The following is a 72089-nucleotide window of genomic DNA, read 5'->3' on the forward strand; positions in this document are numbered from 1 at the left end:
TCTGTTCAAGTAAAAACATATTTTCCCCCGGCGGCTGTAGGCTTTAATTCCTCTTGAGACATCACAGGCACAAGTGTGTGTGAGAGGCAGCGTTCTCATACCAACAAAGAAAAACAATAGGGAGTTACTTTATATCATAAAAAGGAGAAAAGCAAAAACATTAGCCCTGACCTACAGTTGATAGTGTAAATAAACGAAGCAGTGAACAAACCATGATAAAGCAGAGTTCATAATGAGCTGGCAACAGAGGAAGCCAACTAGCACTTTAACAACCTACAATGCTAATATTGTTGATCAAAAGCGCATTCTCAACTTTTGGAAACAATTTCAGCAGAAGGATCCATGTAGTACGTTTTCCTGGTGCTTTTGATCATATTGCATGTTCTTCTTCAGCAGGAGTGGCCCAGCTGTCATGGAGTTTCCTTTTTTTCTGATCCGGGTTAGTTTAAAAGGTTGTTATTGAAAGTTTATTCTTGATCTTGAGCAGAATAAACAAACCATTTAGCAGCAGTTCTGGAGCTTTCAGTCGTCAGACATGGTCTTCATTAGAGGACGTCAAATTGATATTTTAGTCAAGAATGAATTTTTTATCTCAAACTTTTACAGGAACTCCTTAAAGCTGCTATAATTGATATTTTTATAATAACAAATGACAATGTGAAAACAATGTGAAGGGGCAGCTCGTAGAGATGAATTATCACCTGAATCTGTGACTCCCTTTAGCGTTACAGAGCTTTACAGTGAATTTCAGCTCATTGTTTTGCTGTCCCACAACCAGAAACAGCTAATTGAGAGTGAATATTGGACTTACATTCATCAGCTGGACACAAACAGGACTCCAAATGAATGATAATGTTGCTCTGCAACTAATGAATGTGTAGATAAGCAACTGTTTGCCAACTACTTCACTATATCAACTTAAACTGTGCTGTCAATGCAGTGATCCCAACTTACTTCCACTGCCTCCAAGTGGCCAAATATCTATATTACAAGTTTAAAGTGCTGGGAGACAGGGACATTGAAACATCCATTATATTTTAATGACAACTGCACAGCTTCCATCTGCTGAGGAAGATCATGTGACACAGGCTCTAAAACGGACCTTGTGGTGAGACTGTCGATGACTACAGTGCTCATGTTAATATTATATATATATATGTATCATGTTAATATAAATCTGATACCTGTTAGGAGTTGTTGAAGTCCTCATCTGAGGGTGATGTGTTAATAAAATCAATCGTCCATCATAGACCAAAATGTAGCATCTGGTTCTTCAGTCTTGCTTCATACGTCTTCAAGTACCTCGAGCCACAAAATGTCAACTAAATGATGTCTCCTAACTTCATGGCCTATGTGCAGACATGTCATTTGTAGAATTTCCTCTGACATGGTGAAACTCTTTAGGTAGAAAACAGTACTGACATAAATAAGAGTTGGTCACAGCATTTATTTCCATTTTCTGACAAAACTCCACACAAAAACAAACTCGAGACCAAGCTGAAAAAAGAGATCCTTCTACTTTTATTTCATTTTCTTTTTCTGCTGCTGTTTTGCATGTTAAGGTACAGTGCCTTATTAGGTATTTCCACTGATTTAAATAATGAAATTGGAGAGAAATCTCTTTTTCCGAGGACACAGAAAGATTGTATTTTTTTTTAACAGGGGTGAGGTTGGGTGGGGTTGAGGGGGGAGGTTGTGGGCCGGGCGAATAAGAGGAGGCAGGTAGTGAAAGTGGTTGGAGGTTTACAAGGACGGAGGGTTTTTGCACGGTGTTCACAAACAGACAGACAAACAGGGACAGATAGACAGGCAGTGTGAGGACGAGGGGGTGGGAGGCAGTCAGGAGGTTTGGGGTAAAGGAGGAGTGTGAGAGAGGAGAGGAGGAGAGGAAGAAGAGGAGAGGAAGAGGAGGAAGAGACGGTGTGCTTTGTCATGTCCGAATGAAAACAAGCAGCTCTCAGACCCACTCCAAACTTTAAAAAAAAACAACAGAAAACGTAAAACTTTACGAACAATTTTGTTTTAAAAAAACAGACAGTCGTCTAGTAGAAAACAACAACAACACAAGCAGAAAATAACACATGGGGAGGGAGGAAGGGGGGGGAGGAGGGAGGGAGGGAAGGAGTAGAAAGGGAACCATTTTTTCCCACTCTTTTGAGGGGTGTGTGAGTGAGTGCTTACGTTTTATGGTGAGATTGATTCTTTATTGATGGGGAGGACGAAAAGGAGGAGGAGGAAGAGGAGGAGGACGGGGAGGGACAGAGAACGGCAGTAGAAGATTGGCAGTGAATAAGTAGAAAGAGAAAGAGAGAAAAGGAGGGAAGAAGTAAAGTCGTAGTAGGCGAATGGTAGGAAATGGCAGTGATTAGAGAGCTGGATCTGGGTGGCTGTTCTCTGACAGGAAAAACAAAACAACAACAAACAAAACAAAAAAAACTGACGCCACCCACGTGCTCAAATCGCCAGTTGGGAGTCTAGACGGGAGCTGCCATGTTGTCGTTCTGCTTGGCAAGAGTGATCGCAGTGGAACAGTCAGGTTTTTGTCTTTAATTCTTGTAATTCTGTTCTTTATTGTCGTCCACGCAGCTGTGTAGTTCGAGTACACACGAAGAGTGGCTGCAGCTGACAGTGCAGTAGTGAGCTTCGGCACAACAGTGTTACTGGCAGACTAGTGCTGTATAGAAAAAAAGGGGACAGAGGGACAGAGAGGAGAGGGGGAGATTTACAAAACCACCCCATCCTCTCCTCCTCTGTACTTGGCGTTTGATTGTTTTTTTTTGTTTCTTTAGGATATGAGGATGGGAGGGTGGAGAGGAGGAGGAGGAGGACGGAGGAGAAGTAAACATAGTTTTCTTGTACAGTTTGGATATGGTGACAGGAGTGGAGGGATGGATGAAGGGAAGGAAGACAGAGGGGGGAGATAGAGAAGGAGGAATGAGTTCAGGGGAAGGCGGGGTGCGAAGTAAATGATGCTCTGATAATTTAGTAGTAGGTCTCTTTTTCCACCCAGCCTGTAGAGACGCAGAGGAGAGAAGAAGAGGGAAAACACAAAAAAGAGAAAGAGAGAAGAGTTACCTATCAAACATTTTATTTAGTGAGCAAAAATACTATTTAAAACTGTAAAGTCTTAAGCTGGTATTTTCATGCACAATGTCCTAAAAACCTGATGCAGTGGTACTAAATATATAAATGATGATCTGTGAAATGTATGACTCATTTAATGTTTTTCAAAAGGGTGGGGTGGGACTGAGTCCTAAAGCCCGGACATGAGTTTGCACTTTTGCACCTCTGGTTCCATCTCAGAGTCAACAGGTTTTAGGTTAGACGCCTGAAATAAGTTCTGTGGTTAACACAAGTCTGAGAGATTTCCTGGTTTTGTTCTACAACATAAAATTTGTCAGTAAATACCCTACCTGTGAATTTGGAAGCTTTTACCTGCCTTTAAAAATGGCGGGGGCTAAAAAGTTGGTACTGAAGCTACAGTACATGTATACAGTATGTGTGAGTGTACTGTATGTGTGTGTTGTCTTACCTCCGGGGTTTCGGCGAAGGATGAGTTTTCGGATCTCATCGTAAACAAAGATGAGGAAACTGTACGGGAATGCACAGAACCACCAACTGGGCCTGAGAGAGAACAGAGGGAATGATGGAGAGTAAGAGCAGTGGTTAGGTTAGAACTGAGAGACAGTATGAAGAACACAGTACTCATTGAATACTCATTACCTGTCTCAAATGGAAACAATATTTTGTTTGTTACTGACCAGTAAAGACTGTGATCTGCTGTTGGCTTGTTAAGCTCACAGAGACTTACTTGAGTGGGTACATCCGTAGTGCCACATCCATTCCTGGGCAGTAGGACAGGAAAGCAGCCAGAGCTGTTTCCTCAAACAGGCCAAAGATCAAAATCTTATTCCTGTGAGAAGATAAATGCAGAAAAAGGTGGTTAATTACAGCACACATGATGGAGAGAAGAAAAGATGAGATGTTATCTCGCCTCTGTTCTGCTCTTCTATCAACAGAGGACGGCAGCAGTTTCCATCTACATCTACTTTTAGATCATAAAATGGCTTCATTTCCTGCAGAATAGAACGATATCTAGTGGCAGCTGTGGAAAACTGCAACAACCGAACCGAAGCAATGCCTCGTCGCCACCACAGCCCCCCTTTTTTCCTCCGCTTTTCTTCTTTCACAGACAAGTTTAATGCTTACACCTGTTTTTGTAACTGACACTGTACTTCAGAGAAAAGACTGTACAGCGATGGATGGACATATTCAGATTGACTTAAATAAAAGTACCAACACAACAATGTATAAACCTTTAGAAGAGAGAGATTTCATTGCCATCATTAGCTACATCATAGGTTGTGTGTACAATAATGTTTATTTTGTGGAGCATTATTCAGACAAACACATCCTCATACAATGTTCTGACTTACTTCATGCCCTGCTGGAACACAGAGTTACGTCTGGTCTTGCAGATGATGACATCTGCCCACTGCACCACCACAATACTGACGAAGAAGGCTGTGTGGCAAGTGAACTCCACAATCTTACGCTGCTCGTAGGTCTGTACAGAGAGAGAGGTTCAGGGAAACAGACGTGTTATGTCGGGGCTTCTGTCACTGTTAACTATTTACATAGATGTCGGCTGGAGCTGTTTCTCTTCATTTAAGTCAATGTTGTTTTTTATCATTTAAAGATCACTGCTATTAAATTAATTGTAAAGGAAATATTTTTTCACAAATAACTTTGAATAATATCACAACACACAAGAGGGGAATATCATGATATTGTATCAGGTCCCTCAAACATAACCCCTCCACACAAGTGAACATAACGGAAAAAGGGGAACACTGATACTGGGTCAGGTCACTCATACCCATTGCTGCCCGTAGCTGTCCTCCAGGTCATTGGTGGAGCGATCGTCCCAGTTGAGTCGGATGCCAACAAGCTCAGATGGCAGAAAACCATTTTCAGCCATGATGACAAAATAGGCAAAGAACCCGCCAAGAGCTTGGATCATACCTGCAGACACAGAGTTTAGTCACTCATAGATTAGGTTTATCTGACAAAGTAAAATCCTATAGAATATCATGATGTGATGATATACTATAGAAAAAAAGGGTTGTTTGGATTGACTGGCCATCAATGGGAACTGGCCAAAAAGCAAAAAGAGTTGTTGCATTTAAGTTTTTTTAATTAAAGTGCTGATGATTTAAGGGTTATAAAATGCTACACACAGCACCTTTTACACTGTTTACAGTCTGTATAGTATGTTGAACAATATAAACATGGCACCTACCAATCTGTCCATAGGCGATGCTGATGAGTCTCTCATTGACCAGTTTGTCCCTCAGTGGGTTTCTGGGCTGGCGCTTCATGATGTCACTCTCTGCTGCTTCATAGGCGAGAGAGATGGCTGGTACCTGACAGAGGAGAGAGAAACAGAGAGAGATGTTGTTATAATGCTGATTTGTGACTTCAGTGAAATCATTTATTTATTTATTCTAACATGCAACACTTTCCAAGCATATAAAACAGTGCTGGTCCTACACCGCCACCTAGTGTCCTTTCTGTGTACATCATTTCAGGCATAAACTTGAATAGTAGCATATAGAATGTAGAGAATAGCACAAACTTGACCATTATTACCTGACTGAACACCTGTGTGTGCTACCCTGATGATAATTACCAGGCATTACTGCAAATATCTGCCACCTAGGAAACTGTGTGACATGAATGTATACATTTCACGTGTTTGTGTACAGCTGAGCTTTACTGCTTCACTGTGCATGCGTGAGTGATTAAGGTTTAAGCATGCAAGCATGTAAAAGAGCTGAATGTGTGGGGCCACCTGTGATTGGAAAAGTGGGTTCACGCATTGGCCTTTTTAGCGCGTGACTGGGCCTAAACACATTAAAGCCGTGAGTATGTGAGTGCGTCTGGCGTCTCACTGTGTCGTTACCTGGTTTTGTCGGTATGTTTGCTTCCCTTACCATGTCAGTTCCCAGGTCGATGCAGAGGATGGTGATGGTGCCCAGAGGCAGTGGGATGTTGACCAAGATGAAGAACAGGAAGGGGGTGATCTCTGGGATGTTGCTGGTCAGAGTGTATGCAATGGACTTCTTTAAGTTGTCAAAGATCAGACGTCCTGTAGGGATGAAGGTGGTGTATAAATAAATACAGGCTGCTAAGCTAACACTACTAGCTTTTAAATATAGAACACAATGTTACTAACTTATTAACACAGAAGTACAAAATTTGTCTTGCTGACAATATTTTAATATGTATTTCTCTTTATGAAAAAAAATGACCTGCTTATGTCATATGTATTGAAATTGGAATGGAAAGTATATTGCAACCTACATGATTTTCATCTGGAAATCTTAGGTTTACTCTTAGGCACGGTGCTAAAAAACATTCTTCACATCCTCCCAGCTTCACGTCTTTTGTTTATCCCTCACCTTCCTCTACACCAGTGACGATGGAGGCAAAGTTGTCGTCCAGCAGGATCATGTCTGCAGCTTGTTTGGACACGTCTGAGCCAGAGATTCCCATGGCAACACCGATGTCAGCCTTCTTCAGGGCAGGAGAGTCGTTCACACCGTCACCTGTCACAGCCACGATGGCACCCTGACAGAAAAGGATGATACACAATTTAGGGGTTTTTATTCCCTATTCAATGCTAAAAATGCACTTTTTTTCCATTACATGCTTGTTTGCATATTTAAATTTAACAACTGTGTTACAGTAAATGTACCTGTCTCTGGCAGCCTTCTACAATGATAAGTTTCTGCTGTGGGGAAGTTCTGGCGAAGACAATCTCTGTGTGGTTCCTCAAAATATCGTCCATCTGATCCTGATCGAGGTCTTTCAGATCTGTACCATGGATCACACAGGCCTTGGCATCCCTACACAACACAGATAAAGCAAAACACTCTTATACACTTCTGTATACCAAGTAATAGAAGCTACTGTCAAATAAAAGCTGCTAAAAATTGCAAAAGCCTACATCCCACTTCTGTCCTGCGGTGCTGTGGCAATGCATTTTCTGTCTTACCTGGGGTTGACCTGGCTGACAGGGATGTTGAGGCGTGCAGCAATGTCTTCCACTGTCTCGTTGCCCTCAGAGATGATGCCCACACCCTTAGCAATGGCCTTGGCTGTGATCGGGTGGTCACCGGTAACCATAATAACCTGAAATAAAGGAGGAGGAAGGAGATGAAGAGGTAGGAGATGAAAGGGAAGGAAAGTAAGAGAAGAAAAAAACAACAGGATAGGAGGAAGAGGATGAGATGAAGAATGAAAGGATAATAATGATGAGTATGAGTTGAACAAAAATAATTCAACTCATACTATGCCAAAAACAGTCTATGAAATTTCTCTAAAAGTGTGTGTGATAGTCATCCACAGCCATTCATTCAGTCATTTAAATGCAAGCTGTGAAAGGTGCCTACCTTGATGCCAGCAGAGCGGCACTTGCCCACGGCGTCAGGCACGGCAGCACGGGGAGGGTCAATCATGGACATGAGGCCTACAAAGCAAAGGTTGTCTGTCTGGAAGTTGACGTCATCTGTGTCGAAGGCAAAACCTTTGGGATACTTGTCCTCTGGCAGGAACAGATGGCAGAAACCTGGAGGAACAAATTAATTGTAAATAGAAGAAAGGAAGATACTTTTCAATAAGATACAGAATATACCGTTATTGCTAAGCTCTAATTCCAAATCATGAACTTTTGTTAAATTACCACTATTTTACTATCTTCTATCGTCCTTACCCAGTACTCTCTCTCCGAGGCCTCCCAGTTCCAGATAGGCATTCTGGAAAGCCTCTTTCAACTCATCATCCATGGGCTGCTCCTTGCCCTGCAACATGATGCTGGTGCAGCGGTCGAGGATCCTCTCTGGGGCTCCCTTCATCACCAACAGGTAGCGGTTGTCACTTTCATCTTCACCTTCGTGAATTGAGAGCTGATGGGAACATATTTTAGTGTTATTATTGGAACCATTTAAGATCTATGTAGCCTATTTACTACGAATATCTGTAGATGGTATGCATTATTTCTTAGTTACGTGAGTAAGCAAAGGGGGCAGACCTGGTACTTGTTGGTGGAGTTGAAGGGGATCTCGGCCACCTTCTTGTTCTTGTCCCTCATGGCCTTGACGGAGCCACAGGACAGCTCAATACACTTCAGCAGGGCTGACTCAGAGGCGTCGCCAGCCACATCACGCTTAAGGATAGGCAAAGATTCCTGGCCAGCCTTGAACACAGCACGGTTGCACAGAGCAGCGACGCGGGCCAATGACACCCATGTTGCGGAGCTTTTGTCAAAGGAGGAGCCTAGAGAATGATAAAAAGGACAAATGAAAATGTACTGCCAGGTGTCTCAACTTATCCCAGTCACCAAAAGGGGGCAGCCACACCCAGGAAACCAAATTTTTCTTTTTTCTTTCAGAAGTTGCAGACAAGGAGTAAAATTATATCTCAGCCTGAAAAAAATTCTTTTCTAGTCTATGGTTTAAAATGAACAATTCATGTAACTTAACATGAACTGCAACAGAATGTAGATCCATTCATTATCTTGTTTAAAATGGTGAAACCGGCAGCCAGTGAAAAAAAACACTGCACGCTCAGAGTGTGCTATGTTTAGCAAAGGCAACCTCAGCAACAGGGAGCAATCTCTCTGAGTGATTACTTGATAAAAACTCGAACTTAAATAACTTGATTTCAACCAAACATACAGTTTATGAGTACTAGGAATTTTACAGATGTTCATTTTGGATGCTAGTAAGTAATGCTGCCATAGAAAAACTAAGGTCATCACATTCTTAATATTTTACAGAGAGACACTGTTTTAATGCACACTGTGTGAAATCAGGAGAGAGAGAGGGGAAACTCACCAGACTGGTCCTCGGTGGTGTCAGCCTCGTGGATCTGGTTGTCGAACCACATGTGGGCCACGGTCATCCTGTTCTGGGTCAGGGTGCCAGTCTTGTCGGAGCAGATGGTGGAGGTGGAGCCCAGCGTTTCCACAGCCTCCAAGTTCTTTACCAGGCAGTTCTTACGAGCCATTCGCTTAGCAGTCAGTGTGAGACACACCTGAGAGAGGAGAGACGAGAGGGAGGAAAGCAAAGAGGGAAACGAATGGCAGAGAAAGAACACAATGGCAAGGAGAGAAAGAAAGACAGGAGGAAAGGAGATGTTGACGATAGAATAAGACAAAAAGAAACAAACAAACCAGAGGAGAAAGAATTAGTAGCCATCTGGTAAACTAACAGCACAGGTGAACATCTCCAGGTGTTGAACTAACTTCTGCCAATGAGCAGATACAACAGTGTCATACTGTACCTGAAATACTCAACTACGCCCATAACCAAAAAGCCCTGACACCTGGAGATGTTAATCTTACTCACTAAAATGTCACTCTACAGCACAATGCACTAAAATCAAAACCTATTTACAAAAATAAAAGAACAGCCCAAACAGCGATGCAGAAAGAATATGTGGCACAAATGAGTGAAGCAGTGAAGCAGAGCAGCGGTGCATTATGTCATCATGCCAAATACGGCAAGACCCATGGGCCAAACAGAACTAGCCAAGGCCAAGCAGAAGAGGCCGAATTCAGTCATTAGTCTAGTATCATTTACATTAGCTAGTTGTTGTCATTGCAGATAGCACCGAACTGGCCTGGAAAAGAGAGAAAGAGAGAGAGAGAGAGAGGATGATGGAGAGAAAAGATAGAGACACACAAACAAATATGGGGCTGCCTTGGGAGAGAGAGAAGAAAGAGATGGAAGGAGAAAATATAAACGGAGACAAAACACCACCTTCACCACAAAAACAGATACCGATAGGACACACAGAAATACAAGATACACACAGAGATGCACACGGACATACTGCAACATCACAACACACAAACAGAGATACAAGAAGCAAGGACAAAATCAAACAGCAGACACATGACAACAACAGCTAAAACACTGAGAACACAATCAGACATGGGTGAAACTACAAACGGCTTGAGGATTCTCATCGATTTACCGTTAGGACTACCTGTATTATATTCAGTAGGTTATTATCTTAATAACAAAATCTACAATAGAGTGTGGCTTATTTGTGGGCTAAAATAAACAAACCATCATTGTCTAACTTTTAAAAGCGATGTTTGTGAGTTAGGTTCTGTTTGGATAGAAAAGGGGGCCTCAAATAGTATTTGTCAAAAAATAAAAAACATTTAAAAGCTGTTCCTGTTTTGGTGAGGAATCATTGTGAGTCCAAAAGAATGTACATTTTCTGGGATTTGTTTTTAGCTTCTTATATGAAAATACTGTTTGACCCAAGTCTACGCAAAACACTGAGGAGAGACAAAACACACATAGACCGTAAAGAGAAACACACAATAAAAACAGCTCGAAGTGAAGGAATCATACAACAACTTTGTAAACAGTTGAATTACTCACATTCCTTCAGTCCCTCTCAAAGACTAAAAACACAACTAATGATCACACACACACACACACACACACACACACACACACACACACACACACACACAGTTTCTAATTTCTCTGTCTACTCACAGTGACTGTGGCCAGCAGTCCCTCTGGCACATTGGCGACAATGATACCGATGAGGAAGATGACGGCCTCCAGCCAGGTATAACCCAGGATGATTGACAGGACGAAGAAGCTCACGCCGAGAAAGACAGCCACGCCTGTAATGATGTGGATGAAGTGCTCGATCTCCTTAGCAATAGGCGTCTGAGGAGTAGAGGAAGATGTTTGGATTGATTGAAGAAGATGATTGACTGTTTTCACTAGACTGCTAGGAGTTATACTAAAACTAAGAAACTATATTTTATGCCAAGGTACATGAAATTACTTCATCTGATCCAGAACACTTACTAAACACAGGAAACTTCTTAGGTAAGTTGTTGTTTTTACATTAAGAATGAATATATTTATGAGCAGCTGAATAACTATTTTAGGAAGCATCCTCCATTATATGGCTTATAAATGATACAATGAATAATAATGATTATTGTACCTTGCCAGTCTCCAGACCTGAGGTAAGAGTGGCGATGCGGCCCATCACTGTACGATCACCAGTACATACAACGATGCCACGTGCTGTTCCTGGAGAAAAAGAGGACAGAGCGGGTTTTGCGAAATAATCTAATACTTTATCTGTTCTAGGAAAGAAAAAAGGAAATCCAAATAGAGAAAAAAAGAAACAGACATTGAAGAGGACCGCACGGCCCTGCAAAGAGTGGTTTGTTCAGCTGAACATAAAATAACAGGTACTCTACCTAAAGGATATTTACACCAGCCACTGCAAGGATAAGGTTAGGGGGGAATCATTAAGGATCCCAACAACCCGGATAACAACCTTTTTCTTTCCTGCTGTAATTGGAAAGAAGGTACACCAGGCCGGTATATCCTATCTTATTTAAACGCACAAACTGAAGGAACTGGCGAGATTACATTTCACTACTATTACATATATGATCTCTATGATGTCTATATGATTAAATGTGAAAAAAACTTTGACTGACTGATACCTCAAAAAGAAAATATGCAGACTGTGAGTTTAGATGAATGTCTGGATAGACTGGACAAAATGATGACGAATGTCCACCAGAGGGTGCCATGTATTATAATTTTCCTATTCTATCATTAAGACGACCACGTTGTGAGTTGCAGGACCTGCCAATAATATGAGGAACTGAACAGGAAAGGAACAGGGATGAAGTTAGAGGGGGTCACACTTCCAGTCTCTGAGCTCCCCTGATGACCAGTAATCACTGATCACTCCTTCATCAAACCAAACACTTCGACCGTGACCTACAGCGAAAGCTAATGTGTAGCGTCTTTGTTTGCACAACTACCTGAGCACTGAGCCAGAGCAATACAAACACACGCATGCAGCTATATGAATAAATACACACACACATATAGAAAAGTCTATGCAAGACGGACAGTGTTATTACTTGTACAGGCGATGAATACGATGGTAATTATGATTACTAATATTGGATGGAGGTTATGGTGATCTTACCCTCCACACAGTTAGTGGAGAAGAAGGCAATGTTGCGGGTTTCCAGGGGGTTGTCATGGGTACAGTCTGGTGACCTGGTCTGGGGCTCTGATTCACCAGTCAGGGATGAGTTGTCCACCTGGACATTTGGTATGTGTGTGAGAGAGGGGTAGAGAGACAAAGAGGAAGATAAGGTAGCGAGTAACTGGTTGAGTGTGTTCATGATAAGGTGAATTCCAGATAGAGACAGATTGTATGTGTTTGCTCTGTTTTAATTTTCTTTGTTCATGCTTGCTGTGCCTCTGATTACGGTTTGTGTTGCTGTGCACAGGTCTTTTGTGTTTTAATACAGACATTACATTTCATAAAAATGTAACTTCCCAGCAAACATTCAGAGAGTGATTTGAGGTTCATATGTGGGCCTGCAGGAACACTGAAAATCTGTGTGAATTCAGGATGAAGATAAACAAATGATCAGTTTTTGTCCAGCTAACAAAGCTGTTTTAGTGTGAATTTCATATTTATATTGTGATGTTGCTGAGATGTTTCAGTTTAAAACACAACGCAACCACATTTTCACAGTTGGCCGCTGAAAGGGAATAAGCTGAAAGGTAGTGTGTTTACTTGTAACAAATCCAAGTGCTTTGTGTAGCACCTGAAAACGTAACACTCAACAGACGCCTTACTCAAGGGCAACTTTACAGTAGCTGCTGGTTTCTTCCTTTGGGTCACATGAATACAGGAGTGTATCTGTGCCTGTAGCTCACCTTGCAGCCGTGGGAGGAAATAATGCGGAGGTCAGCGGGGATCCTGTCTCCTCCTTTCACCTCCACCAGGTCTCCTGCCACCACCTGCTCAGCATTGATCTGCATCTTCTCTCCCTCACGGATCACCAGGGCTTGCTGGGAACACAGAGAGAGAGAGAGAGAGAGAGAGAGAGAGAGAGAGAGAGAGAGAGAGAGAGAGAGATGTGTAATGCCATAAATAACACAAAATCTCTGTAAGTAAAGTATTTAGAGATAGGTCAGAATAAAGGTGAAACAGCACATCAGTTTAAAAACTAAAACAATTGAAAGGAACATCACAGATCAAGAAAAAATTAATTGTGTGAAAGCTGTGACAGCATGATACTGTGGCATGCAGCTTTATAAAAATAGAATCAAACTACTAACTCCTACACACTGGTCCTTTAATCTACAATCAACAACAAGCATTACTACAGGTCTTATTTAGAAGAAATTATTTGCTGTCATCTCCTGAATATAGTGATATATGCCTTTCTAAAATAATTTAACAGCAATACATGGCCTTTTATGGGTTGATAAAATTATCCACCTTTAAAACTCAACATGTTACAATAAACTGATTTATTTGTAATTGTATTTCTTAAGTTGATGGCTATGAGAATCTTAACACAATGTTTTCCTTTTCCCAAAAAATAATTTTCTTTATTATAATGAATACTAATGAATTGGCAAGGTGTTCCTACAAAGACGCTTTTTTGGTATCTCTTTGGTCTTACTTCCACTATCTTCTCTTGCCAGTCAAACTTGTGCAAAACTTTTACTGTAAAACCAATAAAAAAAATAAAGGAAAAAAAAACATATCACAATGTCCTGGTTGAAATATTGAGTGTCCATTACCTGAGGAACCATGTTCTTAAAGGATTCCATGATCTTGGAGCTCTTTGCTTCCTGGAAGTATGAGAAGCAGCCAGTGATGATGACGACAGCTGACAGCACGATCCCCAGATACAACTATAAAGAGAAGGAAGGAAGAAAGATGACACTTTCATATTTAATGCAGTAATGAATTGATTGACTTCACCTTTATCTAAAAATATATCACAAAGGAAGAGAACAATAGAGAGAGATACATACAGAGACTAACTTGACCTCCAACACTGGACTGTAGAGGAGTCTGAGAGGTAGAGAGGCTAATTAAGGAATTTAAGGCTTTTGTAAAGTTTAAATTCTAGAAATAACACAGATAGTTATCAAGCCTTTCATTATATTGTTTAATCCTGTAGCTGACAGCAGCATGTACTTTGATTTGGTCCTCTGGAGGCCATCTACTCATTTGTGGTTTTAGGACTATTCTAGTGTATCCATTGCCTTTTTATTGGATCACTATTACAAGGTCTAAATCTTTTAAATCATCCCATACAGCACTCCCATCTATGTCCTATATCACCTGACATAACTGTAACTGTGTGTGTGAATTTATATTGTGAGTGTGTGATACAGTCTGGTCACACATGCTGATTCGTTGCTGTTGTTGTTTCCGACCCTGAGTCTTCCCCTGTGGTCTGAACCAAGTATTTTGTCCTTTCATACTGTGTGTGTCATCACCGTTTAGTCAGTCCCCGGCTCTACGCTGCGCTCTGACCCAGCTTGAAACAGTGCTGACCCATGAATGCCCTTCTCTTACCCTGCCATTACCAACGCCAGGAGTCAAATGCCCCCTGTGGCAGGCCCAAAATGGATGTTAAGAGGATGGTGTCTGTCACACTAAAGATGGTTTGGCTGGCATGATTCGGACAAACAGCTGACACATCCTTTATCACTAACACAGACACATCCCCAAGGAGTAGTGACTCAGAAAATCGCTTTTTGAGTGATGTGCTGGCAGCCATAGAGCACGCACACAAACACACTAGTGGCAACTCATCGTTCTCTATGTGCTAACCCCCTCCAGTGGTTTTTGACATGTGGCTCCTCTCAGGTACTGCACAAACAGTGGCGGACTGAGAATTAATTTTATCATCATCCATCCATCCCTAGAACTCTCCACTTACGTTATCCCCAGCGGGCTCGTCCTCTGTGGCAGCCTGGATGGCATAGGCAAGAAAGCAGAGGATGGCACCGATCCACAGCAGGATGGAGAAGCCACCAAACAGCTGGCGACAGAACTTGACCCACTCTGGGGTGGTGGGGGGTGGAGTCAGTGCGTTGGGGCCGTCCCTGGCCAGGTACTCTGCTGCCTTGGCATTGGTCAAACCCTAAGAGGGGCAGAGGACAAAAAGGAAGATGGATTAAAGGAGAGATGGATGAGCAGAGACAGTGAAGAAGTAACAAAGAAAGTAAGAAAGGAAGGAGAGAGGGGAAAAGAAAGACAGTGTTGTAAATGGGACACACTAAAATAAACTCTACAAAGTCTAAACAGATTTTCAAAGAGGTGTCCTGACTCCTGACGGGGATATCGGCGTAAATTGAATAACTGTTGAATCGTCAGCACTGTGTTAAATCTGGACAAAAACAACCGTGATGGTGGAACTGATCTGAGAACTCACCTGGACAATATCAGTGTTGTATTTCCGGCAAACCTCCTCAACAGACATTTTGTGTTCTGTCTACAAAGAATTAAAATAGAAAGTGAACATCAACAACCTGTCAGTTATCATGTCATTTCAAAACTGCATTCAAGACAAGTAATACATGTGATCTAATGATACTATAAACCAATGTAAAACGTTACAAATTTTGAATATTAAGGTGTCCTGAGGAATTTTACTCTTGGAATGATGGACTAAAATATGTTTCTGAAAACAAACATCTGAGGCAAATAATAGGCAACAATAGTTCCATGATCCACCCCCTGGTGGCATGGTCTGCAGAGGCGAGGCAAGCATGTAACAATGTGGAAGCAGACTCTCAGTTAGAACAACAGCGCTCAAAGCTGGCAAAAAGGCAAAGGGGCGGCAGAAGCTCAATGTGTAGGGACTTGGCTTGGGAACCGGTTCAAGTCCCACAGACCACAAAATATGGAGTGTGGACTGGTAGCTGGAGAGGTGCCAGTTTCACCTCCTGTGCACTGCCGAGGTGCCCTTGAGCAAGGCGACCTAACCCGGGGCGCTGTTAACGTGGCAGCCCCATCACTCCACCATCTCTCCCCCTGTTGCATGTCCACAAGTGCATGAAGTGTGTATTTCAGCCTGTGTGTGTATAAAAAAGAGTGAAAAGAACAATTTCCCCTAGGGAATTAATAAAGTATATCTTCAAAGTTGTCCAAGACAAATGAGACAAAATCCTTTATTTTGTATTTCTTCCTCAGAGAAGTTTGGGTACCGTTTTAGTAGTGTTAAATAATACTCTGGAAATCAAAATGTGTATCTGCCTCAGTTGTTAGTTTTATAACAAAGGGATATCCTGAGGGTTTGGCTTCCTGCCCCATAGAAGAGCAAATCCTTCCACAACAGGATTAAATTGCTCTGGCATATTACATCAAACCACACTGAACACTTCTGTATGGCAGCTGCAAGGGAATACTACGTCTCTATTATCTCCTTTTAAAACAGGGAGATTAGATTACAGTTGGATCGTAGCTCTTTGAATGCTGGAGTGAGGCCAGGATACGCTATCTATGAACTCCTCACCACGCAGCTGGGACTTCAAGGCTTTTGTTATGCCTCACTACTTATGCTTTGATTTTGAATGAGATTTTGGGTTGCTTGTGTGCCACCAACCTGGTAGTAGGTGAAAAGAAGCAACCAAAATCATATGACATATTACAGCGAGGTCGCAGGAAGTAGGAAACTGTGTACTTACTATGGGAACTTCCTTCTTGAGGTCGTCCAGATCCTTGCCTCCCTTCTTTTTGGGTGACTCCTTCTCATCCTTGTCCTGCGTGGTGGCCACGCGGTAGCTGTCCGACCGTCCATACTGTAACACACAAAGACATACCGTCAAATGACTTTATTACACTTTTATTATTTAACTTTTGAACAGTCGACACCCTAATCCTTGTTCTCACGGCCACACAAGAAGACGTCCGCAGCAAATTACTACACACAATTCTTCAACAACACAATCAAAACTTCACCCTTTATAAAATGGAATCACCACCCGAAAGAAAAGGCAATAAAGTCAAAGCAAAGAAAGCCTTGACTGTCCCACTTGTAGGTGTATCATGAACACCAAATACACTTTCACTTAGGATTACCATTTTAAGACCAAGTTAAAACATCTAGATTGAGATCCAAACTTAGATGTAATCCCCTGGTGTGAGAAGGGGAACTTGACACTTCCTGATTAGATCTGGCATCATTAGAGCACAGGCCTGTCTCAAGAGCTCCACTTAAACTGCAATTCACACCTCTACTGCCCTTCAGAATACAGATGCTGTTGCTGTGTCTGAGAGGAGGTCAGGAGAGAGTGAGATCCAGGGAAAATGAAGGGCATCATGGAATATTCAGAATCGCCAATACCCTACATTAGTGTGTGTGGGTGTTGGAGCCATTTCTGTCAATTTATGAAAGTGTGTTTAAGTGTGTGTATTACATATAGACATATTACATCTGCTTGTTGAATAATGGACGTCGGGCAAAACCTGCAGCTTTGTTTTATTTAATTATAATGTCATTACTATTATTATTAGTTTCAGTGTTCTAAGATTGTCTAAATGCCAGGTCCTGTCAAGAATAACATCCTGGGGGAAACATTACATACTTGTAATTGTTGACATGAAAGAGTGAAATTAAAAATGAACAGAGGCTTTTGGCAACTTCAGTCCAAAACATACAGGAAACTGTGTATTTGGACTACTGAGATATGGCAGCAGGAAAGCAACTAAACATAAATAAAGGTAATAAAGCTTATAAATGTTAGAATAAATACATTTCTATTAGTGACTTGACTAATCCTTGAAAAGTCTTAATGTTGGTAAGTGAGTATTCCCTGCATCAGCATTATAAGGATATAGCTACTTTGCTCCAACAAACCTAGTAGCCTAAAAATAATGCTTTGTGTGTAAGCCCCTTGCTCATATGCTCCTGGGGGATTCGTTTTTTCTCAAAACCCAGCATGCACCTTCCAGGATGAACATGCTGAAGGTTTCTAGTAAAGCACTAAAATGTCAGCCAGCCACTCGGCTCACCACTGCATTGCGGAAGGAAGGTGTTCTGATTTTAATATTTGTCACACAGGTTTATATCAAAGACTGATCATTTTTCACTGAGGTTCCCACTAAGGCCAGAATGTAAAATTTCATGACTTACACTTAATTTCTTTGAGCTTACCCATTTCTATTCTTTTACCCATCAATGGGAATTATTAAACTCCCTGTCTGTCGAAGTATGCCTAATTTCATGCTACAGATAGAACTGTTGAACTAATAAACCCTCTGCATGTGTTTTTTGTGTTTTTCTTACTATGAAAAGTCAAAATGTCTGCTGTGAGAGAGGGATTTAGAACATAAGGCTGCTGAAGAAAAATGTACTTTTTTCTGTCCAGTGTGAATACTTTACAACTATACTATACCTCCCTTCGTTTAGTTCAATCAATCGTAGCCCAGTCGGAGAATATGATGATCTAAATGGTTCAGCCGAGTGCTGGGTGGTGTGATCAAAGGTTTGTATTTCAGTATATCACATAGTTCCTTTAAAACATTTTTTCATGACTAGGCCTTTAAATATATAGTCAGATAATCAGAAGTACATATAAAAACATTTTAATGTGATCATGTGTATGCTGAAGGCTTTGATTACTAAAACGTTTTCTTGGCCCCAACAAAATGATATAATATATGAAGGAATCAGAAATGCATAAATTATTTGCATAATGGAAACAACTGTTATTGTGCCAACTGCAGCGTACTAAAATCAGAACTTAATAGCAAAAAATTATAGTCCAAAAACTTTAACATTGCTTCCTTTTCCAAATATGATTTTACAATTGTTGTACAAACACTATAAACTGACATAAAGTACTTTAAGTAACTAAATGTTTGCAAAAGAAAGAAACCAATTGTTGTGTGCCATGGTGTTGACCTGTTCAAGAGAGTTAGTTTTTATTAGTTGTGTTATAAAGTTATAACCGTTAGTAAACGGGTACACAGTTAATAGGGCTTCCGTCTCAATATAGCTACATTGCTTGCCCCGACAACAATACTTCTGCCAGTTGAAGAGTTACAGCAGCTGTTTCCACTATGAAAGGAAATGAAATGCTGTATGGTTCAATACTAATTCAGCCACTTAACCACTGATGGTCACAAATGGATGTGTTTTTAGAAACAAAGACACATGAAGACGATTTATTACATACTAATTGGGTTTAGGAAATAATGGAATAAGGTGACGCATGGGTAATTTAATAAATCTATTGCTAGAGGAAATGTAACTCACTACATTTCTGAGTTTTAATAGCCTGCTTAACCTTATGAAATTAATTTAAATTTCACTTTGAGCCTAAACTCAGCTGACATTTCCGAGGAGTATTTTCATGGCGTGCAGCGGAAATGTGTGACTACTTTGAACCAGGAATATATTTTGACTTTGACATTTGCTCATCACTTCCCTCCAACCCTAATACAAATGTGAGAGCCTGTACTGTTTCTGTTAGATTCATATTCTGTGTAACCGTGCATGATGAGAGAGGGGAGAGCGCACTTATTTTGGGAGAGCTCTTATGTGGATGAGTCTAATCTGAGAGGTTTCACACTGATTTGATGGCTGTTTTATGCTGTTTACTGTTTTTTTTCCTCACTGGATGAAAAGCTAGCAGGATGATGACTTATTGAAAGCCAACCAAACACATGTTTTACATCCTCTTATCGCTATACATCTCTCTGTGCATTGGTGTTTAACTTTAGTGTGTGCACATGTGAAATAGTTATTTATAATTATTAATTATTAATTAATAATTATTTATGTATGTAGTGCATTTTTTCTCATGAATGCATTATTTATGTACCGTTATAAGGACAGACTAATTTGATATCAAATATGAGGCCTCCAACAGCAGGCATTCTGGTCAATTATGTTGTGTTCTTTGTTCACTATATTCATTGATTTTTTTCTGTTATGTCCTTAATTTAAACGCAGGCAATCTTGTACTTTTCTACCTCTGCCCTAGAAAACTATAAACGTTTCAGAATTACATCAGACTAAATTCTAGTAAACTGTTATAAATTTCCATGATGGTCTAAATGCTGTTTTATAGCCTTAACATGTGAGCTGTCACAATACCAAATTAACCAGGACTAGTCCGATATTTTGGCATAATGATTGTTTAGCTCACACTGATGGCAATTCGTGCCAGAACTAGTGGTACTACCCACAACAACAATGTGCTGACCAATGTGCCTTTCTGGACAGGTAGGTATGTCCTGGTTATGGCCTTTTGTGAAAAATATATAATGTTCTCTGTGGAAACTCTTATTGATGGTCAAGTGTATAGAGTTTTTGAAAGATTGCTTTTCGGCAGTGTGATTAAGTGACAGTTACAAAACACATACGTAGCACACTTCAGTCCCAGGAGAATGTACTATAGCATACTCTGTATTTTGTCATTTTGCTGAAAGCTGCACATTTTGCTGGCTGTGTAAACCTTGTACTAAATCTTAGCCATTTGAAATGAACGATATCATTTGATGGACATCCGATTTTAAGTGTGTCATTGATTGCTAACTTTAATGTCATAGAAAATAAATAAAAAAGATTTTATGCAACAGTAGGGAGGCAGCAGTGTTCACTTGTAGACTACGTGCCACAACTGAACGGCACAAACATAAAAATAACATTGGCACAAGAAGTTTGATATTGGCAGCCTTAAAAAGCTGCAGCTTGAAAAATCCATATTGGTATTTTTGTTGCACAGTGTTTACATATGTGCATTTACTGTATACAGTGTAGTGTATGTACAACGTCAATATGCATGCTGTATGTTTACTTTTTAGTGTTCTTCACTGATACTTAAGTGCAGTTGTGCACATGTGTTTATTTTCTGCTTGACTGCAAACGTGAGCATCTTTTTCCATGCTTGCCTTTGTTTGTGTGTACCTGTGAATCTGCAGCAACTGTATGTTTGTGTGTGTGTGTGTGTGTGTGTGTGTGTGTGTGTGTGTGTGTGTGTGTGTGTGTGTGTGTTGCCATCTGTCAGGAGGCACAGTGTTCCCCCGGGCAGTCACGTCCAGCAGGCCGTCAGATTACAGTTGTTTACTATACTACGACAGATTAACCCACTGAACAGTAATAATCCTCCTCCATCACTCTCTCTTTCTCTCTCCCATCTTTTCAATCCCAGTCTCTCATTCATCCTTACTCACTCACTTACTTACAATGCTGTATTGTCTTCTGCATTTCTTTGGCATAAATGCACTTAATCATTTTGAATGTGTTTGAATCAACACAAAGGCAATGACCCAGTCAAGGAACATTATCAGATTACAATAAGTCACACATTATTACTTTTACTTCTCTTCTTCCTCTTACCATCTTCAACTGTTCCCTTAGTGAGAAGAGTTAGTTTATCTCTTGTATAATAATTTCATAAATGTCCTTTTATTAATCACTGTTTCAAGTGTATAAAGTATTTGTATCCTTTGGTTTCACTATTTTATCCCGGGGGAACAACCACAACACAACCACTTGACTAGATCACTGTGTGACTAAGCATGAAAATGGTGGCATTTTTAGTACATGTGTTTTGTATCCGATTCAAAACAAGTTCCTTTAGTGTTGTTACGGCCCTGGCCGTATTATTAGTATTATGTCATGGTATTGGGTTCGTCTGTGGTGTGTGTTGGTGTTTTTGTCCCTGTTCCTCTGCAGGAGTGTGCAGCCTGTCGATTGTAGATCTTTGACGGCAACCCGTAGGTCAGCGCTGACTGGTCCATGCCGTGGGCTCGGCTGGTGGAGTGTCGCCTGCTGGTTGGTTCTCCCAGGGAGCCGCAACATCCGCCGGGGATTCAAAACGCCGCACCACACCGAAGCTCTCCGACAGAACCTTCAGCAGCAGCATCCTTCTGTCCTCGGTTGTAGAGTGTGTGTTTTTGCGATAGAGTGAATTGTTACGATCTTAGTAGATAGTGTTTTTGTATGATCGTGTTTAGTGAGTATCGTAAGGGTGAGCTGCCATTTTCTTTGTACTACTTTTCTCCTGTTTTTCATTAGGATAGGGAGTTAGGTTTAGTAACTGTATTTTATTTATATTGCATAGGGATTAGTAAGGATTTTTGTTTAAGGAAGTTAGCCCTGTTTTGTTTGTTGTTTTGGCCTTGGTTCACCCTGAAGTTTGTTGTTTAGTCTTTGTTGCACTTTGTTTCACCTGTTTGTAAATAAATCACATCACTTGATTGTTAACACTGTGTTAGTTGTTCGTTTGGGAATCGGGGTAGAATTATTGGTTCATTTTTCATCACACATTTATGTGGCGCTCCTTCCCCCTAGACAGGGGCGTAACAAGTGTCTGACTTTAACTTAATGAATCAGGATCATAAGCCATAAACTCAATGGTCATATTTATGTGCCATAAAAAAGTGTGCTATAATTTGAAAGATTCTACGAATAAGGACCTCAGAGTAATCACTGACAAGAACCTCTGCTCTCACTGCCACAATGTTATTTTATCAAAATGAGGTAAACGCAAAAATAAAACACCAGAGACTATTGAAAATGATCCATCTTGCAGATGTTCATGCAGTGTCGCTGCTCTGACATGAGGAGCTTTTATTTTTGAAGCATTTGCTACTTCAGTTCCTCCTCTCCTCTTCCCTTATGCTCATGTGTGCATACATCCATTCAGGATGATGACAGCAGAGGCGACAAGGCCAACTTCTTGAGCAAGTAAACACAGACCCTTCAGTGCTGCAGGATCTTAAGATGTATGAAGTCACAGGAAGAAAGAAGCCTAATACATCTGCACACTGGCAAATGCAATAAACACCCAATTTGTATTATTACAGTTAGATTTGCTTGGGAAACTGACAGCAAGACTGGCACAACATTTGTTTGAAAATGCAATCTATGGTTGTTTGGTTTTCTGGCCCAAAATGCACTGAAGAAAAATCTCCTGGGCTCCATTGAATAACATTTTTTTACAGCCCACAGGGGACAGGTCACATTCACACATTTAGGGCTCTATCTTGCACTCAGCGCAATTGACTTTGTACACTGGCGCTTGTATAATTCCTATTTTGCACTCGACGCACATTGGAATTTTCCCTCCACCGACGCACGTCCTTAAATTAGGGAATGAATTTGCGCTCCGGGGGGCGGTTCAGCGAAAAGAGGAGGCGTGTTCATTGTTACATTGTTTTGATTTATTGTATGGCTGTGCTACATTTATTTCATGTCAATAATGACACTTCTCGGTATTTTACGGCCCTGACGAGAACGTCGGTCTCCTCGGCTGTGAACCGCTCCTGGCGTGCGCCTGGCAAATCCGCCGTTATAATAGCAATCCGCCACGGAACAAGCGCGCCTGCTTTTAAAGGGAATGTGAGATGACGCTCTGATTGGTTTATTGCACGTTACGCCCAAACCACACCTATGACTAATGTAGCTACTTCAGACCAACCCATTTTAGATTTGCACCGGGCGCAAGAGTCATTTATCCCGCCGGCATAATAGCACCAGCGCCCGAGATCCGCCCACAAAGCTACTTGCGTTTTGCGTTTGATATTTGCGATTCAGATCGGCAAGATAGGGCCCAAAGCCTGTTCTCTGTCTAATTACAGGCTGAAAAACCTGAGGAGTTTCAGGAGCATCCAGATGTTCTGTGCTGAGCTCCAAGGCAGATTGTACACGCTGAACATTTGTAGTATGCTCTATCTGCTGGTATTCTGTACCCAGGCTGGCCTGCAGCGCAGAGTACCACAGGTCTGAGAAAGGCTGGATAAGCCATTTTTTAATCTGCTGCAATCACTGGTCAAATCTCAGATCTCAAACAGGGACATTTTGATCTGTGCATGCTAGTATGGATATTGATAAATACATGAAAGGTTTCAAAATGAACCACGATAATTCATAAAGCTGATATGAACTAAAAAGTGTAGATAAGGAAACAGATTTTCTCATTTCAAAGTGAGCGTTATAGTAATCATATCCGTTATTATGGGAAAGTGCCTTACAATTAACTATAATGAGAAAAAGGGTAATCAATTATGAAGATAAGTATCGATAAGATATAGATTTTTAAATTAATTTCCATAATTTTAATTAAGTTGATTACGTCATCTGTCATTTTACACAAAAACTGTGTGATTGCTGTATCGTTGCCTGTTTGAAGTGCTCCTGTCTGCCTATATGATTATTCCCAACCAAGCAAATGTACACTCTAACAGCGACTCTATACCATAAGACCCTGGTGAAATATCCACCAGCTGGCACTGAATCATCTGGTATTTAGCCATGTTTAGCGTGTGGTATTTAGCCTACTTTTCAACTAAATCTGATGATGCTCCAGTGACCAAAATGTCTCATTTTTGGCTCAGATTCTTTGAATGAAAGGTCTTGCTACTGTCTGTTGCCTCCAGGAGCTCTGGCTCTAGTAGCTCTGGTGGTGCCACAGTGGCTCATCACAACCACACACATAAAGAAATAGATTATCACACAGATCAGTGGACTGACCGACCTAGAAAATACTGATGGACTGAGTAGCGCGCGCACACACACACACACACACAAACACACACACACACACACACACACACACACAGTTAGAGGGGTCCTCCATCATCTATCCCTCCCTTCACCCTCCCACTTTGTTTACATTCTCCTCCCTCCAGGCTGCCCATCTGCTTCTCTGCTCTCTTTTACTCTGATCTACTCATCTGCACCAAGGTTTAATCAAGAGGACAGTCTGAGCCACATTCATGATACAGAGTGTGTGATGATGAAGCTGTGTTGTAACTTAGCAAATGTGTATTCACAGACAAATGCTGTTAAAAGCCACAGTGAAATACTACATCAGTTTGATCAACTTGCCTCAGTATTGGAACAGTAGAGGCTTAGATGGCTGTCAGAATACAAAAAACAGACCACAGATTTTGTGCAGTTCCCCACCATTTAACAGTGTGTCACTTCCTGCAGTGCAGTGTCTCAGAGTGCGATAGAAAATGGCAGTTGTTGACAGAATCAGATTGACGGCGTCTACTTCCAGTGGGTTGATAGATAGGAGATGTGAGGTTTCCTAGCAACATCCAATCCACTGGGTCCATCTAAATAATTGAAGCCAACTGTGGGGGAGGGGAACGGAGGGGGTATTGGAATGTTTTAATGATGTACTTAATGTGAAGGTGTGTTATGTAATACTGCTGTGATGTGTATAGAGCAACTGTTGCAGTGTATTCTCACTCTCTCATCCTCCCTGTCAGTTCTGGATGGTAGGGTTGCATGAGGCCTGGAAAACTACTAGTTACCCTTCAGTGCACCTCAGTCACCCTGCAAACAGGAAGTGACGTCAAAGTGACCTCACAGTGCACAATGCACTACATAGAAAACAGAATCAATTCACACACTCACACACAGATGGAAACAAGTAAGAGACAGGAGGCTGAGAGTCAGTACTGATCAAATATTGACAGACTGGAGCAATTATATAACAATATATGGTGTAACTCACTACAATTACAAACGTATAATGAAGTGTGCATTGCAGTAAATTCAAACTACAGTACGTGTCAGGAAGCTATGTAGCTGTGAATAACTTGACTGAGAAACCACAAGATTAGTATGCCTTTATTCCAGTCTCTAAAGCCCAGCTTCAACTCATGAAGTCAGCCCCATCACTGGAATCACATAGCAACAAGATTACTATGGAAGCGCCTGCTTTGTGCCTGCATGCATGAATTTAAATGTTATCTTAATGCATTCTCATGTGTAGGTCTGTCACGATAACTACTTTTGTGTAACGATACATTGTCCCCGGAAAAACTGCGATAAACGGTATTATGAAGACCATTTTATGCCACTGATGTAATGATAAGCATTATAATGCAAGTACACGCTTATAAAACATTGAAAACTGTCTTGTCATTCGGTAACAAAGTAAATCTCATCAGCGGCAGTGCACCAATAAGCATGCAGCAGTGTGTCCAACGCAGTGCTGGGCGGTATGACCAAATATTCTCAAGCTTTTGGTAACCTTTCATCGCAAAGGCCTTTAGATTGCACTGACCAAATCTGAAGTCGATCCATTTAATTCCTCAGGGGGAGTTTGTTAAGGTACAATAAAGATAAATCGCCAAAAATGACTTAATTTAAAATGGCCAACTTACTGTTATGGCTCCAAGAGGCTTTTAGTATCATCGAGGACATCATGCATGTGCTGCAGGCGCGGTTGTCCAGGCGACACTGTCAAGCCCTTTTGCCACGTACATCTTCGCCACCGCTGACATGTGTGCCGTATTTCATAAGTCGTTTGTTGGTAATGTTTAGGCTGCCAAAAATGTGATAACAGAAGTTGCTGCTCAGGCCCTAAAAGTAAAAAGGATATGCCAACAACTTAAACATTATTGCTTCTTTCTAAACATTATTTTAAATAGTTGTATAAACGCTAAACTGACATAAAACACTCGATACTTGCTAATATCCAAAGATAAATTTCTTCAAATGTTCTATTGCACAAACAAGAAACAAATGAGTCACAGCAGTTGTTCCAGCTATGCTTTTATAGTATGGCGGTATAGATTCATATTATACGGGAAATTAAAACGGACATACCGGTTCATCCAGTAAATCGCCCTGCATTAGTCTAACGTTACACATTGTAGAGACATGCAGGAAAAACACTGTTCACACCCAGAGACGGGCTAGCTAGCCAATGCAGGTAGCCTGTATCTGCTCGTCGGTGTGTCCGTTCACCAAAACGTCCACCGGGATGAAAGCCCCAGTGCTTCCCCCCCTCACTGCCGTGAAGATGAATGATCCAAAGCCGATGGCAAACACGGTGTTTCTTAGAGACTGAACGTAAACGATAAGGCCGACTAGATGCTTTAATGGTATATTGTCAAGGTATTGGCACAGCTATCGAAACATTTCTAAACACTACCCAGCTCTATAAACAGTAAGTCGATATTGTGACAGCCAATAATTACACCTTTGTGCTTGAAAACTGCCTTACAATTTTCCAAAGCTCCTCATTTATTAACACAGGTTAATGAGGTCACCATTTACTTAAGGCCCCCAGTGATTCTGCTTTTTTTGATTTTTAATTAAAATGATGTGCATAAACTTGAGTCTTCTGGTCTCTCATCGATTTGTAAAGTCAGTGGGGTCTAGGAGAAGGTTTACAGTTTAGCAATAAATGATTAACCCTCCAATCAGTAAAGACTTTCCTGTAGTTCAACAGTGTACCAGTCTGGACATCACAATGAATCTGGCTGTTTTTATCTGCGTTTAGAATAATTGTATCTGTATGTTCACTTCAGCTTTTACAACCAGCCTGTAATGAAACAGCTAAGAACTATCATCATTACATGAACTGCAAATTAAATGTGCATTACACACTGGTGCTCATTAATTTACCACAGCCGAGACCAACAACTGGTTTAACTGTCCAACAACAATTACTATCAGGACTGAAATGGAGAAACTAATACAATGTTGAGAACTACTATATGAAGCATCAGCTTCATTATGTATGGGTTAAACACTGTGAATGACAGTAGGTGTAGTCCCTAAGAGAGCCACACCACACACCATCCATCCTCCACAGTGATTGGCTCTCCTCCTGAAGCTTCCGCCCCTAGTGCATTATGGGATATCAGCAGATGCATTCACCCTTGCGTATCCTCTTCTCTCTGCCTGTATCTCAGTGTTCATCTCTCCATTTTTCTCATCAAGCTCCACCATTGTTCCTTCCTCTGTGTCGTCACTGCACATGAGCATCCCAGCATCTCCTCCTGCATTCCACCACTCCTCCATCTTTTCCTGTATCCACCCTTCTCAAGGTGACTCACCACAAAGGCCTTCTTTTTCTGTCTCTCCCTCTCTCTCTCTCTCTACTTCCCACCATTGGGTGTCAATTTGCACGATCGCGGTCAGTTCTCCTCTAAATAGGAGCTCTCTGTGAGGCTTAGAGTGGCTGACCTTTGTTTCATCTCTGCCTTCCATCCTCTCACCCACCAAGCCGATTACTGTCTCTATCAGCGGCCCCTATCAATCGATTGGCTCGGATCAAATGGCCCCAGTTGCCTTGTCAACTGAACCTCCCTCTGGTCTCCCTCCACCCTCACAAATGCCAATTTCACCAGGCAAATCATAGCCTGAACATGGGAGTTTCCATCTCCCCCCCTTTTACAAACACACACCACTCTCCTCATGTCTTTGGCGCAGTAGTCAGAGTTGTGCGTGGTTTCCCCCTCCGGCGATCTAATGGACGGCATCACAAACCGTGACAAAGCGGCACCATTTCTACAACTCGGCCTGAACGCTCTCTCATCCCAAACCCCCGAGCCCGGAAGTGGAGCAGAGGAGAAACCACTGCCCATCATGCTTCATTAGCAGCGATGGACCACGACACAATGAACGCTGAGGAAACGGAGCTACAGTTATCTTACAGTACACGTTCGCATCGTTTTACAGGCTTCACATACCGCAACAAAATGTGATACTATAACGTGAACTAGTAAGAGACAGGAGGCTGAGAGTCAGTACTGATCAAATATTGACAGACTGGAACAATTATATAACAATATATGGTGTAACTCACTACAATTACAAACGTATAATGAACTGTGCATTGCAGTAAATTCAAACTACAGTACGTGTCAGGAAGCTATGTAGCTGTGAATAACTTGACTGAGAAACCACAAGATTAGTATGCCTTTATTCCAGTCTCTAAAGCCCAGCTTCAACTCATGAAGTCAGCCCCATCACTGGAATCACATAGCAACAAGATTACTATGGAAGCGCCTGCTTTGTGCCTGCATGCATGAATTTAAACGTTATCTTAATGCATTCTCATGTGTAGGTCTGTCACGATAACTACTTTTGTGTAACGATACATTGTTCTTGTGACGTGAATCCTCTAAGTGAAGATACAACATTCAGTAAAGCAATATAAGGTTGTAATACCTCACTGTGCTTACACTGGATAATGCCCTATAATAATACTACCGGCGTGTAACAGTGATAATTCAGTAGGAATGACATCATGGAGTCTAAATTTAGTGGGTGGAACTGGATGTCCTCCATGACCTGACAGATGAGTAGATGGGTAAAACGAGACGGTGGAGGTGCTCGCTCTGTCTACTTGTGGAGAGCACCTTCCTTTGGGACCCATCCCTTAACATCTATAGGAGTAGGGAGTTTGGGGAGTGCAGGGGAACGAGGAATGACCAATGCTGAGGAACCATTTTGACGCAACTGTCTGTGCCCATTTGGTACCCAGACCTTAGCTGCCTCTACACCCTCACCGAGCCCAGCACTGGCAGTGACAGCAACACGAAGCACTGTGGCATTATGTAATGTTTGAATTAATATGCACCAAATGGTTGGTAGAGAAAAGAAGATGAAGAGAAAAGGATTCAAAGCCTTCATGGTTTTGAGTCCCAGCCCCCACACACCCTCTGTGGATCTGGACTCTTCCACTTTGCAGCCTCAACATTACAAATGATATTATAAATTCACGACTTTCTAGTAGCTCTCTTTCATTAGGAGCAACAAGGCAACGACATGTACTCGATTATTAAGAGTTACTGCATTCAGGTTTGGAGCAAATGGTATGATGTTCCGCAGTCAGGGCTGCGGTTTTCACCACCAGTGCGTTACATATTCCCCGTGCGTAATTGCGCGTTTCACCTGCATTTTATTCACAAACATTTAATTTCTAACTGGACTCGTCGGTGTCATTATGCAGTCCCACTAATCGGACACTTAAGAGCTGTGAATGTCCTCAAGCGTCTGCAGCGGTCTGGTGTCAGATGTTCGGTCGGTGTAATCTTTTTTTTTTTTGGGGGAAGCGGTGAATGAAGCAGCACATCTTTCCGCAACTCCATGCCAAACTGCTTGTTAAACCCCAATTCAACGCGTATTTGTAGGTAAAACAATTGACGTTTGTCTGCACACACCCGGGCCCGTTACATTACTTTTGCGTTACAGTGCCAAAAGAAAAAGCCTTGAAAGATCAGGGACCAACCAAATGTTCATTATCTCGCATGGGTGCTTAAAATTGTACATTTGAATTGCAGCTTGTGGAGGCTCACTGCTTTTGGATGATCGCCTTTAATGTGGTGTTCATTCGGAGAGAGGGGTGTGTGTGTGTGTGTGTGTGTGTGTGTGTGTGTGTGATAGCAACAGTGACATATTTGTTTGTTTGTCTGGGAGCTGTAAAAAGGCTACACACACACACACACACACACACACACTGAAATAGACCCTACACCGGAGTCTGGACCCAAATGTGGCGCTTATTCCTCAGAAAACACACACACACACACACACACACACACACACACACACACACGAGTTCAGTCAAACAAACACCAGTGGCTGTCATAATATGTATCGCATTAATAATCGGTGTGATAATAATATTTAACGACTTGCAGAGAGCAGCGACGCCCCTTAACAGACGATGGTAATTCATGTATTAATTTAGCATAATTTTAGCAGTTTGTCACATCACGTTAACAGGTAGTTAGGACTAGTCACACACTCACACACACACACACCGACACCAATGTCATTTTAACATCACGCCTGTGGCTCCATACAACGTGAACCCGTTCATTAACGGACACACTGGCTGCCCGTTAACGGCTAACTTTTAACAGCACCGACATTTTATAACGTGTTAGTTTAGCTGAAGTGAATAAAAGAGCTCTTACCCCCATTTTGGCGCAGTCAGTCGGGTCTCCTCAGAGGATGAATCGCTTTTAGGTTTGATTCAATCACAATAGCTGGCTTTGAGGCAGGGGGCGGGGGAGAGAGAGAGACGGGGCAGGAAACACTTTCTCGTCTGATAATGAGAAGAAAAAAAAAATGTCTCCCTTCAGTTGATAGCTGTTGCTCTACTCACAAAAAATAACTAGCTAACATAATATCATAAAATATATATATATATATATATTTTTTTTTTTTTTAAGAGGAGCGGGCATACGGTAACCTGACAAGGTACAGTTTCATCAAACACCTCGGTAAAAGCTGCACCCCGTTCAGATGAAAATCAAAAGGGATTATTTTTTTTTACGACATAAAATGTAAAAATGATACGCAGCCGTTGGTGATACTTCACCAACCTTCTCCCAAGTGATGCCGGTGGAAAGTAGACCCGGAGAGCAGGCTTCTTCTTCGGATGCCGTCTCCCTCCGCGGCTGTGGTCAGCCTGACGCAGCACTCAGGGTTCCCTGGCGGTCACTACGCGAGTGAAACGAGAACCAATGAGGTAAATGTTCTGAGAGGCTATTGGCTGCGTTCATGTGATAGAAATTATATTGTGTTGATCAGTGAAGCTTAAATATACTCTCAGGTTATGCATACTGTTTTAAAATAAGGGTATTAAATAAAATTCCCATGTGGTCATAGAGGGAAACTATTTAATGTGAAATGGATTTGATAAACTGATTTGTATTCTAACGCATAAATATGGCTGAATTAATCAGTTAGGAGGCCCTGGGGCTCCGTCCAATGTGCAATGTGTATCCTGTTGCTCCCAAGTTCCCATTGAGTCCAGTGCAACCAGTGCTCCTATGCTGGAACAATATGTACAGTAGTTTCGGTTAGTTTGTAGTAATTTTATGAAAGACAACTTTATTTAAGAATAAACTAAAATAATAAAGCTATTTTGAGACGGGTTCCCTTAAGTCACACCCTCAAAATGACCAAAGGATGCAGGACCTGCCTTTGTTGATGTTGTACTTTTGATGTTGTAAATTCCCCATCAAATTGGCACTTAACCCAAAAAGTGAACCTGGGGCCATCTGGGGTTGGGGCCCCTGAGGAGTTCGGAGTCCTGGACTTCTTATGACCTAAATCAGTCACAAAATGTGCCAAAAACAGGCACGCATATGAGGCAGACATAGCTTACCTGTGCTTGGAAGATCCCATTATGCCAGTTACTTTGTCTATATGAAGCAGTACAATTGTACACTTTTATATCTTTTTAATGAGATGAAATTTAGCACTTTTTGTATTTGTATTTGTATTTTTGTATTTGGTCAGCAGCAGCAGTTCTGACTGCATATTTTCTGTTGCACATCGGCATCAACAATGGTAAAAGGGGAAAAAACTTCTGCATACGATTCCTCCAAATGCAGGATAAAGCCTGCACCCTTATGGCATTATCTGTTAAACTGATGTGAGCAGCAATGCGGCACACAAAACATGGGATTGTTTCAAGATCCTTGCAGCCAGTGAGAGAGTAAAAGACCCGGGCTGAAGAGGAGATTAGAGAACAGGGAAATAATCACAGAGAAAATATGAAAAAGAAAGGAGGAATAGAAAGAGTGAGGCACAAAAGACAATAAATTGAGCCTAAACCCATTCCTTCACTAGAATAAAGATGGCTTACACAGTGTTTATGTGGGATTGAAAGCCCTGGCCAAGGTGCACAGTACAAGCTGCATAAACTGAAAACAGAAATCACATGGAAACAATGTGATGTTCATGTTCGGTCAGAGAAAAGCCACGGCTTCACATGCTTTATTTCTGTATGCGCCACCTGCTCTGCAAGATTAGACAATTATACTGCTGTTTTTAGAGCCTTCGAATGGAGCAGACAGCTATGAATATTGTGCAGCTGCCTTATACACACACACGGCACTCACCCATCCCAAATGAGGTGATGAAATAAAATTAGGTGAAATCAACAACGAACAGTGAGCAAATGAACGAAGGGGAAAGCTTACTATATTGCATAACACATGAGCAAATGAGACAGTGTTTAAGTGAGTGTGTGTGTGTGTGTGTAAGTGTCTGATAGTCACTATGTGTGTTGCTATGCAAATGTTTGTCTGTGAATTCCTGTGAGACTGTGTGCAGGCTCGTCTGTACGAGCGCATGCCATTGTGTGTGTGTGTGTGTATGAATGTGTGTGTGTGTGTGTGTGTGTGTGCTTGTGCTTGGAGGCAGCCACTGTGTGCAGATGGGATCAATACTCCTCTCGATCCTAATTGAAGTGTGGCCTGGTTTTTGCACTGCTATGTCATCCCTCCAGCATCAAGTTTTTTTGTTTTTTTTGGGGCAAGAAAAATGCGACAATGAGAAAATGAAGTGTAATGTGGCAGCTACATTGGCCATTTGTGCATGGACATAGAATAAAGCTAACCAGGAAACAAAAAGATACATCATAGTGCAAGTGGAAATTGCGGGAATCTATCTATCTATCTATCTATCTATCTATCTATCTATCTATCTATCTATCTATCTATCTATCTATCTATCTATCTATCTATCTATCTATCTATCTATCTATCTATCTATCTATCATGTTACCCTTAAAAATCTGTGGTTAGTTTAATGCTACATGATGCCCGCAACTCCTCCTGGGAAATTTGTATTTCTGAAGATTAGCTGCGTAAATAAAATGGAAGCTGCAGGGAAACCGTTTTATTTGCTTTTGATCTTCAGTGTTTGCAGAGAGGAAAAGAAGATTTTGTGCCACTGTGACAAAATAAATGCGAGGAAGCATTTAGGTACTTAATTGTGTTTTATTAAGTTGTTAAGCCAATTGTAGTTCTCAGTAAAGGACAAGATATGAAGCATTGTTCAGTGGTCTGCTTTGGCCAAATCAAGCATACCAGTTAGCCAGCTGCGTTGGTGGTGAAATCAAACAAATCTTCTCTGTCTTTTATTTTTGGGGATTTTGAATCCATAGCCTATCTAGGTTGACTCAAGTAGCCACTGCTGTTAAAGGGTTTGGCAAAATATAGAGGAAAAGCACCAGGTCAGGATGATTTTATAATTTGGTATGAAATGGCTGCACATTTTTACAATTGGATCACTTAAGGCCTCCAACAATGATGAATAAAAATATTTTAAAAATAACCATTATCTTTCCCATATAATTTTTTGTCAAAGCCACAGGTAGCCGCTGGAGAGGGGCCAAAGAACTGGAGCTGCAGGTAGCCTACCCCTGCCCCAAGGGATGAAGCTTACTGACTTTCCTCTAGCACCACCAGCAGGTTGACATTTGTGGTTCAGAGCAAAATATAGATTTTTGGTCTGTGAACTTTTCATATAGCCTTATCATTGCTCCTAACTTAGAAAGTCAACGCTAATTGTATATCTTGACTTTCAGGTCAGTAACTCTGACTCTGTAGGGTCCTTCTGTCTTATATTTACAATACTGTGTTGCTAATGTGAAGGCATGTATAAATCACTCCACAGCTGTATAATAAAGGGAGCCAACATTTAAAAAAATATCAGCATATATCACAACTGATTAACTTGGAGCTAGTTTAAAAAAAGGCGTCCGTAAACCACATTATTGGGTTTTTGAAAACAGGGTACATCAACCACAATTGAAGACCATATAACTGTGTGGAAGTTGATTTTGTTTTTGAACAAAAAATGATTTTCTTAAGTCATGATAGTAATCTTTCATTACCATAACCATTTAGTTTTGGTTGCCTGAACCTAATCACACATCGTCTGCAGTCACAGCAGATTAAAAAACATACTGTAAACCAGTTTGGACTACACTGATAAATGGCCATTTTTGTGTTTAGGTCCAGTATGAAAACTTGTTTAGGCTCTGATTTCCAGTGTCAAACTTCAGATAACCTGCATGAGAAAGATAGGACAATAGATGACAGGTTGGCTTCTCTCATTCAATAATTCTTGCAGCAAAGCAACTACAACTGGGCAATCTCCAGGTTGAAAGGTTTTCTACTTTTGAAAACAAATTACACAGTATTTTTCCTCAAAAAAACACAATACCAATGTTGTTCATTGCACACCACCATCCACCTTTCCACCTTCTTTTAAGCAGATTGCTGCTGAATATCTCAATACATCCTTTCATAAAGGTTGAAACAACTAAGTGTATTATAACAGTGTATTTCAAGGTTGGAGAGAAAAGCAGAGATAGAGGGGAGAGAGAAAAGAGCCGAACAAAAACATTTCAGTGACCTGGTCACCATAGCGACAACTGTCAGGTAACCGTGGCTCCCTAATCATCTAGCTGACACAAAACACAAATGAGGAAATTGGAAACGGGATGAATGGATGGAGAAAAATGAGAGCAGATGTAAGAACACTTATGAAAATAAAGTAAAAGTATGTCATTTTGTCCTTTATGTAGAACCTTGCTGATGCTGATTACGGTTTAATTATCTGCAACCGAATGAGATCAGATTAATGGATGTGAAAAGATCTTGTGATGGAGAAATGCTTTGTCATTGTTCCTATTAGAGACAAATGGGAGCTGCATTTCATTTGTAATCATAGACGGTCTGAGGATTGATTTTTCTATCAGAGTGTCCAGTCTGTCACACAGCGGGACACAGCCACTATCATTGAAAGACACATCACGCACACACACACGCACCCACATGCACTCACACGCACCCACCCACCCACACACACACACACACACACACACACACACACACACACACACACACACACACACACACACACACACACACACACACACACACACACACACACACACACACACACAAACACAACTGATCAAACTATATATAAGTTCTAAAAGGATTTCCTCATAAAAGCAGCAGATAAATCATACTTGAATCACAGTTTGATGATAGATTTTTCCTTCAGCTTTTCCAGATTTTTCCTCAGGATTGTGTATTTTTACAACTGAAGCCTGAAAAAGAATGAGCCATGCTAGTGGCTCTGTGAGTCTGTAATTTGGACTAAAAGCTCACAATGATAATACGAATATGCTGATGTTAAAGGGGAATGACAGATTTTCACACATCATCAGAGTCTGTTTACAGGTCTTGTGGAGTACTACTGTACATGTGTAAAAAGCTGCATAAAGCCTGTTGTGGCTCCAGAGGGAGTTGTGAGAAATGTGCTAGTGCTAAATTACCTCAAGTGATGTCACTTGAGTCAGCAATAGTTGAGGCAGAAGACTGGTTAGAGTGGTGTGTGCAGTTTGAAAGATGTGAGCTTACCAGACCTCTGTAGCCCACTCCTCAACTCCTCTTGAGGCTAGTGGCTATTAGCCGTTAATAACATAACGCACCCAAATTTGCGACTGAACTGTCAACAGTCCAGCTGCATTGTGGGTAATGTAGTCTGCAGGTTTTGTCAAGGAAGCAGAATGCGTGGAATAAAAAAGATGCTATCTCTGGTTCTACTGCACCAGTTAACAGTCCATCACTGTTATAGTACAATGCTAAATTGTTGGAGTTCTCTTTTAAGCAATAATGTTCATTCACCATCACCATCTTAGTGTTTCATGTCACCATGCTAAAATTTGCTTAATACCTAAACCTGAAGTGCAGAAATTTTGTGCTGCCAAATATAGACGCACAACAAGAACTGATGTATGCATTCTTATTACAAATTCTGATATCACTATGTTGTCAATATGATTTACAGTTATGCCATATCCAGGCTCTTTCACAGCAACATGTTACTGTTTCAAGTTCATCTATAAACATTCAGATCTGGGGGCTTCCTAATACAATCACAGTCCTCTTAGCAGCTTTACTGGAGCAGCTGTGGGGTTAAGTGCCTTACACAGGGGATCTCTGTGGTATTCACTGATGCAGTGGAGGGTGTTACTCGCATATTTCCCTTGCCAAGACTTTCCCAGTATGACTGAGGATTCAGGTCACAAGCGCTAACCTTTGGCTCACAGACTGTAAATGCCCCAGTGCGAATGTCCTACTTAAAGGTCTCATGGCATTCGTGTTGGATCACTGGTCAGTAGATTTAGTTAAATATTTTTTGATACGAAGTTAGTTCTCCAGAGGAAAGCAAAACCCTTAAACAAGCTCTTCAACCCACCTGCTGATAACTTCAAAGATTCACACTCAAATGTTCAAATTGTTCTGAAAATGGGGCCAAAAAAGAACCATATATCGAGTGATGATGAAACATGGAACCACCCTTTTAAAATTGCTCAAAAAACCTAAAAACATGAATAATTTCTGATAAAACATAAATAATAAAAACATGGTAATTTGGTCTTTATTATACTTCCTGTAGTGTACAGCTTAAACAGGTAAGAAACAGAAATACTGTGTGTATGTGTGTTTGTGAGTACCTGCAAACGGGCAGGATGCCACGTGCGCTCAAATGAACAATATCTCTACATCACCGAGCACAGACACATCCTGCAGGTATGAACACGGACACACACATACACAAACAAACACCTGAGAGGTAAATGAGCAGACACATAGTCATGCATACGACAGGTGTTTGCACGGTCCAGGTGTAATGATTCCACCGCCAGACATACAAGATACTGGCAGCAGGAACACAAACACACACGCACACATACACACACACACACCTGCTTACCTAGATCCTCTGTTGAATGTTGCAAAAGTCTCTTGCCTTGTATGAATAAGGGGCCCTTCTGGTTCCCTTACGCTTGTTATAACACAGAGACAAACACACAAATATCAGATACTAAAGTGCTTTAAGCTAGTGACTGCCTGTCAACTCTTATGTAATTATTACAGTCAGTGATGTAATTGTAAAGGTAGAGCATAAATTAGAGTACAATGTGATTATGATCACCAGAATTAAACTAAAACCAAATTAAGAATCCTTTATTATTATCCTGAAGATATGCACGTGAGAATGCTAAGATCTGCTAATTAGCACTGAACTGTTGCCAAAGTACTGAACGAATTAACATTTTGACCTGATGATGGTGCCAAATTGAAAATCAGGGGAACAAAGTTATTACAGTTCCTCCTCTTGGGGGGGAATGTCTGTACCAATTTTCATTCCAACCCACCCAATAAATGTAGGGATTCTTCAGTAAAAAACAAATGTCTACCTCATGGTGGTGCTACAGGAAAGGACAGGGGATCACCAAAGTAATTAGAATGTATCCTTTAGGGACCATGAATATCCGGGAACCAGTTTCATAGTTCATCCATTCAACATTCGTCAAGATATTTCACTCCAAACCACAACTGTCAACCTGCTGGGGATCACCAAAGCCAGTACGCTTCATCGTCTGGGAACCATATGTCTGTACAAATGAGGAACTTCAGTCTGGACCAAAGTGGTCAGCAGACAGCCATCCCCAGAGCCACGCTGTTAACCTGGTTATATAGACTATAGACACAAAGAAACTAATTATACATGTTTAGTAACAACTAGAAGCTACTACAGTTGATTAAAACATAACATGTCCAACAAGTTGTTTGGACATTAAAACAGAGTCAATATGGAGGATAATTTATGAGCAAACATCTCAGAGACATTTGACTATGACTGTGTCCTACTTCAGTGTCCTCCTTCTTTCCACTGAAGTAAAACACACAGTCATTCCTGTCTGCCTTTTTTCTTTTCCTCTCTTGTACCGTATCTGCCTCCCAGCTGTTTGATCTATCTCTTCACTTTCTTCTCCCTTCCTGCATCCACCCCTCCTCTCTAGCAGCAGTCCTCGGAGAGAAAGGGACTTTGAATAGTTTATTTTTTTCTTCTCTATCTTTCTCTCTTCATGAAATGTAATTTTTTCCAGTTTGATCACCATCGGATTTAAACTTTGGATTTTTCTCAATTTAAACTCAAAACCTGACGACAAATAATTAACCACAGTACCAAACTGTATACAGGTAGTATTTCAGATTTTTGTAATTATCTCTCTTTCTTTTCTCCTTGTCTCTTTATCCAGCTACAAAACACCTCTCCCAAGGGAGCACTAGGTACACAATTCTTTGGAGGCGCTGTACCGCTGAATGAATAATTCACACTAATATACAGTAGTTTCTATTTGTACATTTGTATGTGTGTATGTGTGTATGTGTGCTGTGTGTGCGTGCCACTAGCTCAGCTTCCGTCTTCTCGGCCTACGCTTAGTGCACTTACTGCTCCTGTAAGATCTCTGATCTTATAATAGAAACACTGGCCAAGCTGTAGCTACAGGAATGTTTTTCCCAGTCAGAGGGAAGGCAAATATGTACAGGAAGTACTGGTTGTGATTTTTAAAATTATGTTTAACAGCTTAGACAAATAAAAAAATATATATGGTGTACATCACATAATTCACCTTTTCCTGCATTCTTTCTTCTGTTGTTGTAAAACGTGAATGCAATGATTATTATTGCAGTGTGGAACATAACATCATAGGGAAATGATAAAGAAAACACCCAAAACTTGGAAAAGTGTCCACACACATGTCTTTGATCATTAGCTATTACATCAGCTAACAACCTAATAAATGCATGTGACTCACTACAGAGGAATGCCACACACGCTGCGAGTTTAAGTCTTTTTTTTTGTATGTAAAAGATCTTTCCATCGTATCCACCATTTCTGAGGCATTTCTTTCAACTAAACTGGTGTATTTTTTGTGCTAAAGCTTTTCAATGTCATGTCATGTGTGTCTATGTTTTTGCTTGTTTTCTATCTCTGGCTGTTTGTAGGGGATCCTGCATTTCCTTTAGTGAGTATTCATCAATTCTAAACAGATATTGTGCTTCCCCAGTGGATTTTCTAATTTTCATGGTGTTTGGTCTGCAGAATAAAATGATCATTAATCTCCATAAAAGCTGTCAGGTATACTTTCTGCCTCACAATTTTAGATGCTCTGTGTTAAAAACAAAGTGTGCCGCTTAATATTATGCATTTCCCTCCTTTATATCCCTTCTTTAACACAGACACTGGCACGGTTTGAAAATCGAAAAGAAATCTCCATAATTCACTCTTTCAGCTGCTCTGCACTCAAATACTGAATTTAAAAACACTACTACTTCCAACCAGCATATTTAAGGAACAATTTCACCCGTATATGCAATGTGAGGCCACAGAGTTGTATGTTAAAGTGTTCTTTATGTATCTATAAATACACTGTGGGCAAAAACAAGTGATCAATAACTAGTGTAGGACAGGAAGTCACTCTGACCTTGCTTTCCCTTTAGAGGCCCAAACCGAACAAACCCAGCACCCACTGCCAACTCTAAATGCTAGTTTAACTGCTTAGGATAAATATTTCAGGAGAGGAAAAAAAGGCATTTTGGGAAAATCTGTGAGGCAGGAATTGTTAAACATAGTCACACCTCCAAAAGTTTGTGCTATGCTGTGGCAAAGATGGTTGCTGTCTGGGTCACTGCTGTCTCTTTAAAGCCCTGCTCCACTGTGACAGCCAATCATAGGCCAGAAAATGTGGCTAGACCGTCCTTGTCGACGACCTTGATGGAAGACGAGTGAAAGAACGGCGGATGTGTGAGAGATGGGAATGATGAATGAAGGAGGCAGACAGAGGGAGAGGTTTATAAGTGAGGATACGTCTCCCTTTTACTCTCATATATACTCTAATCTCATTTTCTTCCTCCATCCATCCCTCACAACACACACACACACACACACACACACACACACACACACACACAGTTTTTCCTTCATTCCTCTCTCCTGACAGCCCTGCATAGTGTTGCATAATTCCCAACGTGGGGGAGGCAGAACACGATGGTGGGAGGGAGGAATGGAGGTGAGGAAGGGGCGAGAAGGAGAATGACTCACAATGCAACATGTGCCACAACACCACACTCAGCTGAACCAGTGAAAACACTTACCTTAAAAAAACCTATAAAACAACTGGCAACTTTGAATGATGACATCATTAATTTGCATTTATGCTTCTGGATGAATTATTTTGTTCTTTTTTAAAAAAAAAAAGCAGAAACACTTTGACGAATCAAGCTGTGCTCTCAGTTCTGCAGGTCATGCTGGAATGTCACAGAGGCGCATAACTGCTTGGTTAGTGGCATAATGCTAATGAGGAGTGAAAGATAATTTTGCAATAGAGACGGGAGTAATATAGATCATGAATAAGAGATGAGATGTCTGCTGTCATTGTGGTATGAAACCACATTATCTTTACATTAGAGATATTGAACCTAAGGTGGCTTATGATCATGTGAGTGCCGGCTATTATTCTTCAGTGTGACGTACGTGGTTACAGGGTTTAACAAGAAATATGTTTGTTAGTTCCAGATGTAGACTAAATACAATACTGAAATTATGGTGTTGGATAATGATCTTAAAACACTATAATTTGACACAATGGCAAAATGTTTAAAATAATGGAAAAATGTCACATGGCATGAATACCGCCAAAAAATGAATAACATTGGGATAACATTACAAGTTAAAGTTGAAGTACTTTATATTATGTTCCTTTTTTGTTGCATGCAGAACCCTTACAGTGATAAAGTTGGTAAATATTTTTTTGTTCCCAGGCTCCAATGCTCAAACACAATGTGTAAAAAGAAAACAAGTAAAGAAAAATACATAAATATGTGCAAAATAGTGCATGGTTTGAGTCTCTGTGTTGTAATAGTAGTATAGTATGTAATAGTAAGTTGGCATGTATGCCTTTGCTTCATGTGTCAGTCATCTTTTTTCTGTTTTTTTTTAGTACAGTCCTTCAGATCTGTCCAGCTACTCACCTGAGTAATGGAACCAGCTCAGACATCCATCTCTGTCTCTTTCTCCTTATCTTTCATAATGTTGATGTTTCATTTGGCCTGCAAACAAGTGCCATCTCTGTACACTACACTACACTAAACTACACTACACTACACTACACTACACTACACTACACTACACACCTAGACACACACACACGGATGTTTAGAGGTGTCAGGATGACCTTGTAAAGGAAATCACTGGCCATTCATCATGTTACGGCTCCAGCGGTGCGAAGAACAGGAGATTTGATAAGACCTTCAGATAAAATCGGTCGATTTTCCACTGTAGGGCCACATGAGGCTTAGCAACGCCAGAGGAAGGCTGAGACACGGAACGAGTTTTAGTACAGTATCTGTTACATTTGTCTTAAATACTTTAGGGGGTTATGTGCATTTTGCTATTCACTGTTGTCATTTGATGTAGCTCAAAAATGACCCCAGAACTAGATAATGTAAGATTTTACATTAACTGAACTGGATTATTTCAGGAAAACCCTCTCAATGACAGAAAGTGAAGTGCATAATAAACTAGAAAGGCACTCAGAGACATCCGCAAAGACCAATAGTCCTGTCATACAGATCTGCACACCATTCATTAATTGTGACTAGTTTGTCAAGGTCAGAAAATCCAGAATTCTGGACTAATCCTAAAAAATCACATCCCTAATTGATTATTTCTTACATACCTGCAGCATTTGTTTCTACAGTGATGTTTGAGGTGGCACACCATTCACTTTCATTACTACGGGTTTGCACATGCACAAAAAATTCAGTGTATTTAGCTATAAAAAAGTGAAATTTGTGTATCCAACCTGTGATTCAGATCTGCTCCAAAATGTATAAAATAAATTATTATATGTTGTAATGTTCTTCCTTGGCCCATGCAACACCCTTTCACCAAGTATCATGAAAATCGTGCCAGTAGTTTTTCCGAAATCATGCTGACAGACAAACCCACAAACGACATGTCAATTTTGAATAAATACATGGGTGGACACAAAAATTTAAACACCCCCCATGTACCATTAAAACTGCTGTTTTATATGACGGACATGAGCACTGGGAACTCAGCAAAGACTTTCTTCCAAACAAGTTTTATGAGTAGTAGTGGTTTTCTGTGAGAACATGACAAATTTATATTAACAGTTCTGCAGTCAGTGTGCATTTATCATTATTTATTAATGGCTCTAAATGTGACCGAGCCAAGGACTGCTAGTCATTTATTATTAAATATTTGATAGAGCTGTGCTTTCACTTACAGAAAAACTACTAGGATTTTAGATGTGGAATTGTGTTTTTAATATTAACTAGTATGTCAGCCACGCAGCGTTTATTTTTATTTTCAAAGTGCACATTATTTAGAATGAAGCATACTGGCAGAGATGAGGAGAAACACCTAAACTCAAGTTTTCTTTTACTGGTCAGATAGTAATGTACATGGGGTCCCGCACACAACTACAGCCTTGATATATTAATGTCTTATAAGATACAAAAATGTAGCTGTTGATGGACACTGGAGCGTCACATAGGAATCAAACAAGTGGCATTTGAGTTACAGTATCATTTCTCCCTACACCTCATCCATTTGCTTAAACATTACAGCAGGAGTGTTTCTTGCAGGCTCATAAACACTGAGACAAGAGAGATGAGTTAGCCTTGTTTGAGCCCTGTTTGGCCCTGTTATAAACCTCCTAATGGCACACTCTGATGGGGTTGCTGGACCTTTCCTTCAGAGTAATGAGGGGGAGCTGTACTGGGACACGTTCTGTAATGCCTGCACATTTATCTTGTGGGACATGTGTGGACAACACCTTACAATTAAACGTAACCCAGTGCACCAACATCATTACGTACTTGTGGTAATTGTGCTGAGAACCTTGCATATTGTACAGTATCGTTTTCATTTGGTAAATGGGACTCACTTTGTCTTGTTGGGAAGGTGATAAGTCTGGTGGAGAGAAAGAGAAGAGAAAGGTAGAGCGATATAAGGAATAACACACGAGGGAAAACAAGCGTGTTGTTGTTGCGGTTGAAACTCGTTGTCAGTTTGACTCGAAGTCATTTTCAAAATGAGAATGAGTGCTCTGACCCGTTGAAAAGCTTCTCTAAACAGCCTGGAATGAACTCAACTGTGAATCAATACAAACGACAGTCACGACAAATATTTCTCACCACAAACCGTGAAGTGTGAAGGAAACAATAACCTTCAAACTGAACAAAGGACCATGACAGACCTTCTTCACACTTCAGTTCACTTATTTTAAACAGCTCCAATACCTGTTGCTGCTACATTTTTACGATGTTGGTCTAACTAACCAGATGAAGGATTCTGGATCTTAAGTTATCAGAGAAACCAGCTAACGTTAACAGCAGCTCAGCTGGAGGCCCCTCCAGGATGTCCTTTGTCTGTCCCATGATCATACCCAACTTCAAGACATCATCAAACTTCGTTATTTGATGTGCCAGATCCCCTAGCTGCAGAAATTACACATTGTACGTCTAATATAACATTGAAATTAGCTGTAGAAAGCCTAGCTCGCTTTCCCCTCTGTTTCCAGTCTTTATGTTATGCTAATTTGCTGATGGATTTAGCTTCATATTTAACAAAATGATATGAGGCAAGAAAGTGAATAAGCATATTTTCCAAAATTTGAAACTATTCCTTTAAAAGGAATCTTGTAGGAACAATGCCAATCTTCTTTTGGGATGCAGTGTTTATATGGGTGCATGGTCGAATGGAGGAAAAGCATACAGTACCAGCAGAATCTGCCTGTAACTTACAATCAGTATCTCGCTCTCTGTATCTTTCTCCATCCTATTTTTCTACACACCTATTACTCACTCTCTCCTTCTCTCACGTCTCCACACTTCTTTTACTCCACCTACCACCCTGTCATCCTGTCATCCCATCCATCCATTACAAGGACAGCTGTGGTCACAGTCCAATGGGCTCTCCATTTTAACACCAGGTCCTGCACAGCATGTCTAAAATGGTTCCCCTTTGCAGGACTCATGGGATGCAGGGTGATTTAACTTTGGGCGAAGATGTATGACAGGAGCGCTAATGGGGAAAGTCTAGGATTTAATACTTCAAGGTTTGTGTTTTTGAAACTTTTTCGACAGGCAGCAAATCTCTGCTGTTGTGTAACTCATAAATGTGAAGATAAGACCACTGTAATGACATGTGAATGTCAGCTCTATGTGGATGAAATATAATATTAGGATATAAAATGAATTGTCTGTAAGGATTGGATAATATCTCACAACTGGGTTCTTCTTGCTTCTCACTCCCACACTCCTCATGTATCCCTGTCATCTTATCTCACCCTTCTCCTCACTGCATCTATGAATGAATGAGAAAGTGAGTGAGCAAGGAAAAACACGGAGTGAGAGAGAGAGAGAGAGAGACGGAGATAGAAAGAGAGAGAGAGGGAAGGGGAGATGGCAAGTTTAATTTTAGACTCAACACGTAATTCCCCCTCTTTTGCCACGGCTTCTATAAATAAACTTCGCTCTCTCTCTCAACCCATCCACCCACGCAATCACTGTATGATGGACTAAAAGAGAGAGAGAGGGGGGGGGCGGGAGGGAGGGAGGGAGAGAGGATGAGAGGGTGTTGCTTAGCAACCATATCCTGACTTGGCAGGTCATGTGATTTGGGAGATGACTGGCATGGAATGTGGTAGTAACACACTTGTGCCTGGGAGCGGGGCACACACGCACGCACACACACACGCACGCACACACACACACACACACACACACACACACACACACACACACACACACACACACACACACACACACACACACACACACACACACACACACACACACACACACACACACACACACACACAGAGAGACAGGCTTATAAACATTGGGAAAGATGCATGTAAAGGATCTCACACAGATTCACACAAGCTTTTCCTCTCTCTCATACACACAGCAAACACAAACATGTATATACAAGATAGACAATGCACAGCTAAGTTTGTAGCCTGTATTGATATGATCATTAACCTATTGACAGCCATGCCATTCATTTTTTCATTCATTTAAAATTTAGTGAAACTCAGCAGCAGAATGTAACTGATGGAGAAAAGGCTCCTCCGTCTTGGACTGCCTGATGCTTTCTGGTTTAACTGCAGTGTTATGTAACCTAGGAGGATTTTCGGAGGAGGGATAATGGGTGTGATGTTCCTTTAATGGAGGACAGAGAGAACAGCACCTGAGCCTCTTAACACATCACTTTACTTAAGATAGCATTTAGAGGACTTCAGTTTGAAAGCAGATTATCCACCAACTCAAAAACGGGACATGAAATCTGAAACAGAGTGACGGAAAATGTCATGACTCCTCCTGTAAATAATGTGGTGTCAGTAAAACTGGAAAATTATGGAGGTAATTTGTCCAAACAAACCACAGCAGATAGGATTTATATTTATATTTAGTCACACTGGAATAGAAAATTCAGATTCATGAGGTGACTTCTGATCTACTATATACAGCGCATTTCACAAACTAAGAAAAATAATTACTTAAAATTAAATAAAACAGATGCAGCACAACAGAAAAACTTTCAGACTAATTTAGCTACAGTCATTGCAAGCCACAAATGCTATGGCAATTTTTTCCTGTGATGTGTAGCTAAATGAGTACATGCTGATTCACTGCGTTGACTCCAGGAACAGTCAACAAGACAGTTCCAGGGAAGTCCGGAGGGTGTTTAATATTGTACAAGCAAACTAGAGATTTATAGTTTTTTCCCCCTGAACCACTGAATGGCTTATAAATGAGCTGCAGCAGTAGAATTCAGTTCAGAGATCTCACAGCTCGGGTAATGTGTTCATCTTTATTAGTCCTTGATGAAGCTGTGGTAGCAGTGTTCTGTATAAACATAATGTCTAAAAGTCTTTTGGGAAGACTTGAGAAATAACTTTTACACTGCAAATGTAATAATCTTTTCTGAGTCTTGTAATAATAAATTGCACAAAATGGATTTCTGTCTTCTTGGTTGAACTTTCCAGTTTTACAGTCTATTTAGTTGCAGGAAATTGGCACATATTAGTTCATTAATTTGTTCAATTTGGTGATGCAAAACCTCTGTAGTTGGTGTAAGGCAGTTGTAAACACAAGGTGTCCCAGTGCCCCCTTTGTTAATTGCTGTTTTTGGGCATTTGTTGAAACAACTGATGCTCGTTTTTCCCAAGGAAAGTGCCAGACACAGGACAACAATTAATATGATAGAAATGTCAAAAAAAAAAAGCAGGGAAAGGGAAGGAAAAAAACAAAAAATTTAAATAATTTACAATAATGGTGTGGAACAAACCACTTTGGAACAGGACTTTTTCGAGTCTTAGGTCTAAAATATCAATAAAGGGAGATATCAGTGTTAAATACTATATCATTTTGCCGATTAGTTCAATCGGTTTAAAGATCAGTTTTTTTTGACAATGGCTATATTGATATTTTGGAGCAAAAAATCTTAATCGACAGCTGAGGTGAGGGACAGAAAAGCTGGAATCATTTTTTAAAAGACAGAAAAGGCTAATGGTTTTTATTGGTGGTCATACTCCCACATAAACATTTCAACATTGTGCAAACTGCAAACTAGGAGCTGTATCCAAAGATGGGTCAGTGGTTGCTACATGTCCCATAATCCTTTGCAGTAGGTTTCCCCATTACTTGATCAGAGTCCCAGCCAGATTGAATGGGATTCAATGAGCCTGCCAGAAATAGCAGCTCTAATGTGTATCATCAATCGTGTTAACTGGCAGGTGGTGTAACTATTTCCCCATTAGTAAAGTCGCTGCTCAAAAATAAATGTGCTTTCTATTTAAATGCATTTAAATTTGCAAATGTCCGCCTGATTGCAGATTCTCAATGACCTACCCTACAAAATAAAAGTCCACTTGTTCGATGCCTAGTTTTCATTAAGAAAAATGTCTCTTCTACTCTACAATGCTGAGATTCTCAGTCCAACCAGGAAGTAAGTGTTCCTGATCACGCCTCCCTGAGCATTCACCTTGAGGGGCCCACAAACCCCCTGCACACCCTCCTCCCCCTGCATCCCATTGGATGAGACACAGAGCCAGACCAGGCTCTCATTGGTTGTCAGGACCCAGCCTGTTGCTGGGCTGTTTCCATGGAGATCACTATCACCATTTTCCCTCACTTAAGTGTGAGGAGAAGAGAGAGAAAAGAGAGAGATGTTTGCAAAGGAGAGACAAATGATGAAAATGAAAGGAGAGAAAGATTAGATTTAGGGATGAGGGTGTAACACGAGAGATGAGCGTGGGTGTCAGAATGAAGTGTGTGAAGCCGGAAGGGCATGTAAAAAAGAAAAAAAGTAGAGGAGGGGGGCACTGAGTGATTAAATGATGAGGAATTTGGGGATTTTTGCCGTTAAGGTGGCACATTTTTCTCAGATGATGTCTCACACTGCATCCTAATTTTCCTCTTGCAGAATCCAACGGACTGAATTTGTACACAGACAGCTACAGGCATGCTCTCACATACTAATTTTATGTTTCTTAATCCTGGAAATCAGAGTGCTCCTGCTCAGATGTGTGCTGCAGAGCATTAGAGAAAAATTGCAATGACATTCATAAGGTTATGAGTATATCGAAGCGTCTTGTTTCTACTGTGCAAGAAACAAAACTAATCAATCAAGGGTCTGTATTTTACCAGAGAGATGAGTTCAGCTGTTATATGCGCACATACTACATCAGAGTAATGGGTGTCTAATGTACTAATATTAGAGGACAGAGGAGCCCAGCCCACACATCGATTTACCAGAACATTAAAATGTCCCCATACAGAAAAACTGTGCCCTCAGTGTCTCTTTTAGTAAGAGATGGTGGAAGTTACTGCTTTAAATGAAGACATTGTGAAGAATTATCACAGTAAGCTTTTCAGTGTATCGTCTGCTGTATTTATCCACCACCATTTTTCCTTTATGAGCACCGTTTCCTCTATCAGAGCTTTTTGCTGTATCTCAGCTCATTGGGTTTCTGTTTTGAGGCATTTTAATGGCTGCACAAAGCTTTGTGGTGTCTGGTGTGATTCATCTGAACCCAAGGTGCAGTACAAGCTGAAGAAACCACCAGCTGTTTGGGCAAGACAAGAACAGTATCAGTATCAGATGCAATTATTTAGCCCACAGACATGGCTGCTCAGGGAAATTTGAAGGATGAGTGGAGAGGGAGGTATAAGGAGTGACATTTGGGTATGGATGAGCAGAAGGCAGGAGGCAGTGATCGATGACAGACAATGGAAAGGTGAGAGAGGGAGAGACTGAAGGCGTGACAGAGAAGAGGAAGAGTCCCTATTTACTTACCAGCAGCAGCAGAAAGAAATCAGACGTCTGATTTAGTGTCACCCGTAGAAAAAGCGTCAGTCACACTGTCTTTGTAATTTATAGCTGAGTGCTGATTTATGCGCTCGACATGAAGCACACACGCAGTAAAAACCTGCTGCATGCTATAAATGCAATTCGTGTCAATCATTTCATGTTTCCCCAGAACAGAATATTTATATTATTTTCCTTGCAACTGCAGGTTAAGTGTCCATCAGCTGCAGACAGTTTTTTTGTTGCATGGATTGATGAGACACCAGGCAGCTTTACTCACAGGGAACTTGTTGGTGATCGTTCTGGAAAATGAGATAATTTTTTTTCTGTGCAGACATTACAGCCAACGTGTACATTTGTAATAGCAATAAGATCATTGGCCTGTGGCAATACAAGAGGGATCATGAGGCTGTAATGCTCATTGCACACATCAATTGTTAGATGAAAACTTTGTAAAGTTTGGCTTGGGGTTGGCACAAAGCAGAAAGGTACATTGTTAAATAAACATATTATTTAAAAGAGTTTTTCCTCTGTACACTGGACATTTTCAAACATATTAGACTAATCTGCAGCGTGTCAGGCTCTGTCACGCATCTCAACTGCCCTTTGGTATGAGAAGATAGTATGTTAGCAGCACCAAGCTGTGATGACAACATATTCTAAGAGAACATGGTGGGCTTTTAAACATCCAGCAGATACACAGCAACATTAGCGTTCATATGGAGTCATGTTTAAATGCTGAAATTTTACAGTAGAAATAAACATACAGCCTGATCTAAATTCCTAACTACACAGGGGGTGAATTTTTATATAATTCCCCCGCTTAAATTATATTCAGGTTTAAAGTAATGCATGATTAATGGAATGGTCGCTTTGAGTAAGTAAGTAAGTAAAGCTTTATTTAGCACCTTTTTAACACAGAGGTCCAAAGTGCTTTACAAACAACTAATATACATATGGGTATAACCATACCCAACCACACACACACAGGGAGCATGTAAATACAAACATAAGGAAGATAAAACAAGAGGGAAGGATAAATTAAAAGAGAGATGACAGATGAGAAAACAAACAAGGAGATCTATAAAAAGGCTTGCCTGTAGAGGTGGGTTTTGAGGAGCCGCTTAAAATAGTCCACAGATTCCACAGGTAGGTGCCGTCACAGGTGGCTGTTTTGGGTAACCTAACCTCAGATTCACCCACGCTCCACGTCTTTGTCTATTATTGTATTGTCTGGGAGACAGCGGAGTCTGGACGTCCAAGATGGTGACGGTAAGAGCCACCACGCTTGAACAGCTCTCCAGAAATGGGTGATACACAGAGTATGGTTTCTGCCCACCTGATGAATGTAAGTCCCTTTTCCTCCATTTTAGGTCTCTAGAATCAAAAATGTCAAGTTGCTGGAAAAACAAAACAATTCGCTGAAAGATGCTATAAAGCTCTGTAGAGCTGAGAGGAAGTGCAGTTGGGTGATAATTACAAGGGCCTCCTTTTACATATAATTAGTCATGTGATTGTGATTGTTATATATACAAAATGTACTTTTCACTAGACTAGAACACGAGCATCAGACCATAACAATGGGTGCTATGGGAGACCAGACTCCATTGACAAAACAAGCAATTTTACCAAGCTGATAATTGTAATAAAAACAGTGAAGAACATGAGATAAATTATATTTTCAGCTGTTTCCTTGCTATGATGTAGACCGAATCAAACTGGATTAGCTAGCAATAGACCTTTCCTGAGACCCATAATGGAGACATTGAGAAATTGGTACTTGAGAATAAGAGTCAGCATTCTGCTTTTTCAGATTGTCAGTGCAATTATTCTTGCTACAGAGCAGACTGCTGCTTTAATGATCTGATTAAACAAGATAGTATTTTTAAAGAGCCCTTTGAGAGACAATAAAATTGACTATATGGTTTGCCTCAGTGAGCGTGAGAGCATGAATTCCCAAATGTGCTTTATGCCCCGACAGTGTGAGTTGAATGTGTTGTATAATGTCTTACATCAAAAGGTGGAGCCTTTCACTTTGCTGCTCTGCAGAAAGATATTGAGCTGTAGGAAGGAATTTAATTTTACAATCCAGCTTGTATTACTCACTGAGATGTTGACAGTTCACAGGTGTTATTATAGACGGTAGGCAGCTGTAAAATGACGGGCAGGAACAAGAGAGAAGAGAAGAAGGAGAATCCTTCTTGTCCTTTCTGTTTGTGTATGTCTGACCTTCAGGCGTACCTGAAGACACATTTTCATTCACGGTGTGATGAGGTGTGAAGGTATTGTCCCTCATGATCTTTATCCTCCCCCTCCGCTGTCTCTATTCTTCCTGATACTCTGTCTTTAGTCTCCATCCATCTCAAATACAGTATCCACTCCATAGCTTACTGCTCTCTCTGCTGGAGGACTGTTGAAACAACATCTTGTACCTCTAGACAAATGATTAATTGAGCTGAATCAAACAGATCACTTACATTTATTACTGGATTTTGTTTGTTTATATTTAAATTTATTTAAATTTTTTTCTAACTCTAAACTAATTTAATCCTAGCTATAGACTTTACTTCTCAGTAGTTTCTACATTTTGGTTTTTGTGAGGATTAATAAAATGTAAAGGTGCTGATGGGCGGACTTACCTTCAGACTGAGCAAGGTTACAGCAGCTGTTCCAGTAACCAGCTGTTGGCTCCAGCTTCATATTGATCGGACAGATATGAGAATGGTTTCGAACGTATTCAATGTAAATCTGATTTATAACATAACATGTCAAATTCACAGGTCGAAGATGCCAGTAAACTGCTCACTCCTGCAGTCTAAAGTGTCCTGTTGTGCTTTTAATGTCTGTTGGCTGTTCTCCAGGCCTAGATATGTCCTAGGATAAATCTGAGATACCTGACAGAACCACAACAACCAGGCAGAGCTGGTGAAATGTGTCAGTCTGAGGCTTTCTTTGAAGCTATGGATGTTGTGCACTTCACATCTGCAGACCAGGATAAGTTCAGATGACATTTTTGTATTCCACTCTTGATTGGTCACTTCTTGTTCATGGAGAAGATTCCCCAGTGATGATCATACGTGACATCATAATGTAATTTACAGCAATCAAAATGGCTGATGGGGCTTTTTCTGTTATATCTACAGGCAGATGGGTATATTTTGAGATATTGACTTAAGTTGCTTTAAACTTAAAGTTTAAACAATAAAACCAATTTGGCCAATGCATTATAATGCAAAGTGAGATTATACCACTGCAGTTGAATTCCTCTTTCAGATCAAACTTTTAATACTGCAATCCATCCATGTTTCTTTCCAAGAGCTAGATGAGAAGATCGATACCATTCTCATCTGAAAGTGATATTGATCTCCTCGTTTAACTCTCAGAAAGAGAGCAAAGGAGCCGATTTAAAACGTCAAACTATTCCTAAAGATAGACAACACAAAGTTAGCCAATGCAACAGTATGTTAGTACAAAGTCAGGTAAAGTTCTGTACAATTGCAGTAGTTTTCCTCTTTCAGTTCATGTGTTTAAAGGTGGTGTATATGACTTTCAGGCAAGACGTCTCACTAGAACACCAGCATCTCAGTGCTACAGCCGACCAGACACCCTTGACAAAAGCACAAATTTTACCTCCTAGTAGGTTCATAATACACACTTAATTAAAACTCGCCAGAAACAAAATGAAACTTAGCAGCAATCACCAACTCTGGTTCGGTCAAATTGAATGCTTAATTCACCAAGTTACATGAGAAAATAACTGAAATGGGCTGTAAGGGCCGCCATGTAATCCTTGGGGAGAAATACACCTGTCAAAGTATGTCCAATGAAAGTGGTTATTTTTGCCCCTGACAGGCTCAGATTGTGATTGTAAGTGTCTGACAACATTATGGAAATAGGCTATCAATCTCGCTCACCGCTCCATAGACAAAATAGTTTTTTTTAACCTTGCAGATACTGGTAGGGAGGAAAACATACTTAATTTAAACTTGTCAGAAACAAAATAATGTCTTTTTATTGTTCCCACAGCAAGCATCAATTCTGGTTTGGTCAAAATGAATCCTTAAAGGACCACTGTGTAGGATTCAGTGGCATCTAACGGTGAAGTTGCAGTCTGTGACCAACTGAATACCCCTCTCACATTCCAAGCATGTAGGAGAAACAACGGTGGCTGTGAAACTCTCTTAAAGGTGAAAGGCCTTATCTAGAACCAGTGTTTGGTTTGTCCATTCTGGGCTACTGTAGAAACATGGCGGTTCAACATGGTGGACTCCAACTGTATAAAAGAGGACCCGCTCCCTCTGCAGATAAAAACAGCTCATTCTGAGGTAATCAAAACACAATTCTTATTTTTAAGTGATTAAACACTAATGAAAACATAGCTATGAATATTATATTAAGTTTTTACAAATAGAACCTCCTAAATGTTACACAGTGGACCTTTAATTCACTGAATTAGATGAGAAAAACAAGAGGGGTAAACAAGGTTTTCCTTCTGTCCTTGCAGCTGTAAAGTCAGGCTGAAAATGAGGATAGTTCACAGAGTGTGTCGTCTCTTACTAAGTGTTGTTACTAAGAAACTTCCTGCATGCATTACATCTGCAATCTAAATTACTTTTTACAATATGATTATTTCATTCAAGGCCGGTTTAACGAATATAAATGTTCCTTAGACCTTGACATCGATTGTGAATCATTCCCTCCACAACCCCCTACCCAAGAGAGTCATTTAAGCAACTGTTTCAGGCAGAAAATCCAATTCATGAAATATACAGCCATTTTGCCTCTCATTTGAATACAGCTGACTGATTGGTTTACAGCTGAGTAACAGCTCAAGCAAGCACACAGAATGTGAATTACTGTCGCCATGTTAATGAATCAAACTTTGAGCTATGAAGAAGAAGCAGAGAGAGCAATTAACCCGAAGAAATTAGCAAATGTGGAGGCATCAAGAGACTGTAATGGCTCTTAGATTGCAGAAATGACGATGAGACGAGATGAGAGACCCGTCAGAAAACTCCAAAATTCACAGTCTGCGTGTCAGTGTGTGCATGAATGCCTGGTGTTGTTTGATCTGCTTAAACTAATATGCGCCAGCCAGAAAATTAATTTATGAAAGGAATTAGTGCTTAATGGTTGGAGTTTATGATGTAATGATGAGCTTTCAGTTTTTTACTTGATTTCAGATCTTAAGGAAACTGAATAAACGCAATCTAAGCAAAGAGATTAAAGATTTAATTGGTGCATCATTTCAGTGGGTTCTCATGCTGGTGAAACTTCAACATCTGGGCAATAAAATACATTAACCAATCCATATGTTTATCACAAGAAGGATTCCACTAAGTTAATTAGACAGAGGCTGATGGCTGAAGCTGACCCTCCAATAACTTGTGTTTTTTTGATCCAATAGACCATGCAGGTACACTGTATGCGATTGGTGTAGTTTGATTTTAGGACTATCTCTGTATCTTGTTTAGATACGAAAAGATGAAATTCATTGTTAGTAGTGTTATTGTTTGTACAAGTCTGGGAAGAGTGATGATAACCTACAATTTACCCTCCAAATCCGCAACAAGAGTTAAAGCGTGCAAACATCAGCAGACAAAATTATCACTAAACACCCAAACAATTACAGATATACAGGATGTATTCACAAAAATAAAATGAGAAATGTTAACACGACTTAGAGTCTACAGCCAGTTCTGTTGTACTTTGGTGTCGAATGCTTTGAGCTAAATGCTAATCTCAGCATGCTAACATGCTCCCAGTGACAATGCTGATACTGTATTTAGCATGTATAATCAACATCATGTTCACTCTTAAGCTCTTTAGCATTACAACATTTACCAATAAGCACTAAACACAAAGCAGTGCTGAGGCTCATGGGAAAGTCATTATTTTAGCAGGTATTTGACAAATGTACAAATTGAAGTTTGGTCTGATGGTGGCTCTAGATCAGGGCTCTCAGATTGGCATAGGGCTACTCCTGGTATATTCATCTCATAAGAGGGCCACTTCAACATTCAAGTTATACAAAAAAGCACAATATTCAAAAAACATTTCCATTTCCAAATGCAGTTTGTATGCATTTTTATATCATCTTTGTTGAAATAACCAATGCAGGTCTTAAACCGTCTTTCTTCTTATCAACTGTACTTCTGACTTTTTCCATTATTATGCAACACACAATTATTTTTTTATTATTTATTTTATTTAAATTTTATATGAAGGAGTAGTTTCAATTGACATGAAACAACTAGCAAAAAAATAATAAGCACGGCCAGCTTTTATATTTTTGAGCTGGAGGGAAGGCGATGGAGGGCCAGAAGTTTGAGACCTCTGCTCTATATGAAGCGTCAGAAAGTCACCAAAGTTATTACAACTGATCTTGTGGGGGGGCAGGAATGTCAGCCCATTTAACAGGTAGAGTGTCAGACCTATAAAACTAACATTGTTTTGTAATTAATTAATGTATGAACTAGAGCTGGAGGAACAAGCATGTGATCTCACAAGGAAGTGGATTACTGTACATTAAAATGAACCCCTAGAGGGGGAGTGCACCCAAAAACACTCATCACTTTTTCACATGCACTCAAAATCGAGTGTCAGGGCTGTAGGAACACACGAGAAAGCCAACCTAAACCCCCTTGCTTTTAAGTAAAGGATGCATACAAATCAAAATGCAGGCAAAAGACAGCACTCTAATGGTTCCTGATTCTTTTTCATGTAGTTCTCCTCTATTTTCATGACTTTAACTGTAGCTGTGAAGATGACAAACCTCATACCAGTGTTGACACCTCTGATTTATATCTATGTTCTTTAAAAGTTGATACACAAATAGTTTTTGATCATTTCTAATTGTAACAGTTGTAAATCGTGACACATCACTTCTTATTGCTGCTGACACTTTGGATCCGTTTTAAATTTTCCCTTGGAATGATTTATGATCACTATTTTCTTTCATGTCTGATTTTGTTTTATTTATTTCTCCCGCTGCTGGTACATTTTGACACTTTAACGTAATAGAAACTTTAAACAAATTTGATTGGACAGCATAATTAGATGTGAAGTGCCTCAGGGCGGCAAGGGCTCTCAACTGCACTTCCTGAACTTTGACACAGGGGGGCAGTGTTACCACAGATGGCTGTTGAGAGGATTGACTGGCAATTACACACTCACACACACACACACACACACACACACACACACACACACACACACAGAGTCAATGATGTCTGTTGTGTTGGGGTCCATTAACACGCCTGTCACCCTTGTCCTGATTTCTTTACTCAAATTGCTCCTGCAGAAGAGACAAAACCAGAGCTGCTCTGATATGTGTCTGTTAGGAGTGTGTAAATGTGAGTGTGTGGGTGTAAGTGCGCTTTGCTGTGCATGCGTGACCGCTGTATGTGTAGGTAGGTGGAGTGTGTGCGTCAAAGTGTACTTGTGTGAGTAAATGCTGTCAAGTGTCTGTGCATGAACAAGTATGTGTAGGGTGGGAGTATGTGTCAGTTTAGGAAAATGGAAATGATTTTTATGTGAGTATTTGAATGTCAGCATGGTGGGTTTGTGTGTGTGTGTGTGTGTGTGTGTGTGTGTGTGTGTGTGTGTGTGTGTGTGTGTGTGTGTGTGTGTTATGGCATGTGAAATGTTTCTGTGCCTAACGATTTCACATGTTGTTCCTGCTGAGACAGACAGAACTAATCTACCTGGATTTGTCAGAGAGAAATGCACAACAGCCTTCAAGTCTGTGATTACAATTTACACACACACACACACACACACACACACACACACACACAGATTTTGAATTCTTGCCACCCACTGAAGTAAAATATAATTTACAACAGGATTAAAACGTTTAACAGACACGTTCTCTCTTGGTTTGGGTCGTCTGAATTCAATTTGAGTTTGAACAGCTTCCTGATATTTCGTGTGCAAACCCCCCCCCAGGTAGTTCTGAATCTAGACAGCTGTTATCCATAGACATTCAAAGAATAGGAAGACACACACCTGAGAGAGGTAGAGACATCAGTACATGTCAGACCTGATGTTTGCTGTGTTATGAAATTGAGATTCACTACACAGACCACTGGGACTGACTACCTCCCTCCCCCCCCAAAAAAAGACAAAACTCAGCAGTAAAGTCCACAATCCATCATCGATTTTACCTGTTGAATCACGAATGGGAGATGTAAAGAAAGGAAGAGAGAGCTTAAAGGAGGACTTTTAAACCTTTAGATAAAGACTGCGTCCTCCTCCGCCTGGGGACTCCTGCGATGCAGCCTGCAGCGATAGCATCTCTGCTGAGGAGCGGCTGTTGTTCCGAATGCAGCATTTTCTTTCTCATTTCTCTTGACAGCGTAGAGCGAGAGGAAATGTCAGCCATCAAGTGCAGACGTTACAGCTGATACCATTTCTAATAGGTTATGAAGTCTGTGCGGACAGAACTTGACAAAAAACTGCTTTTTATAAATAGCTTTTAGAGTAACACAAATGACCTGCCAGGCTCATAAGACGAGGCCACGCTCACTTACAGCGGGGTCCCCTGTGCCGCTCAACTCAGCTGAAGGCTGCAGCTTGTGAATTATATGAGCTATACTAACTCGTTTTTTTGATTAATAACTTCCCTAATTTAAAAGTGAAAGCGATCAAAAATAGAATATATACCGAGGGCTAAAAGTGCAAGAAACACCCCAGAAAAGAGGCAGTAACTGTAACCTCAGTCAGGTTGCCTTCTCTACATCCAGTGATGTCTATATCAATTAGGTTTGCCATGCTTATCTACCATCTATAAAACTAGCTACATGCTAGCAGGATGGCTCGACAACTATCGAAGTAATCGACACAAACTGTGTACAGACATTCATGGTCCACAAGGGATGAATCCTAATGACTTTGTGATCCTCTGACTTTTCCTCTAGCGCCACCAGCAGGTCAAAATTCTGATTTGTTTGGTTTTCTTTGTCTTCTGATACTCAAAGAACTGATGACTTTCCCATTAGCTGTTTTGTGCTAATTATCACGTTAGCATGCTAACACGCTCAACTAAGATGGCAAACATGATAAACATGATGTGCTTGCTGATATTAGCTTCTACATTTAACAAACCACTGAGCACGTACAGTCTCACAGAGCTCCTAGAGTGGCTGTAGACTCTTATTCTTGTTAATGCAGTCTTGTCAAAGCTATAATCATTTCTATTTTACAGTACAGATTTAATTCAATTCAATTCAATTTTATTTGTATAGCGCCAATTCATAACAGAAGTTATCTCAGGACACTTTTCAAATAGAGCAGGTCTAGACCGAACTCTTTAAAACATTATTTACAGAGACCCAACAGTTCCACCATGAGCAAGACCTTGGGGACAAGGGCAAGGAAAAACTGCCTTTTAAAAGGCAGAAACCTAGGACAGATCCTCCGGCTCTAGGTGGGTGGTCGTCTGTCTGGACCAGTTGGAGAGAGAGAGAGAGAGCGAGCGAGTGAGAAAGAGAGAGAGAGAGAGACAGACAGACAGACAGACAGACAGGTGCACAGCAACAACAGTATTGGCAATGGCAATCTAGCATTTAAGTTTTTGATCTCACAAGAATAACCCTGGCAGAACCTGTGATGCATACATACTTGACTACTGCTTGTTGTGTTTCAACCCAGTCGAACTTGAACTTTGAATCTGATCTGATTATTACAGACTGAACATTTTCCCACATTCAAACAGAAGTTAAAATTTCATACTGCAGACACGCAGACAAACAAATGCTTGTTGTTAATTCCAGTTTTCTGACAATTCATACAACTGTAGTGACAACGTTGCACTAATAGAGCCCACTATAAGTAGTATGTATAAGGATTTGTACCTTTGATGCCAACATTTTCCTGAGAAGTTATAGGAGACTCAAAACTCAATCTCTACACTGAGGAAGATGGCTTTGCATGTTGAGGACACCTTAACAGGTGCATTTAGGCATTATGGATTTGTTTTATAGAACCTTTCCAACAGTAGCAACATTTACACTGTATTTTACATTCATATTTTGTAAGAGATTTTGTCTTTACCAGATCTTTAGAAAGTTGGATCATTTTGTTAATCTTGGATATTGAGCTTAGACAGATTCACGACACATTTCCTAAATTACTTTTGAAATTGTAAGTATTGCAACTGGGGTTGAGTGCGTGCTCTATAGTGAATAAAAAGTCTCTCAGGGAGGAAGCATGTTCAGCTGTTAGTTATTTTCACCTACAGACTGGAAGTGCCTTTTGAAATCAGTTTCACACTTTTATTCTCTTGATATTGAGGTTCTTTTCTCTGTAATTATCAGTTATCAGTCAACTGTTATAACCTCAGGCATTCCACTTTACAGCTCTCATTATATTTTGTACATCCATCAATTCTATCTGTCTAACAGTCTGTCTATCTTATCCCGACCACAATAATTAATCTCCTACTGAGATTAAGGATTTATTGTAGGTACAGCTTCGTCATTTCTTAAATAAAACATGATACTTCTATTATTTTTCTGATGAATTCCTGGGAGAAATAACTGCCACCAAATTATCTTGAATCTGTACCTGTTCCAGATAATAAGCCAAAATAAAACAGGCTTTTTCTATCACTTGTGGAGTGTCGTGGAGTCTCATTTTCTCTGGGGCCATTTTTCTCGGCAGGGCTCCAACACAACAGGGGGCGTATTCCTCCTCCTCCTCCTCCATGCCATTTTTCTCTCTCATCACATCTCTCCCACTCACTATCGACTAGCTCATTGATTCAGCAGCCCACTCTCTCTCTATCTCACTCTCTTAATCTCTCTGAGTCTACCTCGCTACCTGCTTACACTAATCCCTCTATCTTCCAATTTCTTTTCTTTCCCTTTCTCACGTCCCTACTCTCAATAACATTCCCTTTTGCTCTCTCTTCATCTCAGCTATCGTTCCTCTTCCTCCACCTTTTTCTTAAATTTGCTCCTCGCTCATGGCTTTGGGATTTGGAGTACTAAGTGGATTCATTAGTGTGAGTAATTGCAGGCTCCTGGTGGTTAGCGACGTTGGTTGAAGAGTGCTTTTAATGCAAGTAAATCCACAGAAAAGTGAAGTTGAATCAAAATTATAGATTAAAATTACATTGCCCTTAAAGTACAACAAATCTAATTTGCTGTATTTATTTTCAGACTGCAAAACATTTATATGTCAAAAATGATACTCGAGGCAACACAGTTTAAAATAGACCTTAAAGGACCAGTGTGTAATTTAGCATTGGCATCTAGCAGTGAGAATGCAGATTGCAACAAACTGAAACCCCATGACTCAATTAAGCTTGAAGGAAAAACTACGGTGGTCACAAAACCTGCACAAAAGACCCTATCTGGAGCCAGTGTTTGGTTTGTAGTGGCAGCTTTATCTGTATCTTTAGGGCTTTTTTTTTACAGGTTTTGCACCCGCTGTTTCCTACAATTTTCACAGCCGCTTCTCATTCCCAGGTTGTCAGATACAGATGCGAGCAGTGTTCAGTTAGTTGCAATGTGCAACTTCACTGCTAGATGCCTCTAAATCCTACACACTGGTCCTTTAAACTCGATTCTCCAACAGAACAGTCAGGCTAATTTGTTAAGACTACGACAAATTGTGCATCATGCCTCAAAGGTTTGTCAAAATCAAACCTGAAACACCTGAGATTTGACGGATACCTGATGTCACTGGATGGAGAACGTAAATCAGCCTCTCTACAGTAGCTGTGGCCCCGTGGTTTCATCATTCACACTGTTCAGCATTTAATATGATCGTCCATCACATGACAGTGTGTGCCTCATTCTGATTTGAGTCAAACCACTCCTGATGCCAGACCCTCCTTTCACTCACTTAATATCTTTGTCAAAAGCAGAGCCCAGCAGGGACCAGGATGAACTTCGTGATACGCTTAATTAGCGACAAAAGTGAACAAATGCTCGCTGACAAAGAGTGTGTCTCATCTCATCTCATCTCATCTGACAGGGCTCAGCTAAAGAGCAGAAGCATACTGTAGACTTAAAATAAAGTACACACCTGCTTCCACAGAACAGAAATCTACAATCATAAGACATAAAGTTTTACAGTATAACAGATAATTCATCTTTTATCCTGTGTTGTTAGTTCATAATTTAATTTATTCAAATACATAAGCACTTACTGCACTACCAGGCAACATTTTTCTTGTAAAAAAAACTAATCTTATCACAGAGTTACAAAACAGAGGATCATCCCATAGACTCCACATAAACCTCAAAATGTCAAAGTAATCTTTATTTTGATGCTGCTGCAGAGAACTCAGTGGCCTCAAAGCCACTCCACTCACTGATAATTCTGAACATGAAAGTGAAATACAAACATTATCAGAGAGTGAGCACTTCAGAGCAAACTGAACTTACCAACAACGGCTGAACCTATTCACTGTACCAGAAGGTTTTTAACAACATCACAGTGAACTTCTGCGTATTGAGGTCTTCTAAATTTAAACATGTAGCTTCTGTTAAACATTCAGAACTGCAGAAGCAGTGAAAACACTTTAATTTTATAGATGTAACTTCAGGTTAAGGTTTAGTTCAAGCTTTGACATCCAAGTGTTATTTGAATGTGTGAGGAACCTTGTACAGTAGTGTAGGTTTAAGGATTTTATGGTAAACACCAGATCTTTTTTTAGCTGTTTTTTTCTGTCTGATACTTCTGTTACGCAGAGAGCACAGCAGACCCTGATCCAATGGGGCGTTCGTCTTGTCTTGTAATCGCGACTTGCAGCTCGAGAGTTACGTCACATCTGTGTTGGAAAACGAATAACCGCGGGTTTTTGCGTTCTGTTTGGCACACAACACAACGAGTCGAAGAAAAGATGGACGCCTCCAGGAAAGTCGCTATAGTATAGTGATTATCTCGTTTACGGTGCACCCACCGCGGATTTCACATGTTCATTACATATTACACAATCATATTTCACAGTTTGATATCTGAATATCCCATTTTGATTAACGTTAATGTTAGGGTACTGCTCTGCTTTCTGCTTAAGACTCGGCATTGTTGTCAAAGCGACATGGAGCGTCTGAACTAGGGGTCCTCTGAGTTCAGACGACTTGACGAGTCGTATATACGACCTCAGGGACGTTCTGTTTGCAACTTCCGGTTCGTAACCAAAGAAACCGACTTGCAGATCGAGTTCGGTGGACAAAAAGAACGCCCCATTAGACCATGCTAAGTGTTGAGTGGAGGTGCTTTTATGAAGAAACATTGAAGAGTATAGTTTCCTCAGGTAAAAGTACTTTATTATAAAGTTAATGTTTTGACAATGTTGCTGATATTGTAAGCACAAATAGATTAAACATACTAAGAGAAAGTAATACAAATAACTTCCCAAAACAACCCAATGAATGCAGTGAGCCTTACAGACTGAAACAGTGTCTCTGTGTGGGTGAAAACTTGACACATTCTGGTTCCTGTTGAATATTTTAGAAAAGTTAGTAATCTTTATGTAGCTTCTCACCACATGTACTTCAGGACTATTTCTTGTTATAACGTGGCCACAGACAATTCTGGATACTGATTGGCTAGAAGGGTGTCGATTATTGTTTAGCAACTGGACTGTATAACTGGTCACCTATGTTTGTTTGCATTTCTGACTTCTTTATGCAAATATTTGTGGGTGAAGACAGCAACAAGAAGTTATAAAAATCCACCATTTAAAGGCTCATTGTGCAGGAATTAGTGGCATCTAGCAGTGTAGATGCAGATTGCAGCTCACTCACTTACTCACACATCCCCCTTTTAAGTGTGAAGGAGTAACATCATCCTGATCTAGAGCCAGTGTTTGGATTGTCCGTTGGCTACTGTAGAAACATGGCGGTCTCTACGGAAGGTGACCCGTGACATTGTAGATATCAATGGCTCATTCTAAAGCAACAAAAGCCTGTGACTTGGTTTGTTGTGGTTCAACATGGCCGACTCCGCAGAAGAGAACCCGCTCCCTCTGTAGATAAAAATAGCTCATTCTAAGGTAACGAAAACACAAGGATTCTTATCATCAGGTGATTATACGCTAATGAAATTATTCCTATGAATAGTAGATCATCTTAAATGTTACACACTGTAACATATGACCACTGTGGTGGATTTAGTGGCATCTAGTTGTGTAGTTGCAGATTACAACCGCCTTGACTCACCCTCCTGTTCCAAGCATGTAGGAGAAACTACGGTGGCTGTGAAACTCAACAAATATGAAAGGTCCTATCTAGAGTGAGCGTTTGGTTTGTTCGTTCTGGGCTACTGTAGAAACACGGCAGTTCAACAGCCTGAGCAGAAGAGGACTCACAGCGTGTAGATAAAAACGATAATAAATGAATATTATATTACATTTCTGCCAACAGATCCTCCTTATTTTACACACTGGGCCTTTAAGACTTTATGAGGATCTGAGGATACACTGTTTAACATGAACATAACCCTAACCTGAAGATATTAACAAGATTTTTGGACTTACCAGGTCTCCAACATGCTGCTGTGCTTTTTCCAACTCGTTATCCTGGGAAGCTGTCAGGGGTAACAACCACCAAGACCTCCTGTCCTTTTTGGTTTACATTTTATTTGACAAGACAATGATCTGTAAAACATGTACAATAGGTTTCCCAAAAAGCATACAAAATGATAATCGACCCGTGATAAACAAAATAAATGAAAGAAATCAATAAACACTCACAAAAATATGCTTACATCTCCAGTGTGTTTTCTTTTTTTTAAGCATTGCCATCATCAATGTCAAACCCATCCTGTGTTTGTGTTTCCCCTTTCATCATCCGTACTTCTGTCAGACAAGAAGTGTGAGAATTGAAAAGCTAAAAATAACATAAAGAAGGCACGTCTGGCTCCGTGATGAAAAGCGGTGATGACAATGGATGAACGTGAGAGAACGGAGATGGGGGGGGGTAGAAAAAAAAAAAAAGAGGGCAAACAGATTCAGACCGAACAGCGTTATCGCCGACATTCACAGCTTGTGTTTCTGGCATCGAACCCGTAACAGGGGGCAAAGCGGGGAGATGCAACAAAGCACCCACATCACAACCTTATTTTTGTTGACTCATGCTTTTGGGCAAATACAGTCTGTAAACCGAGTTAGAGCTAATATTTCTTTGCAATTTCCGTTTTAGGAGGCAGCTTCATGACTGTATTCCTGGTGGCATCAAGATTCTAATACAAGATATCTCCGAATGAAGCAGCTCTATTAAACGTAAGGCTCTGGGTATAACAGAATGATTCCCCAAATGAGACGGCAGAGCTGAAACTCAATACTGAATGCTTGCTGAGTCATTGGTCTCTGATATAATGGGTCCCAATGATTGTCTTTTTCCTTTTGCTCAATCTATCAACAGAAGCCCGCTGGCAAACACATTAAACACATTAATCCACAGAAAACTAAATATTCATTCATTTTAGGAAATTAATTTACAGACAATAAGGCAAAACCATCACATTTAATTCCCCTTTATGACAGTTTTTGTTCTGTGGCAGGGCTATTAAATACATTATACGTGATTGTCTGACACTGCAACACATAAGCATGTCATGGTGGTCCGACTAGCTTTTTTATCCCTGTAGGTCCATGCAGCATGCAGACATTCCCTTTAATCAAAATAAACATCTCAGACACAAAAAGCAGACATACAAAGGACATTTTTACACCATAAAAGGCCTTATTTTCCTGCATCTGCCCTGAATTTATACTGCAGAGTCATTCTTGTGAACATTATATATTGTAATCAAATATGGCGAATAAAATAACCAGTTTCAGTCAGTTACAATATCGTCACCCTGTTAAAATAATCGCCTTAACTCATTTTTTCAAGTTTTTCAGGAAACACAAAAAACTTCACCAAAAGTGTAACACACTTGACATAGGCCATTATCTTAAAGGGGTAGAATCACATGATCTGATCAACTGAGGATGTAGGCGATTTTACCATAGGTGGCCGGCGTCATGAGGAGACGATTTAGGCAAAAAATTTTGACAAAAAATGACTTAGGCGATTATTTTAACAGTGTGACGATATGATAAATCCAATTAAATTGGTAAAACAGAGTTGTGACTTAATTTTTTACTATTTTCTTTTCAGGATGGATCAAATGTGTATAGCAGTATTTCAGTTAGCATGCAGCAAAACACGGTACTTCTATAACAACTGAAAATATATAAACCAAAAAATAAAAGCCTCTCCAGCAAAGATAGTGATAAATATTAACATATGATTGTCATACGTCAGAAAAACAAAAATATTGCATTTGGTGCCGACCTCGCAGAAAGTGAAAGCTGTGATGAGATGAGATGTTTTCTTGTCGAAATCTTTTAGTCCTCCAACCTTTCCTTCCTGTTATCTTATTATTATATCAGTCTGGTTTTATTTTTCCATTCACGTGTCTCTCCTCCTGTCCAAGTCTGAAGTATATATCCACCACCTGACTATGTGCTTCTGTGGGTGATTTTAACTGGGGCGGTCAGCGTCGTCCGACGGCAACGTTATAACTCAGGCAGATTTGTGTGCCTCGAGGTCTAAAGCAAGGACTCAAGATTAGAGAGGAAAGATTGCATCTCTGTGTGTATTGCACTCTGTGGCTGTGAGAAATGACAATTCCATGCTGACTGCATTTTCGGATCAGCGCTAAAGACAAAAACAGGCAGCCCGCCGAGCTGTCACACGACAGGAAAAAAAAAAATCCCGCTCTCTCAACTTAAATTGGACTTGTGCTCATGGTGTGCGTGACTGTGACAGATGCACTGAGACGGCGATAAAAAACAGCTTCCTTTTTTGACATTCAAAAGTGTTTTTACAAATGAAGATTATTCCGCAAACAGCCTTGGGAAAGTGTTTCAACAAGCCACCGATCATGCCATGCAGAGTAATATGAACAAGGAGTAAAATCCACACCATTTCATTTTTTTTTATATATTCAAATAAACATTTTAGTATTAAGTGACAACCTCAATGTACCCGTGAAAAGTAAAATAGTAATATACACTTTTTTTTTTAATCGCTCAATTTGACATTTAACAAACTTCCATCCCCTGTACAGAGGCACTGATACACCTACACTTGTTTATTTTTTTTATGTGTACACATTTCACCAACAATATATTATCAATACTATTTACACTGTTTGTTAATCATTTGGTACCATCTGACATCTATGAAGACCAATTTTTGATTCAGCCAGGCATAGTTGTTGTTAACTTGTTTTTTTGTTGGTTTTTTTTGCTTTCAAGTCGACTATCAGCTAAAATGCAAAAAGCACATGTTCGACATAATGTAAAATGTCCAGCACATATCAGAGTGTGTGACCATTTTAATCTGTTAAAATGGCTTTAATGGCAGTATTTTTCTAGTATATGCTGAGCATTTTCACACTGAAATACATTCCTTATAATGTTTTTAACAACCTTAATAGCATGATTCATTAGAGGAGGACTGAATACAAACATTGGTGTTTGTGTGTTTTTGTGTGTGTGTGTGTGTGTGTGTGTGTGTGTGTGCTTGCACATGTAAGAACCCTGTGGTGTGTGTGCTTCGCTGTAAACCGAGTTTCCTTTCCCCTCATCACACAGCCTTACCAACTCTTGCAATTAACGACTGCAAATATGAATCGTGGAATCTTAATCATGTAATGTTGCCAGGTTACTGAGCTTCAAAGCAATGCCACTTCCTCTCCGTCAGTGCTAACGAGCAGCTCGGCGCTCTGACGGTTGCTGCGGTCCAGAGGAGGCCCTTTGACAACATAATAAAGTGGAATGTTTCTTTATTGGACTGCAGTCTGGGCAAGAGTGGGGAAGGCTGTTTTTTATTTTTTTATTAGAGTTATTGTAAGAGTCGATAAATAACTGAAATACTTTCAAACATCTCGGGTGATTAATTGAAGCTGCCTGGGGAGCCAGATGATCAGACTTTGGAATTCCTGGGACCAAATTCAGCTGTATGTAATTCAAACCCAACCAACCGTGGAAGAAGAGCACTCTGAAAGGATTTCAAAGATAGTAATTTCACTTTCTTTTCTTTAGTACAAGGCCTGATGTTTCATCCTTACTTAGAGGGCAAAAGATGTTCAAATCACTTTCCACGGCTGTAAACAGAAGAGACTGGCAGCTTCACATATAACAATAATTTTGCAATGGGGACATTGTATGTTCATGGCACAAAATGTTGCATATAATATTTCACTGAATCCACTGGAAATGCTGTTGTCTTGCGATTTTTTTGGTGGAAATTTAGATTTGCAAGCGTCACACAGGCAGAGTGCTGTGTGTTAATTAGCTGAAGGGAGTGTTCCAGTTCACCTACATTGCAACACCTCTCGACCATGTAATTAACATATTGTAAAAGCCCGCCTCATCATATGCGCTACACATATGATTTCAATGGCTATCTGGCCTGTAAGATAGATGAACTACTGTTTGTGTATCTTAAACTGCTTTGGAAACTTTGATATTTTGTACTTAAAATGAGCTTTTCTTTAGCGGATATTTGAAATATAATGATTTTTAAAAAAGAAAAGGAAGAAAAGTTTGTTACCCTTTGTAACATCCCTGTTCCTTTGTAGTCACAAGTGGCAAAACATGTAACCCTTAACATCCCCAAATGTGCCTTAAGAAGAAAATAAACTGAAATGCAAAACGCCACTGTATATAGGTTAAAACTTAAAAACTTTAAAGTTTCATATTGGATTTCTAGTGTGCTCGGCTTTGCTTTCCATGCAAATTAAGGTGACCTGGAACTTGCCCATACGCCCGTGATGTGATAATATGGCTGCCATGGCTACACATACATGGCGGGAGACACAAAGCTCTCGCCGCGAGAGATGTTGGCAGCTGGTGGCTCACGATTGGATGAATCCAAATCGTTGCTGTGGTGACCGTCGGCAGGGTGGTCTTTGAGTTCGTTGATGTTGCTGTATTTGGCCGAGTCGTCCAGGACTGGGGGGGCTCCACCGTTCAGGGCTCCAGTGGTCTCATCATCCAGGTTCTGCAAGATTCAACGGATGTCAGACATGTTTATGCAGAATACGAAATATGAAACTACATGAAGACTTACATGATTATGAAAACTCTGGGATATCAAGGACTAAAGACTTTAACATTTAAGTAAAACTTACACAATACAATTTTAGACAGTTATAGTAATTATATACAGCAAACTATTAATGTCATTTGATTGATTGGTACAAAGTGGAAACACCGTGACGTCCCTACAACACAGTGTGCAGCTATCCAAACATATCTGAAGCCCACTGTGCCTGAAAGTGGCTCATGAGCAAAAACACGTTTTTTTGGTTGCGTGTGTTAGTTACCGTGACAGGCTCTCCCCCTGTGGGCTCGTAGTAAACCTCTCCCGGGCTGAGAGGTGCTGTCTCTGTGGCCGTGGGAGGCTCTGATGGCTTGTTCAGCTACATGCACAGAAACCACATCAACACAGGGAAGAGAACAAAACAGAAAACAAGGCAATATAATACAGTGCAACAATGCATAAAAACAAGTTCTGTTAATGATAACAGAGCTGTAGACTTGAGTCATACAGAGAAACTATGAAGCCTTTTAAAGAAAAAATAACACTTTCGCTTACAAATATGCAGCTGAATTCATAAACAATATGAGACATTTCCAGTACACCATCGTCACTACAGCGTTAAAAATGGCCCAAACTGTCCATCACAATTTACAGCTCCAGTTTCCTTCAAATAAAGAGGTAGCTTACCTTCGTAGCTAACTTGTTGCTCATTTTTCGTATCTTTAGCAATGTTTCTTGCTTTGGTGAGTAACTTGTTATTATAACAACAATAACATATGAAAATACAACCCAATTTGTAATAATAAGGATTTTTATAACCATTACCTTCAGGAACTTTAAGAGGATAACAGAGCTGTACTTTGGACTTGGACACGGGTGGCAAAAGTTCACACATTCTTTACTCAAGTACAGCCACTTAAATGTACTCAAAGTATAAAAGTAAAAATGCTTTCTTTGTTTCTGTGAAGGACATTTCAGGCTGCTTTTGTGCAAAGCTAACTGAAACTTAAAACAGGGCTGAGTCCCCCTCTCGTTTTGTCTTGTAATGTCTACTGTGCTTGATACTGGTCTTGAAGATTGGCGTGCAATAATGCGAAGGAAAAGAAATCGTAAATTCCCCTCAAGTGCATTACAAGTTAATGAGTCTGTTTTGAAACAACTACAAACTGCAGATATTTGTGTAAAGATGTAGGGAGTAGAAGTAAAAGGTTGTACAATAACAACAGTATATGGACTTAGCTACCTCCCACCCATGGACTTTAAAACTCTACAAATTTGAGAATTGACGGTCCATGGATTTGATTTGACTTTAGACTTAAGGGCAAAAACATTCAAGTGTTTTCATTTATAAGCCTAAGCATTTCTCTTTGAAATAAACTAATTTGCAGTTGAAGTCCACATGAAACAACACTAATAATAGAGATATCTACATAACTTAGTAATATATAAACATAATATCTGGGTTACATTGAATTCAAGGGACTTGTTCTCAGCTTTATAAAAACTTGTGACTTGATGAAAACTTGCCCTCAAAGACTAGAGGTTTGGCTTTATTTTCATCACAGGCCCCAGATGGTGCTTTCTAGGCACCATCTAATAAACTTTCACTGCTGAACCCTGTGAACCCCATTTCACTGGGCATTTACACATCTTTTATACGTCTAATCAACATAAAATTGCAGAGCTTTAGTCTCATTACATAATATGGTACAAGCACAACAAAATGTGATAGAATGATGGAATAAAATCAGTGGAGAGGGAAGGAGGAGGAGGAGGAGGAGGAGGAGGAGGAGGAGGGAAGCGCTCTAATGGAGCTCTTTACTAACCAAGCTAATTATTTCGACACATAAGCCAACTCAGATCTCCAATCAATAGCCATTAGCCCCATTATGACTACCCAAATGGACTGTGTGTGTGTATTTGCCTGTGTGTAGAATATAATCGCAGTGACAATAAAGATTGATTTGAAGCCATGTGGACCACTCACCATTTCTGTTGAGCTGCCTGCCTTCACAGGGGGAGGGGGTTTGTGCTTTGGGGGGCCCCTGATTGGAGAAAAGACAGAGATAATGTGGTATTGATTTCTGCTTCGTTAAGACGTCAGAGTTGTCCAACTGAGAGTGAGCAGACATAGAAAGTCTTGAAATGTTGAGCTCTAAAGACATCCCATTGTGTGGAAACCCCATCCAGAATCTATCAATAAATTTCTTCATTCAAAATTCAGCAATTTCCTTTGAAAAAAGAGAAACATTTTCAATAAAAGTGGTGAGTTTTGGGTGGTTTAAAGGTTTTTGCACTGGAAGTCGTGTTTTGTATTTGTACTGGCGGAGAAATCTCTATTGAGCATAAAGAATGAAAACACTTTTCCGTCCCCTCAACAATCGTTGAAACGGTTCTAGTTGAGCTGCAGACCTTGTATGAAACGTGGTATATCACACTTCACATCAGCTCTGGGATCTGTAAAAGCCTTGTTAATACTTTGCTCACTGTGGAGAGAAAAGCATCATAAGAAGCTGACAGATACAGTTGCACACAATACACCACATATTGCAGGTTCAACACTTTATTATTATACTAATAATATATTATTATTGGAAAACTGCCTATTTAACACATTCAACAGACACAACACACCTATATTCATATATGTCTACCTGACAAATGTAAGGACTCTAATCAAAATGTGCGGTTCTTTTCTCTCCCTGTTTTAAAAGGTGTGATAAAGGCAACATACAGGTGTTGGGTTTTTTTTTCATCTTGTAGCTTATATGCTGGAATCAGCTTCCTGCAGAGGGGTGTAAGAGCATTTCAGACAAAACCTACTATACAGTCTCCTACATCTGAGGTCTAATAAGCTAAAAGAGGCTAAAAGCTCTGTAGAGCTGCAGAGTTCCAAGAAAATTCTCAGTGACACTTTTGAAGTTAATGGATAAGTCTGGAAATTTGTCCCATTAAATCCATTTTAAACAAATAAGCAGGTGTTTAATAATAATAGTTTCCTTACTGAGATTTACATTTTAAAGGTCCAGTGGATAACATTTAGGAGGATCTATTGGCAGAAATAGAATATTCATAGGTATGTTTTCATTAGTGTATAATCACCTGAAAATAAGAATCGTTTTGTTTTATTTACTTTAGAATGAGACAGTTTTATCTACAGATGCTGCGGTTCGCCTTCCGTCAGGTCCTCCATGTTGAACCATTAAGTTTCCACAGAACCCCAGAATGGACAATGCAAACACTGGGTCTAGATAGGGCTGTTTGCATTTTTCATGCATTTTGCAGCCACCGTAGTTTCTCCTTTGTACTTGGAAAGGGGGGTGAAGCGAGTGAGTTGCAGTCTGCAACTACACTGCTAGATGCCACTAAATCCTACACAATGGACCTTTAAAATTAGCATTTAGCATCTGTCAATTTGAGTTTAATGTACACCTCAAATTTTAGTGCTCATGGGTTTGAATCGTAAATCTCCTAGTGACAGATTCTTACATTACAATGACTTTCTCCTCTGTCCTATTTCTCTCTAGACCCGGTCCACACTATATGCACACTATCTACGCTATGTAGGGCCCCGAACTACCACTCACATCAAAGCCGGTGTCAATGTTTACAACTTTTATGAGAGGATGAATGGGCTATCCGTCAGAAAAAGAGGGGAAAAAACACCATGAGAGTGAACTGCGGGAACAGGAATCAGATGTACTAGTGTTTCTTCAACTTTGATGTCAGTAAATAACAGATATGTGCAGCTGATGTGCAGCTTGCAGTGAATCTCTCTCCACTCTGTCTCTCACTAACAGCTGGACAGTGCAGCTCTCTATCTGTCTGTGTCTTCCAGCTGTTCTGTGACTTTGTTCCTAACAAAAGTGAGCGTGTAATACAACTATTTATTATGTCTAATAAACGTCAACAGGCAGTGTAAAAAATAACTGCACTGTGCTGCGTTCACTTGTGCGTCAACGAAATGCAACTCGTGTCTTCCAGCAGCGATATATGGGCGTGATGGCTCTCCATGCACAAGTTTTTAATTTTTATTATTTTCCACATTTGTATTTTATATTCCCTTAATACTCTACGGAAAATATTCTATTGAATAAATGTTTGTTTATACCTCATTCTGTTCTGCATAGATCTACTAATTCTTAGACTGACTAATGAAGCAAACAGAATTTTTTAGGATGAAGAATTGTAGTGGGAGCACTGGGATGTCAGGTGTGACTGTGTGGCAAATAGTTTACATGGTTTACAGGTCAGGTTGGAGGGCCCCCTAGCAGAATATTGCTTAGGGTCCCAGGGAGGACAGGACCAGCTCTGTTTCTCTCACTGTAGCTCACACAGCA

General features: G+C 40.3%; 2 protein-coding genes across 4 annotated transcripts in view; both read right to left on the reverse strand.

Moving 5' to 3' along the window:
• Positions 1 to 1427: 1427 nt before the first annotated feature.
• atp1a3a (ATPase Na+/K+ transporting subunit alpha 3a) lies at positions 1428 to 31079 on the reverse strand. 2 transcript variants are annotated; one of them, XM_051390303.1, is made up of 24 exons: positions 31000 to 31079; positions 30589 to 30719; positions 16587 to 16700; positions 15332 to 15391; positions 14837 to 15040; positions 13683 to 13796; positions 12807 to 12941; positions 12061 to 12178; positions 11050 to 11138; positions 10584 to 10763; positions 8901 to 9099; positions 8096 to 8340; positions 7778 to 7970; positions 7458 to 7633; positions 7061 to 7197; positions 6761 to 6911; positions 6465 to 6633; positions 5997 to 6151; positions 5303 to 5426; positions 4880 to 5025; positions 4437 to 4567; positions 3812 to 3913; positions 3533 to 3624; positions 1428 to 3011 (listed from the first exon to the last, which is right to left on the reverse strand). In XM_051390303.1, exons 2-24 carry the CDS (start codon positions 30592 to 30594, stop codon positions 2983 to 2985), a joined length of 3069 nt encoding a protein of 1022 aa, XP_051246263.1. In that variant the 5' UTR covers positions 30595 to 30719; positions 31000 to 31079; the 3' UTR covers positions 1428 to 2982. The 2 variants fall into 2 exon arrangements, with proteins under 2 accessions (XP_051246263.1, XP_051246262.1); XM_051390302.1 differs by having other exon boundaries at positions 30867 to 31026.
• Positions 31080 to 63270: 32191 nt separating this feature from the next.
• pvrl2l (PVR cell adhesion molecule related 2 like) overlaps positions 63271 to 72089 on the reverse strand; it is a 270405-nt gene continuing 261586 nt past the window's right edge. For both annotated transcript variants that reach the window (XM_051391173.1, XM_051391172.1), the window contains exons 8-10: positions 69737 to 69794; positions 68033 to 68128; positions 63271 to 67707 (exon numbers count right to left, since the gene is read on the reverse strand). In XM_051391173.1, coding sequence (XP_051247133.1) covers positions 67501 to 67707; positions 68033 to 68128; positions 69737 to 69794 — 361 coding nt within the window. In that variant the 3' untranslated portion in view covers positions 63271 to 67500. The remainder of the gene's footprint in view (positions 67708 to 68032; positions 68129 to 69736; positions 69795 to 72089) is intronic.

The sequence above is a fragment of the Dicentrarchus labrax genome, unplaced genomic scaffold (assembly GCF_905237075.1).
Source record: "Dicentrarchus labrax unplaced genomic scaffold, dlabrax2021, whole genome shotgun sequence".
Taxonomy (NCBI): Eukaryota; Metazoa; Chordata; class Actinopteri; family Moronidae; genus Dicentrarchus; species Dicentrarchus labrax.

Coding starts and splice junctions, on each gene's coding strand:
- atp1a3a (XM_051390303.1), bottom strand. Junction 15,041..15,331: donor ACAACACTGATATTGTCCAG/GTGAGTTCTCAG, acceptor TGCCCCTCTTAG/GGTTTGACCAATGCCAAGGC. Junction 13,797..14,836: donor ACGAGCCCGCTGGGGATAAC/GTAAGTGGAGAG, acceptor TTCTCTTTATAG/TTGTATCTGGGGATCGTGCT.